At 35.3% G+C, this 72,089-nt stretch overlaps 2 protein-coding genes, 1 long non-coding RNA gene and 2 pseudogenes across 3 annotated transcripts; 2 read left to right on the top strand and 3 right to left on the bottom strand.

The window, feature by feature from the left end:
* The first annotated feature begins 7,245 nt into the window (after nucleotides 1–7,245).
* On the top strand, nucleotides 7,246–9,180 carry LOC140811275 (uncharacterized). Its single transcript, XR_012113443.1, has 2 exons — nucleotides 7,246–7,482; nucleotides 8,746–9,180. It is a non-coding gene; the product is annotated as an uncharacterized lncRNA (long non-coding RNA).
* Nucleotides 9,181–11,994: 2,814 nt separating this feature from the next.
* Nucleotides 11,995–23,392, top strand: LOC140804009 (rRNA-processing protein utp23-like; annotated as a pseudogene).
* Nucleotides 23,393–32,986: 9,594 nt separating this feature from the next.
* LOC140827511 (ras-related protein Rab7) lies at nucleotides 32,987–36,210 on the bottom strand. The gene is made up of 7 exons (XM_073190192.1): nucleotides 35,964–36,210; nucleotides 35,658–35,684; nucleotides 35,421–35,520; nucleotides 34,837–34,983; nucleotides 34,181–34,261; nucleotides 33,574–33,719; nucleotides 32,987–33,347 (listed from the first exon to the last, which is right to left on the bottom strand). Exons 1-7 carry the CDS (start codon nucleotides 36,014–36,016, stop codon nucleotides 33,281–33,283), a joined length of 621 nt encoding a protein of 206 aa, XP_073046293.1. The 5' UTR covers nucleotides 36,017–36,210; the 3' UTR covers nucleotides 32,987–33,280.
* A 26,106-nt stretch (nucleotides 36,211–62,316) lies between these two features.
* Nucleotides 62,317–63,098, bottom strand: LOC140827502 (probable CCR4-associated factor 1 homolog 6; annotated as a pseudogene).
* Nucleotides 63,099–63,262: 164 nt separating this feature from the next.
* Nucleotides 63,263–67,372, bottom strand: LOC140827493 (cyclase-associated protein 1-like). Its single transcript, XM_073190169.1, has 10 exons — nucleotides 66,946–67,372; nucleotides 66,104–66,272; nucleotides 65,941–66,005; nucleotides 65,056–65,365; nucleotides 64,813–64,963; nucleotides 64,624–64,733; nucleotides 64,454–64,509; nucleotides 64,298–64,354; nucleotides 63,841–63,984; nucleotides 63,263–63,631 (listed from the first exon to the last, which is right to left on the bottom strand). The coding sequence occupies exons 1-10, from the start codon at nucleotides 67,219–67,221 to the stop codon at nucleotides 63,545–63,547; spliced, it is 1,425 nt and encodes a 474-aa protein (XP_073046270.1). The 5' UTR covers nucleotides 67,222–67,372; the 3' UTR covers nucleotides 63,263–63,544.
* Between the last annotated feature and the right edge of the window lie 4,717 nt (nucleotides 67,373–72,089).

The following is a 72,089-nucleotide window of genomic DNA, read 5'->3' as shown; positions in this document are numbered from 1 at the left end:
CACCTTCTCCCATCTTCAAGTTGAATAACTTCTTCATGAGATGCACTTTGTTGTTAGCTGATGGCTTCTCGTACATGTCCGATAAAATGGACATCATCTTTTCTGTGGTTTGTGCCTCCGCCACGTTATGTGCCACATTCTTTGTTAGGGTCAATCGTATGATACCTAACACCTGTCGGTCAAGGAGCTCCCAATCATCATCCTCCATCTTTTCCGGTTTCTTTCCTGATAGAGGTTGATGCAGCTTCTTACTGTACAGATAATCTCTTATCTGTAACCGCCAGAACGAAAAATATGTTCCGTCGAACTTGTTGATTCCAGGTCCCGATCCATCATCTCCGGCCATCACTTCTCTAGCCTTAACAGAAAATTAAAAAAAATCTTTTCTGATGTGGAAGATCAGACAAAGCTGCAACCACAGAGTATATTCAGAATTCTTAAGAATTTTCACAACAAGGCTCTGATACCAGTTGTTGAGGAATTTACCCTGAAATGATGCCGATCACGATGATAATAGTACCCAATAATGCGGAATAAAACAACCAACAAGAACACAAAGATTTACGTGGTTCACCCAATATAGGCTACATCCACGGAGCACTGCAACTTTTATAACTGGAAGAAATATTACAACAAGTGTATACACCAATACACTCAATATTTCTCACTCCCAAACCCGAGTATACCGAGAAAATAATTTCTCTAACTCACAAAAGAGAATTCCCGCACTCAAGAAAAAAATACATTTTTTTTTTCTCTATGCACTCTCTTTTTATCAAAGCTGAAAAGCTTTTGTTTTTGGGATACAATAACTGAAAGAACTGAGCTCTATTTATAACTAATTCCTACGATCAGTTTTGTAAACATTTCCGATGTGGGATTCTAACTTCTGAATATTTTATTTTGACGTGAGCCCCACCTCATTAATAAATCTCACCTAACATCATCTAACAGCTTCTGTGTGATGCAGATATTTGTATCTCTGACTTTGCATAAACGATCCACGCTCCATCTTGGCTGACTCAAAGAGCTCATCCAGTGAGGTTACAGAGAAGTAGAACATAATCCGCTGATTAATTTATTTAAATAATCAATTAAATAATATCGAAAATAAAAATATGTATCTGAATGAATTTATTGATAATAATTTAACTTAAAAGCAATTTAGGTTAGGCGTAAAAGTTATTTTAAATTTGATCATGTACCGATTTGTTAATTTTGTAAATAGTTCATGTATCAGTTAAGCCATTTAGAATAGTTCATGTACCGATTTGACAGTTTATCAATAGTTCATATATCAAATGAATTTTACTCGTAATTTGATTTAGGAGACGACTTATGATATATGTAGAAAAACAAATTTTTTTTGGATGAAATTTAAAATTAAATTTGAAGGAAAGATAAAAATTTATATGTTATGCATAACATAAATATACGACAAGTTCAGTCTCCACTAAATGGCCCAAGCGTATAATATATGCATGGGACACAATATCTAGCAAGTGGAAAAGTTTTTATGCGAAAGGATCAAACATTGCCGAGGGAATCTATTTTGGTTGGAATATTGAGAGACAGGAGTCAAATAAAACCAATTTATTTATTTATTTTTAAAAATAAATAAATCAAATGCTGTTTACCATCTATTAATATCTAGTGGGTCAAATCTTTTGTTCTAAATAACTATATATATATATATATATATATATATATATATATATATATATATATATATGTCTCTTTTTGATTTTGATCATTTATATTGTCAAATTTCAGTTTTAATCCGTTGTCTTATTTTTTTTTGTTGCGATTTTAGTCTTTTTTCCGACGTGATGGTGACGTGTGTAGTGTCACATCAACAATCTGATGAAAAATGACTAAAATCACAAAAAAATGGAAGACGCATGACTAATATTGAAATTTGATAACAATGACAAAAACACAAAGAGACAAATAACATATGCGACCAAAAATGCAATTTTCCTATATATATTATCATTCTACAAAAAAATTTTAAACCTTATAATTTTTTGGCCTCTCAAAATAAGTACCCCAAGCAATTATATTCCAACATTTTGCACCCAAAACTATTTGTATAATGTTGACAATTTGATTGTCTTACATTTCCAATTTGACTCATTTTCAATCACTTAACCAAACGAAATTAATTAAGGTATGATAGTTAATAATCTCCTTTGTCACTTTATTTTTGTGGCTGCAAATTGGTTGTATTATAACATCAATGAGTATATTTTTCACCAACTTGAAATTTGTCGCACAAAATGGATACTTTGCATGTTAACAAAAGGACATTAATTTGTTTTGTTTTTGCCTTGGTTGACTACTTTGCTCACATGTATCCAAAATCAGTGGCTATTAATTACAAGATTTTGGAAAATAGTGCTCTCATAATTGATTATTCTACTGATTAGGAAATATTATTCATAAAATAATGGGTCTGACGTTTAATATATATGTTCTACAAGTGATTGATACATGCAAATATTATTACTTTTTTAGCTCAAAAAAATTATATATATATAATAATAATAATTTTTTGAATAATAATAATAATAATAATAATAATAATAATAATAATAATAATAATAATAATAATAATAATAATAATTTTTTGAGCTAAAAAAGGGTAGTGCCGATGCTACCTGTGGAGGCAATGCCCCACAGGATCTGGACCGTTGATTTTAAAGAATTTGGTAGACCCCGTATATGTGGTTAAAACTGGGCATTTAATCTTCTCATTGAGACAGTGCCCCATGAGGTATGGTGAAATATTCTCTAAAAAAGTGTGTGTGTATATATATATATATATATATATATATATATATATATATATTAATTTGTCATTTTTGTTAAATTTTCCAAGGTTTTAGTTAACTGCTCATTTCAGTCCTTCGGTCAAAGTTTAAATACAGACATCAGTAATATCTAAGGTTTTAAAAAGCATGAAGGGTCCCGAAACGCGGATGTCGAGCTCCAAGCTTTTTAAGCTTAAGCGAAATTAACACATGCTTAAACGTGAAAAATCATTTTTTATCTTTAGTGTAATTATAATTATCTCAAACTAATAAATAAATAAAATAATACATAAATATGATAAATTTAAGTCTGATGGATTAATTCTCATATTTATAAAAGCATAAAAATCTCAAAATTACAATCTTTATTTGTTTTTGCAACTAGACCACATTAAAAAATGTTAAATATTTGTCAAATCATTGTCAGACACGCTTAATCATAATTAATTAAAAAATAAACATCTAAATTATAAACCTATTTTATTATTTTAAAATAAAAAGACATACTTTCAAAATAAAAAATTTAAAAATAAATAGATGCGATTAATTGTGCTTAAGTACACTTAATTAAACGTCTTATACGCTTAATTCGATCAAACTACAGTTTACCAATTTTTTCCGCTTTTCTCTGAAGCGGGGTATTTTTGTCGAGCTTCAAGCTTAAGCGCATGGGCGGATCTACAGTGGGGCACACAAGGGCCATGGCCCCCCCAAATTTTTTAAACTTTTTTAGTTGATATTAATATTTAAAAAAATTGAATATATATATAAATGGCCCGGGTTTTTTTTAAAAATATTATATTTTTAAAACTTATTTATTAAAATATAGCAGATTCTAAAACTTTATGAAAATATGATAATCCGGAGTTTGAAGTTCCGGATTCACTGTCTCGGTCAGAATCCGGGACAGGCTGACACGGATTCTAAGAATCCGATTTTAATTTTTTTTAAAAAAAAGTGAATTTAGCGACGGTTTTACAAAAACAGTCGCTATCTGCAACCGTTACCAACCGTCGAATTTGAAAAAGAGTCAGAAGAAATGGTTCGATCCTCTTATCTTGATTTCTCGAACCGAGAGATCCATGAATGGGGATCCTGATGCATATAGATACAAATGGTCCGTTCACCCTAAACTCATTGGCTTCCATTTCCACCTTTCGAAACCGGGCCCCGGCTTTTTCCAGCTGTTCAATGGCCCCCTCACGCAGTTCTTCTGAATTTCGAATAGTATTCAGGATCCTCTGTTTTCGATTATCTAATAAATCACTTAATGAAAGTAGATTATAATTCCGTTCATTTGAAAACTTCCATAATCCCTTCCCAAACCAAACATGAATCTTTCGATTCATTTGGCTCTCACGCTCAATTTATAAACACAAACCGTCGCTACGGATTATCCCAACATTTCTCCTTCAACATTCTTCTTGAGCAGTTTTTTTCCTTCATTCCGTGTCTTTTTTTTTGTTATAAAAATTTTCAATGATTCTCTTTCCCTTATAAATTGCGTAGATCGTGAAAATTTAAGAAATGTTCTTTCCTTAACAATAATAAAATTGTTGTGAAAAAGTAAAAATTTATGATAAAAAATAAAAATCTCAAACTCTCAAAATTTACCAAACTACAGACTTTATAATATTTTTCTCTTAACTCAATTGTGATTTTATTCACAAATGAGAGATCTATTTATTGAAAATCTTTACAAATAATCCAAAAATAAAATACATCATTACCTACATCATCACACACAAATTTCTAATTTTTACAACTCTTATTTTCAACATTCAAATATTCAATACACACATTTTAAATATTATTTTTCAACAAAAATAACGTTATTTCCCAAACAATATTTCATTCTATTGAATTAAAAAATTTATTATTGTTTGAGAATCTTAATTGTTTTAGAATTTAAAAGTTGCGGTAACTTTTTTTAACATTGTTAGAATTAAACAAATTAAGATTTTTATTTTCCTCTTAAAATATGAAAATAATTATTTATAGCTAGAAAAGAATTTACAATTTTTTTAACATTTCATTGTTAAGTTACCGTAAATTTAAACAATTACATTATTTATACTAATGACAGTAATTTAAATATATTTATTTATAGTAATTAAATTTAGATAATAATAGTATTAATTGTGTACTAATTTTTGCATCCGCGTTTAAACAAATTTTTAATTTAGCATAGAATATAAATATATTATGATATTAATTATTTAACTAATCGTTTATGATGATATTAATATTTGGAGTATTAGTATAATCAAAATATTTGTAGTTATTCATATTATAAACATTATCAGAAATAATATACAAAAAACAATTCAATATAGAAAGAAAAAACAGATATTTGAATTAGACTCGGCGCAATTCTCCCAAATTCTGATATTCAACACAATTCTCAAAAATCAAATTCCGAATTACTGAGACTCAGTGCAATTCCCTCAAATTCTGATATGCGAAAGAAAACTATCAAATCAAATTAAGAATTCCGTTAAGCACACGATCTACGCAATTTATAAGGGAAAGAGAATCATTGAAAATTTTTATAACAAAAAACAAAGACACGGAATGAAGGAAAAAAAACTATTCTTCTTGAAGGGAAAAGTTGGGATGAACTGTAGCGACGATTTTTGTTTCTACCGTCGCAAATAGCGACAGTTTCTAACGGTCGCAGATAGCGACGGTTTTGGTTAAACCGTCGCTAACGTCACTTTTTAAAAAAAAAAAATTAAAATCGGATTCTTAGAATCCGTGTCAGCCTGTCCTGGATTCTGACCGGGACAGTGAATCCGGAACTTTAAACTCCGGATTATCATATTTTCATAAAGTTTTAGAATCTGCTATATTTTAATAAATAAGTTTTAAAAATATAATATTTTAAAAAAAAACCCTAAATGGCCCACCACAACAAATTAAAGAGCTTGTATCTCAATGGCAAGGCAAGGATTCTATACCACTAAACCCAGGTTCGAATCCTAGGTGTTTCTTCTTTTTTATATAACTTATTTACTTTTAATTTTTTAATATTTTATTACTTCTAAATTTATTATGAAATGCTTTTTCAACTGAATTTGCTAACTCTTCTAGTTTTTACTGTTAATACATAACGGTCATTGTCAACTATGAATATCGTCAAAACTAGGCTTCGGAGCAAAATGAATGATGATTTTCTCTCGTATGTAATGATGATATTTATTTAAAGAGAAATTGCTTGAAATATTTGTATAGATGTTATTACTTGAAGAGTTTGAAAATTTTAAGGAACATCGAATTCTTTTTAGTTAGATTTTTTTTTTAAACGTAGTATTTATATTTAGTTGATTATAACCGATGAAATTTTTATCTTTATTCTTTTAACATTTTGTCCGTATTTTATAAACGGCCCCCACAGAGTTGAAATTCTAGATCCGCCCCTGCTTAAGCGGACATTTTAGAACACTGGTAATATCCAATGTTGTTTTGATACCGTCTAGTTTCATGTCAACAATCAGATGGAAATCGAACTAAATATATAAAATCACTAATTTATTGCATTAAAACCTAATACGAAGCTAACAACATACAGGATAATTTTTGGAAATTATCCTTTTTTTTATATAATATATATAATATATGTAGAACTAGAAGATAATAGCTATTAAAAATTATGAGCCTTGATAGAACAAAATATATATAATAGTTATCTCGTGTGACGATTTTATTTATCTTTAATTGTGAGACGAATCAATATTGTCCATATTACAATAATAAATATTATTTTTGGGAAAAAATTAATACTTTTTCACTTGTGATCCAAATATGATATCGTCTCACAAAATTGATTTGTGAGACCGTCCTACAAAAGTTCTTGTGAAAAATATATACAACCATAATAAAATTTTGTGAATAGGTCTCCTAAATTCGATATATATATATATATATATATATATATATATATATATATATATATATATATATATATATATATATATATATATATATATATATATATATATATATATATATATAGCCCGCATGGGTTTAGCTCAATTGGTCAGCAGCAGTAAATCTTGGAACAATGACCAGAGATCGAGTCTCGCAAGCGGCAGTGTGGGAGTTAAATTCCCTACAATGAGAGGGAGCTTCTTGTGCGCGGCTTAACATAAGGTTTAGCTGCTGCTGGTTGGCTGAGTCACCATGATTTACTCTTCTCACATTCCTGTCGGGTCGGAGCTGAGGGGCGCTTAAGGTGAGCGATTTCACCTTTTGGAGCAATATATATACATATATATATGTGTGTGTGTGTGTGTATTTAACCACAAGAATTGTGCATTAATTAATGGGAGTCAATCAATCAAATCCACCATACCAAAACAATAGTCATGCGTATGTAATAAATATATTGGTAGCACTAAGCTTTTTGATTGCTCAAATTTGTCAATTGTAAAAAGGGATGGCTCACAGTCTTATAAAGTGGGGAGTTGACTACCAAAATAATTATCTCCTTGTTGAAAATATAGAGAAATGTGAATCAAATCTTAATTTAGGTTTTTGCCCAATCTCTATATAATACTAAAGTCAGAGGCTAAAAGAAGAAAAAAGTAGACCAAATTTTAGGGTTCCATCAGGTTTGAAGATGGGAATGAGAGCATTTTCAGCCTTCTTCCTCCTCTCGATTATATCGGTATAATGCTACGCTTATATATTTAATTTTATGCTTACCAGTAAGAAGATATATGGATATATCGGTTTGTTGAAATGTTAATCCTTGTAATAGTTTTGGTGTATGTTTTTTTTCCCGAAAAATAGCTCGCCAAGCTGATACCTAAAAAGTTAATTGATTTTAATTTTTTTTTGGGTTGTTACTTTTCGGTTTTCTAATTTATGATCAGGGCTGGGGTGGTCGATCTTGTGCGTAAAAAAATTGGTTTGAATCATAAGGGTTTTTTCTGGATGATTTCTTGAAATTTTTAGGATTTCATACACGTCCATGCTTTGAATAATAATGAAACTTAGGGAGTGTTTGAGAGAGCTTGTAGCTGGGAAGCACATTTCTTGGCTTCTAGCTGGCTGAAAGTGCGTTTGGGTGTTTGTGAATATCAGTTTTTGATTCAAATTTTATGATTTTGAACCAAAAGCTGGAAGGAATATCGCTATATTTTTTTCTGGTTTTGGTTTTTTTGTTAATAATTTAAAGTTATACATTTGTATCCTTATAAAATTTATCATAATCTATAATTGTTTTTAATTTTTATAAATATTTTTGAAGAATTTTGAAAATGTTAAATTTTATTTATATATGAGTTTTTAAGTGTTTCGAATGTAATTCATAAAATTTCAATCATATTTTATTACAAACATTAATTTTTTAAAAATATATAATGTGTTTTTATATAATTTTCATGTCTATAAATTTTTTTACATATTTATTGCATTTGTACAAATTTTTCATTTGCTTTTGTTTTTATTTTTATTAATTTTATATAAATGTTGACACATTCATATTATAAAAAAGTTAATTTTCAAAATGTAATAATAATTATATAAATACATTGTCGATGGTGTGAGTACCAAATTTAGATTAAAAAAAAAAGATAAATGTTATATATGTTAAAGATATTGTTGTCATTTTACTAAAAAATTAAGTTTGAAAACAGTTTTTCTCTAAAAACGCAAACTTATTTCAAAATAATCTCACGAAGTGTCACTTTAAAATAAGCAAAAGATCTCTCAAACGCTCTCTTGACGTGGTTTAGTCGCTTTCTTCCATCTTCTAGCTGTGGTGGTCATAAAATACACAACCACATTTTCTGGAATCAAATTTCTTGATTCCACATGCATGCAGATAAATTGAAATTATTGTAAAAAATTTTATTTAAAATATGATTAATTCTTTTGTTTTGTTTTTTGTTATAAAAAAATAATGCCTTGATGCTTCATATCTCAGTTTGCTATTATTGCTGATACAAGAAAAGTTGGAGGTAACTATTGGAAAAGTAAGATGAATGATGAGCCCATGCCTAAGGCAATCCAAGACCTCTTCAATCAGAACCCTTCCTCAGAAATGAAGATGGACCGGTTTTCTCGAGATTTCGATGCCAAGCGAACTTTAATAATATATCACATTCAGAGTGTGGATTCTGAAGAACCATAGCCTATCTAAACCTTTGAATGGTTGAAATAATACCATTTGTTTTAATGTTTCTGTTTTAAATATGTTCGAGTATGAGTTTAACATGATTCATAATGAATGTATGAACCGTAGGAATGCATTTAAATTCGTGGGGACTTAATTTGATGTTTAGGTCGTATAAATTTGTATGATCAATGGATTCTTGTAAGTGTTTTGTGTAATTTATGTCGGTGATATTGTGTTTCAAGTCGATATAAGTTGTGAATATGAAAATATAGTCGAAACAAGAGTTTGAATATTTTTTTTTAAGAACACAAATGATTCCATATTTAATTTTCAGACTAGTATAAAGTTTTATATACATCATTTTTTTTAAAATAGGAATCGATTCCTAAACTTGAGCCATGTTAGTATGAGAAGTTAATTCTTTGTAGCCAAAAAACGAGCCATGGAGTTGGTTTCATGCACCTAGGCAAAAGTTGATAGAGGCATCCGTGGAGACGGAAATTGCATCCCAAATTGCAGAAACAATTTTTTAATGAGAATTTTAGTAGGATAAAAACAGTTAAAAATATTTAATTCTTATTTTTTTTAACAAGAAATTTCTCATTTTATCCCATTAAATTTATGATTTTTAATTATATATCAAACGGAACAGTATAAACCTATCCATTACAGAATAACACCTAACGGAGCCAAAATAAAAGAACTTGGGATTTCGGATTACATATTTTATAAACCAAAAATGAATTAAAATTGGACAAAATAAAACCAAACCTACCAATTTCCAAAGAAGAAAAGTCTCAATATTATATTAACGGTTTCATGTACACCGTTCTTTAAAGGCCGACACCTTTGGGCTTTGTATATTTAATACAATCTTAGGGTTTTGCTGAAACCCCAAATCCAGTAGATCACCGAACTTTGCGAAGCATTCCCGGTAATAGATTTGAATTAGAGCATCGTTTACAAGTTTTGATTTCTTCTTATTTTTTTAGGTTTCTGTCTGCACTGAAAATTGTTCTTGCTATATGATACCTTGGAAAGGGCTCGGGTCATTCTTGGATTGAGGTGTTAAAAACAAACTTAAACGAGTCAGATTTCAATTTACTCCCAAGAGTAGAGCATTGGTAAACTATGGCTGGGGTCATTTCCCCCGGCCGGGGTACTCCATTTCGGCCAGGGTCATTTCGCTCGACCACGGTCCTCTCCCCAGGACAGGGCCCTCTAGTCAAGTCAGGGTCCTATTGTTCGGCCAGTGTTCATGTCACCCGACCAGTATGGGTCACCATGCTAATGAACAATCAATGCCCATGACAAAACCCGAACAGTATGGGTCACCATGCCTGCTGACAAATGACAAGGCATGGGCAGTCGTCAGATGACAGGATATGTACATATGTCTAATCAAGAATAATGTACATGTACTGTAATCGAGGTAATCTTCTATCCTATAAATACACAGGTTTGCTCATTTGAGAAACATGTCAACATACTGCATTCAATAAAGTCTCTCTTTACTTAGTAAACCACGTACTGACTTGAGCTTCGAAGTAACTACGTCGAAAACCCTTCCGGCGGCCCACTGACCTTATCTTATTTAGTGTGTGCAGATTGTCTAATTCGAGGTCATCGCACAAGGCAGGCCAGAGCACCAGGGAGACTAGGCCAGACTACCCGGGCTCATCCCACTAGGCCAGGTCTGACCACCCAGCAGACCAGGACAGACCACCAAGGTAGGCCAGACCACCCGAGGTCATCCCACCAGCCAGGCCAGACCACCACCGGGAGACTAGGCCAGATCACGAAGGCAAGCCAGACCACCCAGGAGACCAGACCAAACCACCCGAGGTCATTCCACCAGCCAGGCCAGACCACCCGGGAGACTAGGTCAGATCACCCGGGCTCATCCCATCAGGCCATGTCAGACTCATCCCATCAAGTCAAAATCTTCACAAGGAGAGTACACATCTCTGCTCGGTAGATTGCCCACACAACTCACCCAATCTACCCGGACATCATCATTTGTGCCTTCTATAGGAAATTTGATCTATAGATGTAGATATGGTTTCCATTCAAAAATAAGCGGTATCAGCTCGACAATCAGATTTTATCTATGGATGTTCATATGGGCTCGAAGTTCGGCAGCTATTCTGGATTGGAGCGAAAAAGCATTTGGCTATGCAATCAGTAGCATACAACTATATTGGTCACATAATCCGGCTCAACTAAAAAATCTCACTTTACCGTAAATGAATTTGGATTCACTATTTCCAGGTTTATGATTTGATTTTTAATAAAACTAACATAGCAAGAGAGGCATGAAGTTAAAATCCGGGAGACATGAGTCTCTGGCACCTTCTTGTAAGCCTGGGAGACATCACCCTCTTGTAAGCCCGAGAGACATGAGACCCCGACACCTTCTTGTAAGCCCGAGAGACATGAGGCTCCGGCACCTTATCTTAAGCCCATAAGACATGAGGCCACAGCACATTTTCTAAGCCCGAGATACATGAGGCCCCAGCACCTTATCATAAGCCCGAGAGACATGAGACCTCGGCTTTTTTCTAAAGCCCGTGAGACATGAACCCCTTCACCTGTTCTAAACTTCGGGAGACATGAGGCTCCGGCTCCTTTTCTAAAGCCCTGGAGACATGAGGCCCCTCCACCTTATCGTAAGTTTGGGAGGCATAAGGCCCGGCACCTTCTTGTAAGCCCGGGGACATGAGACCCCGACACCTTATCTTAAGCCCGAGAGACATGAGGCCCCCAAACCTGTGAGGCATGAGGCCCCGACACCTTTTCGTAAGCCCGGGAGACATGAGGCCCCGACACCTTATCTTAAGCTCGATAAACATGAGGCCCCGACACTTTTTCTAAAGCCCGGGAAACAGAGGCCTTGGCACTTTTTCTTAAGCCCGAGAGACATGAGGCCCCGACACCTTTTTGTAAGCTCGGGAGACATGACGCCCCAACACCTTATCTTAAGCCCGGGAGGCATGATGTCCCAACATCTTTTTTAAGCCCGAGAGACATGAGGTCCCGGCATCTTCTTGTAAGCACATGAGACATAAGGCCCCGGCACCTTATCTTAAGTCTGGGAGGCATAAGACTCCGGCATCTTCTTGTAAATGCGGGAGACATAAGACCCCGACACTTTATCTTAAGTTCGGGAGGTATGAGGCCTCGGCACCTTCTTCTCAGCCCAGGAGACATGAGGCCCTGGCACCTTATACTAGGAGCGAGAGACGTGAGGCCCCGACACTTTTATCTAAGCAATAACTAATTATCTTTCTGATGGAGTCCAAGCATGACTAATCGGGACAGCGAGTATGACTCTATTCCGACTATTTAAGGAGGGAGTGGTGATACCCTTGAAAAGGCTCGGGTCATTCTTGGACTGGGGCGGAAAGCGAAACTTAAATGAGTCAGCTCTCAATTAGCTCCCAGGAGTAGAGCATGGGTAAACTATGGCCAGGGTCCTCTCCCTCGGCCAGGGACATCCAGCTCGGCCAGGGTCCTTTCGCCGGACAGGATCCTACAGCCTGGCTATGGGTCCTCTCCTCCGATCAGGGTCCTCTAGCCTGGCCATGATCCTCTCCCTTGGACAGGGTCCACTAGTCAAGTCAAGGTCATATTGCTAGACCAGGGTTCAGGTCACCCGACCAGTATTGGTCACATGCATCATTAGTATGACAATCAACGTCCATGACAAGTCCCGAACAGTATGGGTCGCCATGCCTACTGACAGATGACAGGGCATTGACAGTCGTCAGAAGACATGGCATGAGCATATGTCTAATCAAGAACAATGTACATGCACTTTAATCGAGGTCATCTTCTCTTCTATAAATACACAAGTTTGTTCATTTGAGAAATATAACAATCTACTGCATTCAATAAAGTCTCTCTCTACTTAGTAAACCATGTACTGACTTGAAAGTCAGAGTGACTATGCCGGAAACCTTTCTAGTGCCCCACTGTCATTTTCTTGTTGAGTGTGTGCAAATTGTCTGACCCGAGGTCATCCCACCAAAGTAGGCCAGAGCACCAGGGATGTGAAGGCCCTAAAACTCCTTGCTTGAAAATTTGCGGAAAATTAAAAATTTTCTTTTTAAAAATAACTGAAATTGCCTTGTTCATAATTAAACTGATAAACAAAGTCAAAGTTTAAAATATCGCAGCGGAAGAAAATAAAGTTGCCAAAAATCACAATTTAAAAAAATCCAACGATTGATAAAAATATTGTTCGAGAATTAAAATAGCAACTGCTGCACTGAGGTCCTCGGGTGCCACTACTGCCGACCCAAGCTGGCTCACCGGTCCCCGCCCTCGGCCCTAGCCTCATCAACACCTACAACAATCAAGTCTAGTGAGCCTAAAGACTCAGCATGCATATTTCGCAGGTAACGAGTAATATCTGAGTAAAAATATGCATGGGGTAAAATATCATGTCATGAGGCATACTGAAAATAATCTGTACTGAGCAATTATAATACGTGCATAACTGAACTGATAATCACAGTAAAAATATTTGCTCCTTGGAGCCCTGTACTGAAATAACTGATAAAATTTTCTGTTGAGATTATGTTTTACGCCTGTGGCCACTACACTAAGCTGAACTGATCGGTAACTGACTACCGGGGAGCCTGGAACTGAGCTGGCTCACTGAAGACCCGATGGTACCATCCTGAACTGATCGGTCACTGGCGACCGGGTGGTACCAACCTGAACTGAGCGGTCACTGGCGACCGTATAAATAATGCTCCCACATAGTGAATGCACCACAAGCCATATCGCATAAATCTCAAAAATAATCATTTTTTGTTTTCATGCACGTAATATAATTAAATGGCATAATTAAATATGAACAATTTCGATCTTCTTGCATTAAAATCATGTACTTGCTATATTTAAAAATACCTATATGACTTGATTGAAGAGTGAAAGAAGATATAAACATGCCTTCGTTTCGTTTTAATGAACAACGAAATGAAGAGACGACGACGCGGCACGGAGACGGAGTGGCTTCTCTTGCTCTCTTTAGTTCTCGGTTTTCTCTAGCCTTTCTTCCTAGCTATAAGTCACGATTTCCTCTCTGGTTCTCCTCTGATTTTCGAAAAATGGAGAGGGGGAGAAATGGTTATGGGAGTGAGGGAGTGGTTGCCAAAATAAATGGGAGAATCAAGGACCAAGTCTACTAGTTTTTTTTGAATTTTGAATTTTGGTTTTCTAGAAATTTATTCTTGGATGCATCTAGACTAGAGGTGGCCGAAAATGCTTGGTTAATTAGTCTAGGATAAGCTCTAACATTGATTAATTAAGGTGGAACAAAATAATTAAAAAGTTTAACAACTCAAACTAATCAAGAATGAGTCAAAGATGAGTTGGCAAAGGATTTGTTGCATCTCCAAAGGGGGTGGCCGAAAAATGAAATAAAAATGAAGGGGAAAATTTGTTATCTAGTTGATAATTAATAACTCTACAAAGCCTCACTAATCCCTTAAATAATTTAGTAAATAAAACCCTTAATAAATGGAGCTTAATTGAATTAATTTCCTACTCACCTCAAGTTATTAAAATAAATCCTCAAACCTTCTTTTTAACTTAAATTAACTTACTTGCTAGCTAAAGTAAGTCCTGGAAATATTTCTCGAATCTTAAATTCTATCTCAAAACTCCAACTCCGGTCCGGCCTCACTGAAATAACTGAAATGCTGAAAATCAACTACTGAACTGAATAAACAAATAATTAACTTCAAATAAATGCATAAAAAAAAAATAATCATGCAATGAAGTTAATTAAATTTAAAAATCTAGAATTATGCATGGCTTATACGTCTACTGATTTACGGGTTCTACAATCCTCCCCCCCTTAAAAGAAATTTCGTCCTCGAAATTAGAACTCACCGAACAACTCGGGGTAACGCTCCCTCATCTCTGACTCAGATTCCCATGTAGCTTCCTCCTCTGAATGGTTGAGCCATTGGACTTTGACTCGCTTAACAAGCTTGTTCCGAAGCTTCTTCTCCTGTCTGTCTAGGATCTGCACGGGTCTCTCCTCATAAGATAGGTTCGGAGTAAGCTGCAACGGCTCAAAATTCAGCACATGCGAAGGGTTCGCCATGTACTTTCTCAGCATGGAGACGTGAAAGACATTGTGTACTCCGGCCAGATTCGGCGGAAGAGCCACACGATACGCTAGCGTCCCAACTTTGTCGAGGATCTCAAACGGTCCAATGAATCTCGGACTGAGCTTCCCTTTCTTCCCAAATCTCATGACACCCTTCATAGGTGCCACTTTCACGAAGACATGATCGCCCACTGCAAACTGTAAGTCTCTTCTCCGCTGATCGGCATAACTCTTCTGCCGGCTCTGAGCAGTCCTCATCCTATCACGGATCTTAGCTACTACCTCTGCTGCCTGCTGAACAATCTCTGGACCCAACTCTGCTCTCTCTCCTACTTCATCCCAATGAACAGGAGATCGACACTTACGGCCATACAAAGCTTCATACGGTGCCATACCAATAGAAGACTGGAAGCTGTTGTTATAGGTGAACTCTACCAATGGTAAGTTCGACTCCCAACTCCCAGAGAAATCAATGACGCAAGCGCAAAGAAGATCCTCAAAAATCTGAATAACTCGCTCCGACTGCCCATCTGTCTGCGGATGGAAAGCTGTGCTAAACAGCAACTTCGTACCCAAAGTCGAATGCAAACTCTTCCAAAATGAGGAAGTGAATCTGGGATCTCTGTCGGATACGATAGAAACTGGAATGCCATGGAGTCGGACTATCTCCCGGTTATACAACTCTGCATACTGAACCATGGTGAAAGTCGTCTTAATAGGCAAGAAGTGCGCTGATTTGGTAAGACGATCTACAATCACCCAAATGGCATTCGATCCTCTGGCTGACCTCGGCAATCCGGTCACAAAGTCCATGGTAATGTTCTCCCACTTCCACTCGAGAATAGGAAGAGGCTTGAGCAAACCTGCTGGTCTCTGATGCTCGACCGTCACTAACTGGCAAGTCAGGCACTCGGATACAAAACGCCTGATGTCCTTCTTCATCCCTGGCCACCAATACAATAGCTGCAGATCTTTGTACATCTTCGTACTCCCAGGGTGAATGGAGTACGGGGACATATGGGCCTCTGATAAGATGTCTGCTCGGATAGAATCACTGTTAGGAACCCATATCCTATCTCGGTATCTCACAATACCGTCGCTGACTGTATACAAGACACTGCCCTTGGATTCAACTCTCTTCTTCCACTGTGCCAACTGCTCATCTGCGGCCTGACCACTGCGAATACGGTCCAAAAGAGAAGACTGAATGGTCAAGGTAGATAGACGAGGAACTCTACCTCGAGGTTAAGTCTCAAGACCGAACCTCTGCATCTCAATCTGAAGAGGTTTCTGCATAGTCAAATGAGCCATCACTGCGAATTTTCTGCTCAAAGCATCCGCAACTACATTAGCTTTACCCGGGTGGTAGCTAATGTCACAATCGTAGTCTTTCACAAGCTCCAACCAACGCCTCTGACGCATGTTCAGCTCCTTCTGCGTAAAAAAATACTTGAGGCTCTTGTGGTCGGTAAAGATCTGGCATTTCTCTCCATACAGATAGTGCCTCCAAATCTTCAAAGCAAAGACTACGGCCGCTAACTCCAGATCATGGGTGGGGTAGTTATTCTCGTGGATTTTCAGCTGTCGAGAAGCATATGCTATCACTCTCCCATGCTGCATCAATACTGCGCCAAGACCGAGCTTCGAAGCATCGGTATAAAGAACGAACTCGCCGGGTCCTGACGGTGTGGCCAAAACTGGTGCTGAAATAAGAGCTTGCTTCAAAGTATCGAAGCTCTTCTGGCACTCATCGCTCCACACAAACTTCACATTCTTCTTTGTCAGTGCTGTGAGTGGAACGGCAATGGATGAGAATCCCTGAATGAACTTCCTGTAATATCCTGCCAGCCCAAGAAAACTGCGGATCTCGGATGCATTCTGAGGCACAACCCAATCTCTGACTGCTGCAACTTTTGCGGGGTCTACCTCGATGCCACTGCTGGAGACGATGTGGCCTAGGAACGCCACCTTTTCTAACCAGAATTCGTATTTACTGAACTTCGCGAATAGTTTGTGCTTCTGCAATGTCTGCAACACTGTGGTCAGATGCCTGCTGTGCTCCTCCCGACTCTTGGAGTAGACGAGTATGTCATCTATGAACACTATCACAAACTGGTCGAGGTATGGCTGAAATACGCGATTCATGAGATCCATGAAGATCGCTGGCGCATTCGTCAGACCGAACGGCATCACAAGGAACTCGTAGTAACCATAACGAGTCCTGAAAGCTGTCTTCGAGACATCAGCATCTCTCACTCTCAACTGATGATAACCAGAACGCAGATCAATCTTGGAGAAAATCGAAGCTCCCTGCAACTGGTCAAACAGATCCTCAATCCTCGGTAATGGGTACTTGTTCTTAACTGTAACCCTGTTCAACTCCCGATAGTCAATGCAAAGCCTCATCGAGCCATCCTTCTTCTTAACAAACAAGACCGGCGCGCCCCATGGTGAAAAGCTCGGGCAAATGAACTCCTTGTCGAGAAGTTCCTGAATCTGCTTCTTAAGCTCTGCCATCTCTGTCGGTGCTCCAAAGCGCCGTACCTGGCATAAGCTCGATGGAAAACTACACCTCTCTCTCGGGTGGCAAACCAGAGACGTCTTCGGGAAAAACGTCTAAGAAATCTCTGACAATCGGAACATCAGAGGCTGACTGGCTGGGTTCCTCGGGGACAGCTAAAAAGGTCGCTAGAAATGCTCGACACCCTCTATGCATGAGTTTCCTAGCCTGAACATATGGAATAATGCGCGGTAACGAAAAGTACCTGTCCGGCTCAAATAAGAACTGCTCCATTCCAGGCGGTCGGACAAGAACAGATCTCCGCTGGAAGTCTATCAACACTCTGTTCTTCAGTAGCCAATCCATCCCTAGGATGATGTCGAATTCCGGCATCGGTAGCAAAATCAGATCCGCATATACAAGCTTACAGTGCAGCTCAAGGTCTATATCTCGGATAACATTGGTGGCTGCCATCTCCTCGCCTGACGGCAACACTACTGAAAAGGCTATGTCTAGCCCAATGGTCTTGATCTTCAGAAAGTTTGCAAAGACCTCCGATATAAACGAGTGAGTGGCCCCTGAATCTATCAAGGCCTTGGTAGCTTTGTCGGCTATGAAAATTCTCCCTGTCAATAACATGGTCTCAGGGTTGGTTTCCGCGGCATGGAGAGCGAAAACTCGGCCCTGAGTAGGCAGATTCCTCTGCGGGCAATGTGGCAACATGTGGTCTGGACTGCCACACTTAAAACACTTTCCTGAGCCAGCCATACATGCTCCAGGATGGCGGCGAGAGCACCTCGGACAGACTGGGTACTCCAGAGTCCTCGGGGCTGGGCGTCCCCGCTGCTGTTGCTGCTGCTGCAGGTGGTGACCTCTGTTTCTAGGCGGCCCATGGAATGGCCTTTTATGTTGCTGCTGATGCTGATGAGGAGGAGGGCGGTGTGGTGCCTGGACTGGGCGCTTGCCCTGTCGGTCCCTCTCAATATCCCGCTGATCCTGTTCTGCGGCTAAGGCCTTGGAGACGGCAATCTCATAAGTGGCAGGGTCAGATACCCTAATATCCCGGCGCAAGATCGGCCGTAGTCCCACCAGAAAATGCATCAACTTTGCTCTGGCATCATTTGCTATCAGGGGCACAAAGTGACAGCCCCTCTCGAACTTACGGATAAACTCCGTAACTGACATATCCCCTTGCCTCAAACTCATGAACTCTGTGGTCAGTCTGGTGCGAACCTCCTCACCAAAATACTTGGAGTAGAAAACCTCCGTGAATCGGGTCCAAGAAAGTGTAGCCAAAGTCAAGGCTACTGACGCTCCTTCCCACCATAAGCGGGCGTCTCCAGTAAATAAATAGGTCGCACATCGAACTCGGTCGGCGTCTCCCAGCTCCATGAAATCAAAGATAACCTCGAGGGACTTGATCCATCCCTCGGCAACCATGGGGTCAGATGTCCCGGAGAATTCCTTTGGGCGCATCTTCATAAATCGCTCATAGACGGCCTCGGGCCCTGTCGTCCTAGTCACCACAGCATTGTTCCCCGCAAACTGTGCGAAGAACTGAGTCATCCCAGCTAACATCTGGGCATTCATGTCCGGTGGGGGCGGTGGAGGAGGTGGAGGAGGAGGAGGAGGTGTCTGCCTCTCTTGTCTCTGATCATCGCCCTCGCGACGGTGCTCGCCACCACCTCTCGGGCGTCCAACTTGGCGTCTAGGGGGCATATTGTTCCATACATAACCCGTACGTAACTAACATGCATAATTCCATAATTTATTATAACTGAATACTGAAATACTGAATGTCTGGAAGCATGCTGACAAAATAAATTCATGCTTTAAATAATTGCTGAACAAAATGCTGAACTGAAAACTTACAGACCGAAGACGTGGCTTCGTGAGCTTCTCGCAGTCAGTAGTAGTGAAACCCTATACAGAACCTGGCTCTGATACCAACTGTGAAGGCCCTAAAACTCCTTGCTTGAAAATTTGCGGAAAATTAAAAATTTTCTTTTTAAAAATAACTGAAATTGCCTCGTTCATAATTAAACTGATAAACAAAGTCAAAGTTTAAAATATCGCAGCGGAAGAAAATAAAGTTGCCAAAAATCACAATTTAAAAAAAATCCAACGATTGATAAAAATATTGTTCGAGAATTAAAATAGCAACTGCTGCACTGAGGTCCTCGGGTGCCACTACTGCCGACCCAAGCTGGCTCACCGGTCCCCGCCCTCGGCCCTAGCCTCATCAACACCTACAACAATCAAGTCTAGTGAGCCTAAAGACTCAGCATGCATATTTCGCAGGTAACGAGTAATATCTGAGTAAAAATATGCATGGGGTAAAATATCATGTCATGAGGCATACTGAAAATAATCTGTACTGAGCAATTATAATACGTGCATAACTGAACTGATAATCACAGTAAAAATATTTGCTCCTTGGAGCCCTGTACTGAAATAACTGATAAAATTTTCTGTTGAGATTATGTTTTACGCCTGTGGCCACTACACTAAGCTGAACTGATCGGTAACTGACTACCGGGGAGCCTGGAACTGAGCTGGCTCACTGAAGACCCGATGGTACCATCCTGAACTGATCGGTCACTGGCGACCGGGTGGTACCAACCTGAACTGAGCGGTCACTGGCGACCGTATAAATAATGCTCCCACATAGTGAATGCACCACAAGCCATATCGCATAAATCTCAAAAATAATCATTTTTTGTTTTCATGCACGTAATATAATTAAATGGCATAATTAAATATGAACAATTTCGATCTTCTTGCATTAAAATCATGTACTTGCTATATTTAAAAATACCTATATGACTTGATTGAAGAGTGAAAGAAGATATAAACATGCCTTCGTTTCGTTTTAATGAACAACGAAATGAAGAGACGACGACGCGGCACGGAGACGGAGTGGCTTCTCTTGCTCTCTTTAGTTCTCGGTTTTCTCTAGCCTTTCTTCCTAGCTATAAGTCACGATTTCCTCTCTGGTTCTCCTCTGATTTTCGAAAAATGGAGAGGGGGAGAAATGGTTATGGGAGTGAGGGAGTGGTTGCCAAAATAAATGGGAGAATCAAGGACCAAGTCTACTAGTTTTTTTTGAATTTTGAATTTTGGTTTTCTAGAAATTTATTCTTGGATGCATCTAGACTAGAGGTGGCCGAAAATGCTTGGTTAATTAGTCTAGGATAAGCTCTAACATTGATTAATTAAGGTGGAACAAAATAATTAAAAAGTTTAACAACTCAAACTAATCAAGAATGAGTCAAAGATGAGTTGGCAAAGGATTTGTTGCATCTCCAAAGGGGGTGGCCGAAAAATGAAATAAAAATGAAGGGGAAAATTTGTTATCTAGTTGATAATTAATAACTCTACAAAGCCTCACTAATCCCTTAAATAATTTAGTAAATAAAACCCTTAATAAATGGAGCTTAATTGAATTAATTTCCTACTCACCTCAAGTTATTAAAATAAATCCTCAAACCTTCTTTTTAACTTAAATTAACTTACTTGCTAGCTAAAGTAAGTCCTGGAAATATTTCTCGAATCTTAAATTCTATCTCAAAACTCCAACTCCGGTCCGGCCTCACTGAAATAACTGAAATGCTGAAAATCAACTACTGAACTGAATAAACAAATAATTAACTTCAAATAAATGCATAAAAAAAAATAATCATGCAATGAAGTTAATTAAATTTAAAAATCTAGAATTATGCATGGCTTATACGTCTACTGATTTACGGGTTCTACAAGGGAGACCGGGCCAGACTACTGGGGTCATCCCGCCAGCCAGGCCATAGCACCCGAGAGACCAGGACAGACCACCCGGGATCATCTCACCAGTCAGGGCAGACTACCTAGAAGATCAGGCCACACCACCCGAGAGGGTCAAACCACCCCTGGGAGACCAGGCCAGATTACCAAGGCAAGCCAGACCACCCGGGAGACTAGGCCTGACCATCCGAGATCATCCTACCGGCAAGGGTCAGACCACCCGAGAGACCAGACCAAATCACCTGGACTCATCCCATCAAGTCAAAATCTTCGCAAAGAGAGTAAAAATCTCTGCTCGGGTAGATTGCTACCCGAGCATCATCACTATGGATTTCGAGACCCGTTCAAAATCCTCTATCATGGGACCTTTCTGTACCATCTTTTGGCGAATGTAATTACTCCCGCTGATACTGCATTAGCCAATATTCTTGGCGCTACTGTCAAGATCTTCACTACTAGGTTTGATGATGTTCGATTTAGTCTGAAATTTTTCGGTACATAATAGTTCGTTGATTGTTAACTGGGTTTGGAAACATTTGGCAACAGATGTGTTATTGCAGAATTGAGAATCCTCGGTGATTTGTATTCCGATACTGTTAATGTTGCTCGAAACCTGATAACTGCGAGGTTACTCCTTTTAATATTTATAGGAATGTGTTTTGTGTGAAGTGTTGCGCACTTCTAAGTATTTTCTGTCAGGACTGTTTTTCCATTGAGATCATGATAACACACAATAAATTAATTACGTATTAATGGGCATATTCACTTCATCATTGTATTCAATGTTTGCATCATTCTAGACTCGGAAAATGGTTTGTGGCTGGGATATAAATTTTGGTTTTGGTGGTGGAACTATGCTGCTATATGCTTCAGCTGCATTGAATGTCTTTATAATAGAGTGTCTTGAAAATATTTGAGGATCAATGTGAACAAGATTGAACATTCTTCTCTGATCATGTTGTGATTTTTCATTGAAAATCTCTGGCTCGTGTAGTTAGTTAGGTTGACCTATGGGATGTTCAAATGTGAGTTTAAAATTTCAACTACCCGAATTTCTAGATGTGACAATGAGAAGAGAAAAATGGTTGCATCGTACATTACAGAAATTATTGGTGAAAGCAACCCCGAACACATTTTTGTTGCAACACAGGATGCTGAGCTGAGGAAGAAGTTCCAAGATCAGGTTCCTGCTTTTTTCTGTGCAAATCAATTTTTCATGCTGTTTTACATTGTGGCAAGCAAAAACCACATTTTTGTTAGACATTCAGGTTTTTAAGGCTGCCATTTGCAGATAAAAGGAGTGCCAATCTTATATGCTCTCCGAAATTCTCGGTTGCTTGAGCGTCCGTCAGCAGTTCAGTATGAGATTGCCACGACTGGTGAAGAAGGGGGTCACATATGACTGAGTTGGAATACAAGATATAAAATGTAAAGAAGAAAAGAGTAGACAGTGAAGAAACATACAGACACTTTGGATGCGAATGACGATAATGAAGATCATCAGGATCTCAAGAGAAATCATAAACCAAGTAGGATAGTGATGAATGGTAAAGTTCAGTTCAAGCGAAAGAGAGCGAAGGTAAGTATCAATGTCCTGTCATCTTTTTTTCCTTCCGTAATATTTAAATATAAGATGGAAAAATCGCTTCTTTTCAATGTAATTGTGGCCCACAGTCCAAATAATTTGTTGTTACATGGGAAGCCATATGGTTCCCCCCTTATTTCATAATTTTACAGAAATTTCGTGGCAGAATATGTGACACCCATGTATGAAAGCTATTGTTGCTTCTGTTCACTGTCTTATAGCAAAACTATGCAACACATTCTTGTTGAATCGAGATTTTTTAATGATACCAAGTTATGCTTATATTGAGCGCAGGGTCCAAACCCACTGTCATGCAAGAAGAAAAAGACAAAGGTGAATGAAAATTCTGTGGCTGGAAAGGGCTGTGGATTTTTGTGGTATTTCTAATAATTGTAATCTGCCCATGCTTATCATATGCCTTAATGGAAAGTGTGTTCTAACATGATTATTGATACATTCATATATGATCACTGTTGTAAATGGCGGGAGAGCCGAGGCGGTGGCAGTGGAGGGGTGGTCAGTGACGGCCTATCGCCTAGACGGTTGAAATTTTTTAAGCAATAACATTTTCATTCCAAGCATATTGAGTTGTTTTGAAGCCCTACAATTTATTATAGAAAACTCATGACCCGTTTCTTCCGATTGACCCAAAAATACAAAACCCTAGAATCAAATGACTTCTTATCTTCTCTTTAAAGCTGATGTCATATATAGTTTTTCTTTAAAACTCGAAACCTTAGCTCAAATGGCTTCTTCTGGTCTTCTCTCTACATGTTTCGGCCGCTTCTTCTTGTCTTTTCTTTAAAGTTGATATCGTATCTCATATATCACATGTTAATCACCCCAAGTAAACGCATCCTAAATGGATTAAATCAAATAAATCTATCTATATCTATATAAATATACAGATTGAATTGTGAATTTACTCTATTGTCCTTATCCTTATTATTATCTATTAATTACAATTATACATTTACTCTTTTGTCATTTACTCTATTGTCCTTATTCTTATTATTATCTATTAATTACAATTATGCATTTACTCTTTTGTCCTTATCCTTATTATTTATTTACTAATTACTAAACTTTTAAATTCAATCCTTATTAATTACAATTATGCATTTATTCTTTTGTCCTTATCTTTATTATTTATTTACTAATTACTAAACTTTTAATCCTTATCCTTATTATTTATTTACTAATTACTAAACTTTTAAATTCAATAGCCGAGATTAAAATTTGTTTTGTGAAAAAACCTTATAAATAATCTATATCTATTTATATCTATCTATCCTTACCTTCATTTAATAATAATCATTAATACATATTTTTTTAATCAATTTTCAATATATGATGCTAAATACATATTACTAAATAATATATTATCTATTATTATTATTAATCTATTAAGTATATGACTTTCATTTGTGGCTTATTATTATATTATTTTTTTGTTTTACAATTTGTCATGTTAATGGTGTTATTTAATTCATTTTTTATCTTAGTTTAATAAGATCATTAATAGTGTATTTAACTCAATCAAACTAATTATTATTTTAATTTACTTTAAATTTAATTTTAGTTACTTAAATTTATACATTGCCGTCAAATAATAACAAGAAGACAAAGAGAAATGAATCGGATTGAATAAAAATAAATTATTTATAAATATTGATGTCATACAAAATTTCTTTCTCCCATTTAGAATAAAAATATTTTCAGACTCTTTAATTGTCAATAGAGATATGTGATTGAGAGAATACATATTTTTTTTAATCAATTTTCAATATATGATGCTAAATACATATTACTAAATAATATATTATTATCTATTAATTACAATTATGCATTTACTCTTTTGTCCTTATCCTTATTATTTATTTACTAATTACTAAACTTTTAAATTCAATCTTTATTAATTACAATTATGCATTTACTCTTTTGTCCTTATCTTTATTATTTATTTACTAATTACTAAACTTTTAATCCTTATCCTTATTATTTATTTACTAATTACTAAACTTTTAAATTCAATAGCCGAGATTAAAATTTGTTTTGTGAAAAAACCTTATAAATAATCTATATCTATTTATATCTATCTATCCTTACCTTCATTTAATAATAATCATTAATACATATTTTTTTAATCAATTTTCAATATATGATGCTAAATACATATTACTAAATAATATATTATCTATTATTATTATTAATCTATTAAGTATATGACTTTCATTTGTGGCTTATTATTATATTATTTTTTTGTTTTACAATTTGTCATGTTAATGGTGTTATTTAATTCATTTTTTATCTTAGTTTAATAAGATCATTAATAGTGTATTTAACTCAATCAAACTAATTATTATTTTAATTTACTTTAAATTTAATTTTAGTTACTTAAATTTATACATTGCCGTCAAATAATAACATGAAGACAAAGAGAAATGAGTCGGATTGAATAAAAATAAATTATTTATAAATATTAATGTCATACAAAATTTCTTTCTCTCATTTAGAATAAAAATATTTTCAGACTCTTTAATTGTCAATAGAGATATGTGATTGAGAGAATACATATTTTTTTTTAATCAATTTTCAATATATGATGCTAAATACATATTACTAAATAATATATTATCTATTATTAATCTATTAAGTATATGACTTTCATTTGTGAGCTTACTATTATATTATTTTTTTGTTTTACAATTTGTCATGTTAATGGTGTTATTTAATTCATTTTTTTATCTTAGTTTAATAAGATCATTAATAGTGTATTTAACTCAATCAAACTAATTATTATTTTAATTTACTTTAAATTTAATTTTAGTTACTTAAATTTATACATTGCTGTCAAATAATAACAGGAAGACAAAGGGAAATGAGTCGGATTGAATAAAAATAAATTATTTATAAATATTAATGTCATACAAAATTTCTTTCTCCCATTTAGAATAAAAATATTTTCAGACTCTTTAAGTGTCAATAGAGATATGCAATTGAGAGAAATATTTGTCTTTAAGTGATTTCAAACACTGTTTTTAAGTTATTTAGTCAATTTTTTTTATAAATGCTGCTAAATAAATATTACTAAATAATATGCTCTATTTGATCATTATGTGTTCTTGCAATGAGAGGAGTTTTTTTTTTTACCCTAGCGTTAACATGTTTGATTGTTATATGTCTTTTGTATTGATAATGTAATTGTGTTTGCATTGTTTATGTGATTTGTTTGTTTGCAGAAAGAAAAGAGAAAACGAAATCAAATATCCAACAAAAACGGTTATTTTTCAATTTTTTATTGTTGGGATATTTTGTTAATTTTTAAACACATAATGCATGTTTTCTGTTTGCTTAGATTACTTAGTTTGAAGTGACTTAGAAAATATTAAAAAGATTGAAATATTTCTTCGTTTTTAGCTTATGTCTCAGAATATCAAGAGATAACATTTTTTATTTATTGGGGCAAATGTATTTTCAAACTTTTGTCTATAAATCAATATTTAAATTTTTTAAGACATTATTATATTATCTAATCAATTTTTTTTACTTAAATTGATAGAAGGCATTTTAATTTGAGTTTTTATGTTCTTGCTTATATTATTTTTGTAATATTATTTATCATGAAAATAATAGGTGAACTACAAAATTTGGTAGGTCTAAGAGTCCTCTGGTGAACGACAAATATGGATAAATTATTAAAATATATAATATCCAGTAGATTTTTGGCATGCGATTTTGCTCTAATTCAATGATTATGCATGATTCTAAATTTTAATTATATCACAAGTTAACGCATGCTTTGTTGTTGCTAGATATATTTAGTCAATAGTCTAATATTTTTCTATGGTTTAAGAAAAATTGTGTGACTTTGTATTATATTTTTACGGTAGTTTTTCTAAATGGTTTTATTATGATTTCAAAGCACCATTTTTCATGTGTTTTTTAAAGAAGTTGAATGAATATCTATAAAACGATGACATTAATAAGGCTTCTTCTCTTTATTTGAAAAAAATATTGGAAAATTTATACATATTGTGAATAATATGAGTTAATATTTAATTTGAGAGTGATTTATGTTTTTTATTGCTCGTATATACTTCAATTTTTTTGTTATTGTACTAAATAAATTATTTTTAAACTTTCAGTTATCATTTTTTTTCTTATCGAGGTTGTTTGTGTTATGTTTTTTTTATTCGTTTTGGTTAGTAATGTTGGTGGTAATTGATTTTTCTGATATTATATGACGTGTCTTGTTGTTTATATAAAAATAAGTATGAGGGTACATCAATCAAAGCCACGTATTTTGGGTCTTCTGTTCTTCGAAGAGAATAGTAAATGGTTTCTGTGAATTATATAATTTCTTGGTTTTTCATACATACAGTCTACGAAATGCGTCAAATTTTGAACAAAAAAGTTTTGACAAACATAGTTGATGAAAAAAAAGACATGTTAAATAAAAAAAATAATGTTGTGTATTACTATGTTGGGTGCGATAATTGTCCCTGCTTGGTAGAGCGGTCGAACCGTGGTGCTTGAACTGCTGTGCGGTTTAAAATATTTGAGTTGCACAATTACTACTTGTGAAAGCCCGAAAATCCTTGCTTGCTTGAAAATTTACGGAAAATTAAAAATTTTCTTTTTAAAAGAACTTAAATGGCCTCATTCGTAAAATCGTCTGATAAATCAAGTTCAAAGTTTAAAATAGTAGCAACGGAAGAAAATAAAGTCTTGCCAAAAATAACAATTTAAAAATTATCCAACTACTGATAAAAATTGTTTGCGGAATAAAATAGCAACTGCTGCACTGAGGTCCTCGGGTGCCACTACTGCCGACCCAAGCTAGCTCACTGGTCCCCGCCCTCGGCCCTGACCTCATCAGTACCTACAAAAATCAAGTCTAGTGAGCCTAAAGACTCAGCATGCATATATCGCAGGTAACGAGTAAAATCTGAGTAAAAATATGCATGGGGTAAAATATCATGTCATGAGGCATACTGAAAATAATCTGTACTGAGCAATTATAATACGTGCATAACTGAACTGATAATCACAGTAAAAATATTTGCTCCTTGGAGCCCTGTACTGAAATAACTGATAAAATTTTCTGTTGAGATTATGTTTTACGCCTGTGACCACTGCACTAAGCTGAACTGATCGGTAACTGACCACCGGGGAGCCTGGAACTGAGCTGGCGGTCACTGAAGACCCGATGGTACCATCCTGAACTGATCGGTCACTGGCGACCGGGTGGTACCAACCTGAACTGAGCGGTCACTGGCGACCGTATAAATAATGCTCCCACATAGTGAATGCACCACAAGCCATATCGCATAAATCTCAAAAATAATCATTTTCTATTTAATGCACGTAATATAATTAAATCTTATACTGAAATATCTTGTATTAAAATCATGTACTTGCTATATTTAAAAATACCTATATGACTTGATTGAAGAGTGAAAGAAGATATAAACATGCCTTGGTTTGTTTTGACAGAAAACAAACGAAATAACGACGCGGCGCGGCGGAGACGGAGTGCTCTTCACTTTCTTACTTTTTCTCTCTTAATTCCTTTAAACCAAGCATGCACCATAATTATTATAATAGCGTAAAAAACGTAAACGTGATGCATGAATATTTAAAAATATCATGATTTGTGCTCAGGGCGCTGCCATGACCAAATTATCATCCCGCGTGCAAAATGACCATTTTGCCCCTGAAAACCCGAAAATTATCGTTTCACCCCTGGACCTCTAAAATTGACCTGAAGCTTATCAAACTCATTAAAATGTCCCAAAACATTTTAAAAGTAATCCTAGACGTAAACTCGAGCCAAATTCACAACTTAACCGATTCGTTTTTAAACTTGGACCGAGATCCCGATTTTAACCCGAATCGCCTCGAAACTCTACCAAAATCTTCTAAATTTTTCTTCATATCTTACATACACTAAAATATCTTAAAATCATGTCATTAAGCCCCTAAACACACGGCTGAAACTTCCAGCAAATAAAAACTCTCGGTCACCCCCATTTTGAATAATTAAACTCCAACACTTGTCTCCCACCCCTTAAATAATCGGTGCACCTTTCTCCCCTCACGTGTCCCACCTTACAAACATTATTAAGCTCCTAAATCTTAACCACAGCCCCTTAAACTCCCAGCTGATTATTCAGCAATCCACTAGACTCCCGGCCCTCCCCAACAAGACACGTCCACCCTTACTCACCTCTTGACACCACCTGCAGCCCTTAAACATGCAAGGATCGCAGCCCCTTTGCATCAAATTCAGAAAAACGTGAGTATAATGAAAACAATGCATAATATGGATGAAAGTCGAAACTTCTCTTCATGATCTTGGACAGACCGAGTTTCTTCATGCATAATATATACAAATCGAATATATACAACATGAGTGATGCAGCAAAGGTGATCCGAAACATGCCTTGGTGATTGTCGATGAACAAAACAAGAGAAGGGAGACTCCGGTAGGATTTCTTTGCAAAAACAAGCCAAACCGAGGCTTCCAGCTGGAGAAAAGTGCTGAAAACGAGAGGGTCTGCTGCTGGGGGGAAGGTGTCGGCTAAGTGGCGTAATTAGGTTTAGGTTAAGTAGATAATTATGTAATATTTAAATAGTTAACAATCAATTAATGGGCCTAATTTTGATATTAAAGATTTAAAGAGGATTTTAAGCCCAACAAGCTTAAAAGTAGGGTCATTAAATCCAAACGCACTCCCGAAAAATATTTCGAGTTGGAAAGATTTTGAAAATAATAGCCGAACCATTAAAAAGTCCCCCGATTCGATAAAACTTGCGTACCGTTAAAAATAAAGTCCTGCGGGTAAAAATATCCCAAAAATTCCCATTTTTGAAAAATACAGTTAAAAATGCTTTAACTTAATTTATATAAAAAAAAAAAACCAATCATGTAATAAAATAATTTTTCTGAAAATTCTCCGGTCTCCGATTCTCGTCGAACGTGAAATGCAGCTTAAAAATCTTAATGCACGAACTTTTAAAATTTCATGAATTAAATTCTACCATGCATGAATTATGCATAAAATGCATAAAAATAATTAAACATAAATTGATGGAATAAACATGCATTTTACGCTTTAAAATAATTTAATAACATACCAAAGAAATTTAATAACTTGCATGCATGCCAACTTTTAAAATTATATTTACTAACATGCTAAATTACCACTACTTAAATAAGTCTTTATTAACTTATCTCAATACTCCATCTCCGGTCCGGCCTCACTTATTTAACTGAAAAGATAACAATTAAACTACTGCATAAAATAAATAAATTTAAAGAAAAGAATTTAAATACTCATACGATAAAAATCATTTTAATTTTAAATACTAGAATTATGCATGGCTTATACGCAGTCCAATTTACGGGTTCTACACTACTCGCTATAGCTTTTGGTAAAACGGTAAGCGCTCGGTCTTACAATTGGTATCAGAGCCAAGGTCACGGGTTCGATTCCCATTGCAGGTTGCAAGGAGTGCAATTATTGGGAGGAAGATTGTTGGATGCAAGAATTGTCCCTTCTTGCTTGAGCGGCCGAACTGTGGTGCTTGAGCTGCTGCGTGATTTAAAAGATTTGAGTTGCACCATTACTAGCTATAGCTTTTGGTAAAGCGGCAAGCGTTCCGGTCCTACATACTATGTCCTAATTTCTGTATGATATAATTCAAGCACATTTTTTTTATAGATATTTGAAATTAGGTCTAATTAAGTAACATGAAACATATACATATATATTAAATCATATTTAAAGCAAAATGTTAAGATCAATAATGATTCAGATTTAAATTTCAACGAAACATAATGAAGAAGGAATTGAAGAATTGTATGTGTACGTTAAGTGTTATATAATGATTATGTTGCTACTTCATGGTTGTGCGACATATGAATGTCATATAAAATGTTAATATTTCTCAATAAAATAGTTTTTTCAAAAAGAAAAAATTCTTCATTTAGAAAAAGAAATCCATGAAAAACAAACTGTGCATAATTCTCATTCTATTTATAGTGGTATGAGAACAATTCTAAAACTTTGTTGACACATATAACAGATCAATTCTGTGCATTTTATTGAGACATTGAGTCAGTTTCACTTTATTTTCTCCAATATTATCTCGATATATTTCGAGGTGATACGAGATTGTTTTTGTCTCTTTTTTTAGTCAAAGTGTCTAAACAAATGAGATTGAAACTATATCATCCTCATGACATGATGCTCGCAATCATTATTTCAAAGCTTCCAAAAAATGACGATCAAGATGATTTTCTTGAATTGTGTCAAATTAAATGAGGACACATTTCTAAGATATAGCCATTTGAAGAGATTTCAAGTATTTTTCTCACACTGATTGAGAAATAATTGTTAAAAATTTATTAACCTTACAGCTATATGTTGATAATATTGATACTAAATATATAAAAATGATATCACAAATATCACAATATTTGAAGAAGGTGCAACACCATTCATTGGTTATGTTGTTGAAGAATATATAGGTTATAGATACTTTTAGTCACAAGTGAAAACTTATCACGAGTAAAAGCATTTTTTCTTAGGAGTTATAGTTGATTGTCAAAAGCTGAAAAATCATTTAACAACAAAAAAATAGTCGGAAAAATAAGATTATCAAATAAAAACAATATAGAAAATCGAAAAAATGTCGTGATAAAGAAGCAAACTACGAGCATGTCAGATCCTGGATAAGGATTGTAAATAGCATAATAGATGTTAAAGACGATCAGATACTTGTTGAGCATATCAAAATAGTTATATGTATATTATAACAAACTACGACAAAGAGCTGTTGAGTTGTCAAAATCAACCAAGAAGCATATTGGAAAGTGTGTCAAGTAGATAAGATACTTACTCTGATTTATATACCGTCTATGGTCATGATTTTTTATTTTTTATGGCTTAGTTTGTTTCAGTTGATAAATGTTATTAACCATGTTTTAATTCATTTAAATATTATTAAAATTTCGTACATATATTTTCAGTAGTTTAGTTTTTTACGTGCAACGCACGTGTATTTTCTAGTATATTTAAAATTGAGAGTAAAATAGCTTAAAACTACTGGTCGTAGTCTCTATCCATCTGTTGATATCCCTATGTCATCGAGTCTTGTTCTTTTCCGGAATGGGCTGAGTGGTTATAATTTGTGGTGTTTTCTTTCTAGTATCTGTTTCTGAGACTTCAATTTTGATTGCCGGAAAGCAAAAAGGTTGATAAATATTTAAACAGAAGCAGAAAACGTAAGAGATCAGAGAAAAATCAATTTGTTAGTGAATCATCCGGTGGTATTTGATGCAGTTCGAGTTCTTAAGGCAGCAGAGCCTTGTTGGATGGTGGAGTTCCATTTTTTCTTGGATGTGGTGAGGTTGTGACTGATAACATCATTTTCTCACAGATAAAAATCTCGGGGTTCTCTTCGAGCTTTGGTAACCATAGAAGGCGTGATTAGTTAATTTAACAGATTCATTTATGATAGAAAAACAACCGATATGAATCCCAGTGAAATGAAGAGAGGTTGTCACTAATGTTTATCCAGTAGAAATGTTCTAGTTGAAACATGGGATGTTTTGTTTTTGTCATGGAAAAGCTAACGGCACTCATGTTTCGCTCGTCTTATCGGTAAAATGTAAATGTTTGCAGGTGGGAATCCGTCGACATAAAATTAAAGTTATATATGCATTATCAAAGGTGAAAATGGTACCATGTTTTTTATCCACGAGGTGACGTTATACTATCCCTCCTGGAAAACTTGTTTCAGAAGGTAAATCCAACATAATGTGAGGGAAGATTCGACCAGGGAGATGGAATATTACCTACCTCAAAGATCCATTGCGTGTCCAAAGTCTTTCGATTCTTAGTGGTCTATGTTATTTCGGAACAACTATTTCTCGTACTTCAAAGAAACGGTTCGTTCGAGGAGGCTCAGTTGGCTATGCGAGAATGTAACTCGAGTAAAAAAATGATTTATCCAAAACACACTCAAAACTTAACATAAGAGAATAGAAATAAACAGCTATCATTAGAATCTGGTCGATTTGTAATGCAATTCACAAAAGTGGACGAGCAACTAGACAAAAAAAGTGTCGAGAAACAATAATTTTACACAAATCTTTGCAGAGAGCACTATCCAATTCTTGTCAAATTGAAAACCGAACATAAATATATATATTCGACAAGCTAAACACATGAGATCAATTCCCTCCACAACAAAACACTGTCACAACGGAAAGACACAAGAATTACCCATTCATCTTTGAACCTGTTTCTGGAAACTTTTTTCAGAAACATAAATCCATTCAACACTCGCATCCGCTCGACCTTTGCTGACTGCTGCTTCCAACATCAATTGTGTCGGGCAAATATCTTCAGCAGCACAAACATTTTTTCAAAAAGATTAATACAATAAAAAAGAAAGCTAATGTGTGTGTGTGTGTGTCAAACTAATGATCATTCTGTGCACCACATGATTCAAGTACTTTTCTGTAACAGATGACTACATGCTAGAACATTGATACACATATCTCGTCAGCGAATGTCATAATTAAACAGATAATTTAACCAGAATTCACAAAAAATCTAATGTACTTACATTTCTTCCTCTTCTCCAGTCTTCAGAGCATTCTTTGCAATAACCTGGAAAGCTTCTTCAATATTGGTGCCTTCCTTGGCAGAAGTCTCAAAGTAGGGAATATTCCCTTTCGAGGCACACCAAGCCCGAGCTTTTTTCTCAGATACCTGTGGAGATTCAATTAAGACAGCACAAACCTTTTCAATCCAAAATAAACATTATGCTTCAACAACAAAATAGTGATAAGCATCAGTACAGTACAAATATATTAGTTTATTAGCCACCGCCACACCTCCAATAAACCATGAGATCAACCACTGATCTCCAATCCTACCCATTAGCCCACAAATGAAAAATCCCCAGCCATCCACATCAAAACAAAAGAATAAGAGTAAGATAGATACATATATGTAAACATGAATGAGAAAAAATTCTGTAAAAATTACAGTTAATTTAAGGATTAAGAAAAATTCTAAACTAGTGTCTAATCCCGTATAGACCCCTCTCAAAAAGTGCCCCAGCATCATATATGTAAGAAAGGATAGGGGCAGAAAGTGGAAAGAAAAAGACAAGCATCAAAGCACGGGGAGAGAGAGAGAGAGGAGAGAGGAGAGAGGAGAGAGAGTACCACTCTACTATTTCCTCCATCCACATCGATCTTGTTACCGATCACAACAAACGGAAAATTTTCTGGGTCTGATGGACTTGCCTGCAGATAACTTTTCCAGTTTTGTTAGTATTTTTAATCTCTTCCGTTAAGTGAACAAGACTAGAGATAGCATCACAATAAAAATATTTCTTTAGCAAATGTATCCTAGCTACTAATAAACAAATGAATTGCATAATCGATTTTTTAAAAAAAAAACACACACACGTTTAAAAGCCCTAGACAAATTCAAACTACGACATTGCTATAACAATAAATACCCAAACCAGAAGAAAGGCGATTCTAATATCAAATCTGAAAAATAAATGTATTATGCTGCCGCCTGCAAAGTCATATTTTACATCTGCAAGGGTTGAGTCCATGGAGGATTTGAGCTCTTTCAATTCATGGAAAAGGGGGACTTGGAAAATTTAAATTATCTTATACAAAGAAGGAAATATACTCGATAAATTATATCAAAACTCAAACTGAAGCGAGACAAATATAGAATTTATTCCTTGCAGAAATAAATAGGTAAATTGAAAAGCATAGCAAGATGATTGTCATGCATAATTCAGTTTGAAAGGAGAATATAATAACTAAAGACATGTAATAAGCAATCTGAATTAGATAGATACCTGAATTAGGAATTCCTCTCTCCAGTTGTTAAGATTATCAAATGATTTCATGACATTGACATCATAGACAAGCACACAGCAATCAGCACCACGGTAGAAAGCAACCCCAAGACTTTGAAACCTCTCCTGGCCTGCTGTATCCCATATCTACTAGAACAAAAATCAATCTTTATCTTAAGGCATAAAAAGTTTACATATTGTCCAAGTCATGAGACACAACTAAGAATAACCAGAGCATGACAAGACACAAAATATCACATGAATTTCATTTTTATTCGCATTTCCAAAGGCTGAGTATAATTGTTGCACTGAGATAAGATTAAAGTTCCACATCAAAACATTTAAAGTTTAAAAATAGGAATATGTCAGCATTCTACTTTCTCATAATACAATGGACCAGACATAACATTTGAAATCCTAAATCAAGTATAGAGGAAGAAGCGTGTCTTTGGATAAGACTCATCTGACCCAGGGAAAGTATGAGATAACTGTGTTTTTTCAAGTAAAGATGAGTTCTTTTGGTCAATGAACCTCCTATTTTCTCTCATAAAACCGGTGACAAAACAAATATATCCCAGACTTACCTGCAAAGTGAAGAGTCTATCCTCAAATTGCACTTCCTTAGTCAGGAAATCAGCCCCAATCGTCGCCTTGTATTGGTTGCTGAACTTCTTGTTTACATATCTTTAAATAACAGATCAAGGAAACATTAAACAAATAATTGAACAAGAATTCTTTCTCACAGTAACAAATTATGTCCAGAAAAAATTCTAAGAAACGCCTGAGCAATTGTCTTAATAAATATGAACTATCGAGGATACTGATTCATCAACGAGGTCTTTCCCACCCTGCATGTCGCAGAAAGAAAATAATTACCATAATTGTCAATCAGAACACACGTATACAAATAGGGTTATATAAATCTAACAACCTACACTCAAAGCAATATAAAGTGATCGACGGAGGGAAGAAACTGAAAACCCAAAGCTTGTAAGAAAAAATAAATCCAATATCCACCACAATCAAATGAAAAACATCGAAAATGAACCCCTCAAACCGAAAAATCGAAATTTCTCAGCAGAATCAAACCGAAAAACAAATCAGACGCAATAGCAAAAAAGCCTCACCCGCTGTCGCCGAGGATGATGACCTTGAGGAGCGCTCTTCTGCGAGACGGCATCGTTCGGACGTCCAGTTGGATAGAGAAGACCCGATCTGAGGTTCTGAATCGCAAAAGCGAACGGGCTTTTTCCTCTGAGCTGTGATTGTCCAGAGAGAGGATTCGATTTAAGGATTTGGTCGGATGATTGTTTTTGTGTCCCCCAAACTCTCTCTCTCTAGAAAACACGACAGTTGGCAACGGACTTTTCTAGCTGGCTGTTTCCGGGTTTTATTAATCACAACTATATATGTATATACATACATACACAATACAATGTCAACTCGACACGAACCGAAACCGAAATCGAAATCGAAATCGACTCTAAAAAAACTGAATTCCGAACTATTTTTGGATTCATGTTTCCCACAAATATGTAAATAGAAACCCAAATCATCTTCCAAATACTGAGATCGAAAGTAATTTTTCGATTCCTATCCCTCGTCGGTCGATTTTGGTTCCTAGGATTAAGGAATTAGAACAAATAATTAGTTTTAACCATAAATGTAACGGTATGCAATGGTAAATTGAATATATTTATAAAATGAGTCATAGTACATTTAAATTGACACACATAATGTCGTTTATTTTTCAAATGCAATAGGAAAAAAAAAGCTTTAATTGGATTCAAGGGTATTTTTGTAATTTACATGCAAAATATAAGCTTTAAAAAAAACTAATAATAATAACCACATTAAGGTCCTATTTGAAAGACCAAGCAAGATGGTGCTTTGTTTGTTTTTTAGAAATAAAAACAGATAAACGTAATAAAATAGGGGAAATAATAAATGAAAATATTCCAAAAAATATAAATTTATTTAGTATTAAAAGACAATTGTTGGCGGTATCATATGAATTCAAATTTATATTTTATTTAAATAAAATTTGTATATACAAAATATATTTATTAAAGTAAATTTGTTCATTATAAAAAGTTAAACCAAGAACATATGATTCTCTTAACTATATTATAGCTACGACGATGAATGCGGCTCAGAAAGATAGATATTTTTCAAAGAGGTATTCACTTCTCTATGGAATAAACTCTTTTTGGTTGAATTTATTGACAAAAACTTATGTAAGACGGTCTCAAGGGTCGTATTTTGTGAGACGGATCTTTTATTTGTGTCATTCATGAAAAAATATTATTTTTTGTGCTAAAAATATTACTTTTTATTGTGAATATCGGTATGGTTGACCCGTCTCACAAATAAAGATTTGTGATACCGTTTCACAAGTGACTTACTCGAATTTTTTTGTACAACACATATTTATTGAGTTATTTGTATTCATCTCCCCTTTATTATATACATTTGATATTTAACGCCTTCGTCAACTTTATAAATTATAACAGGTCAATGAAGATGAGTGTCACTGTCATATATATAAAATGTTGAGAAGATGACTGCAAATTACACTATATTTATTAAATACTAGAAAATTGCACGTGCGTTGCACGTGAACAACTAAATTGTTGGATATATAAGTACGAAATTTTGATATTATTTAAATGAATTAAAATATGGCTAATAGCATTTATTAATTGAAACAAACCAAACCACAAAATCGAAAATCATGAGCATAGACGGTATATGAATCGAAGAAGTTATCTTATCCACATGAAACACTTTTCAATATACTTCTTGGTTGATTTTGATAATTTCAATATACTTCTTGGTTGATTTTGATAATTTAACAACTCTTTGTCGTAGTTTGTTATAGTATACATATAACTATTTTGGTATACTCAGCAAGTATATATGTGATCGTCTTTAACATCTATTATGTTATTTAAAATCCTCATCTGAGATATGACATGCTCGTAGTTTACTTCCCTATCAAGACGTCTTTTCGGTTTTCTATATCGTTTTTATCCAGTGATCTTATTTTCCAAATATTTATTTTATTGTTGAATGATTTTTCAGTTTTTTACAATCATCAACTATAACTCATAAGAATAAATGTTGTTTTTATTCATGATTGGTTTTTACTTGTGACTAAAAATGTGTATAACATATATATTCTTCAACAACATAACCAATTAATGATGTTGTAATTTCTTCAAACTGATATTTGTAATAGCATTTTTATATATTCAGTATCAATATTATCAACATATAACTATAAGTTTAATAAATTTTTAACAATTATTTCTCAATCAGTGTGAGAAAAACTTGAAAATCTTTTCAAATGACTATATATATCTTAGAACTGTGTCATTGTTTAATTTGACGCAATTCAGGAAAGTCTTTTCGTTCGTCGTTTTTTAGAAGATTTGGAATAATGATTGCGTGCATCGTATCATGGCGATGATGTTTCAATCTCATAAACAAAACAAATTTTATTCTATCGAGTTTACATTTTGTTTCATAATATTTTATATATTGTATGACCGAGCACTTACTCCTTGACCAAAAGCTATAGCTAGTAGTAATAGTGCAACTCAAATCTTTTAAACCGCACAACAGCTCAAGCACCACGGTTTGATCACTCTACCAAGCAAAGACAATTATTGCACCCAACAATCTCCCCCTCAATAATTATTGCACTCCTTGCAATCAATGGAAATCGAACCCATGACCTTAATCTTATACCAATTGCAAGCGTTTTACCAAAAGCTATAGCTGGTGGTAATAGTGCAACTCAAATCTTTTAAACTGCACAGCAGCTCAAGCACCACGGTTCGATCGCTCTACCAAGCAGGAACAATTATTGCACCCAACATATATTGTGGAACGACATACAAAATTAATTATTATACTTTAAATATCTTGAGAAGGACATAGATAACCTAATTAAGATATGTATATGAGATATCATTCAAATATATATATCAAAGTATTTGTCTTATTCAATATCTCATCTAATAATACAAATGTTTAGATTTCATGAGCATCTTATAATAGACAAAATTAATTTGATGAAATATTGTATAATTCAATTTGAATTTCCACTATTCGGCTAAGTGAATTTATTTTGCGAGTAGTTCTCTATATTACCATCATATATCTCATGAATTATTTTGTTAGCCTTTTTAACTAAAATAATAGACAAAAACAACATCTTAGCCACCTCGAAATCTATCGAGATAATATTGGAAGAAATAAAGTGCAACCGGCTCAATGTCCCAATTTACTAAAAATGCACAAAATTGATCTATTGTGTCCACAAAGATTTAGAATTGTTCTCATACCATTAAAAATAGAATGAGAATTATACACATTTTTTTCATGTATTTATTCTTCTAAATGAAGAATTTTTTCTTTTTGTTTATTCTTTGAGAAATATTGATATTTTATATGGCATCAATATGTTGCAAACCATGAAGTAGCAACATAGTCACTATATAACCCTTAAAGGTTTACACATACAATTTCCAATTTCTTCTTCATTGTGCTACGTTGAAATTTAAATATGAATTATTCTTGATCTTAATATTTTGCTTTAAATGCGCCTTCAAATATATATGTATATGTTTCATGTCACTTATTTAGACCTAATTTCAAATATCTAAAAAAATGTGTTTGAATTATGTCATACAAAAATAGGGACATAGTAATACGAAACATTATTTTTTTAACATGTTTTTTCATCCATTATGTTTGTTATAAATTTTTTGTTCAAAATTTGATTCATTTCTTAATATGTATGAAGAACAAATAAATTAATTAAATCACAGAAATCATATATTACCTTCTTCGTAGAACATAAGACCCAAAATATGTAGCTTTTATTGGTGTACTCTCATACATATTTTCATATAAACAACATGACAAATAATAGAATATCAGAAAAATCAGTTGTCCCCAACAATACTAAACAAAACGAATTTAAAAAATTCATGACACAAACAACCTTTATAAAAAAATGATAATCCAAAGTTCAAAAATAATTTATTTAGTATAATAACAAAAAAATTGAAGTATATACGAGCAACAAAAAGTATAAATCACTCTCAAATTAAATACTAACTTGTATTATTCAAAAAATTTATAAATTTTTCAATATATTTTTTCAAATAAAGAGAAGGCAACTTATTAATGTCATGGTTTCATAAATATTTTACTTTTTAAAAAAACATACAAAGGAAAAAATGGTGCCTCAAAAGCATCATGAAAAATCCTTTAATAAAAAAGTTAAGAAATAAAAATATAATACGAAGTCACACAATTTTCCTTAAATCAAAGAAAAATATTAGACCGTTGACAAAATATATCTGGCAACGACAAAACATATGTTAACTGTGATAAAATTAAAATTTAGAATCATGCATTAATCATTTAATTAGAACAAAATCATATGCCAAAAATCTACTTGATATTATATCCATGTTTGTCGTCCACCAGAGGGCTCATAGATACACTAATTTTTTTAGTCCACCTATTAATTTCACAGTAAATAATACTACAAAAATAATATAATCAAGCACATAAAAACTCAAATTCAAATACATTCAATCAATTTAAATAAAAAAAATTGAATAGAGAATATAATAATGTTGTAAAAATTTTGAATACTGATTTATAGACAGACGACTAGAAATAAATTTGTGCCAATAATAAAAAAAAATATTATCTCTTTATATACTGAGATATAAGCTAAAAACGAAGAAACATTTCATCGTTTTTAATATTTTCTAAGTTGCTTCAAACTAAGTAATCGAATCAAACTGAAAACATGCATTATGTGTTTAAGAATTAACAAAATATCTCAAGGAAAAAAAGTAAAAGTAATCATTTTTGTGGGATATATGGTTTTGTTTTATATTTTCTTTCCGTGAACAAACAAATCACATAAGGAATCCAAACACAACATGATCAATACAAACGACATATAACACCAAAACATAAAACGTTGTGTTAAAAAAACCATCTCATTGCAAGAACACAAAATGATCAAATGAAGCATATTATTTAGTAATATTTATTTAGCAGCATATATAAAAAAATTGGCTAAATAGCTTAAAAACAGTGTTTGGAACAACTTACATACAAACATTTCTCAAGCATATATCTTTATTGACACATAAAGAGTTTGAAAATATCTTTGTTCTAAATGGGAGAAAGAAGTTTTATATAACCTTAATATTTATTAATAATATATTTTTATTCAATCCGACTCATCTCCCTTCATCTGTCCATTATTACCTATCATCAATATGTTAGATATTTTTCATGAATTTGATCGAAATGTATAAATTTAGTAATTAAAATTAAATTTAAAAGTAAATTAAAACAATAATTAGTTTGATTGAGTTAAGTACACTATTAATGATCTTATAAAATTAACATAAAAAATAGCTTAAATAACATCATGAACGTGACAAATTTTGTAAAAAAAAATATATGGTAAATTGGTAAGATTACAAATGAAAATCATATATTTAATAGATAATATAATTAAAATTAAATTCAAAAGTAAATTAAAACAATAATTAGTTTGATTGAGTTAAATACACTATTAATGATCTTATAAAACTAACATAAAAAATAGCTTAAATAACTTCATGAACATGACAAATTGTAAAAAAAAAATGGTAAAATGGTAAGATTACAAATGAAAATCATATATTTAATAGATAATATTTATTTAATATCATATATCGAAAATTGACTAAATAACTTAAATGTTTATATTGAAATCACATACATACAAATATTTTCTCTCAATCACATATATTTGTTGATACATAAGTAGTTTAAAATATATCTATTGTAAATGAGAAGAAGATGTTTTATATGACTTTAATATTTTTTAATTTTTTAATTTTTTTTCAATGTCATTCATCTCCATTCGTCTTCCTAATTACTTTAATGTTCGTAATATTAATAATTTTTTTTAATGTATAACACTATGAGAGTGATTTTCTATTGATTTGATGTCATTGTATAAATTAAAGTAATTAAATTTAAATCTAAATAAAATTAAAACTAAAATATAAATAGCTTGATTGAGTTAAGTGCTTTATTAATAATCCTATGAAACTAACGTAGAAAATAACTTAAAGAAACCATTATACAAATTATAAAACAAAAAAAAGGATAAAATACTAAGTTTAAAAAGTAAAATCAAAATAAAAATTAATTTGATGATTGAGTTAAGTACACTGTGAATTATCAAATCAAACTAATATGAAAAATAACAATAAACAAAATGGTAAAATAATAAGTTTACAAATAAAAGTTACATATTTATAATAATAAAATAAAATAAAATAAAATAAAATAGATAGATGTTAGTAATATTAGCAAATTTTTTAAATGTATAACATTATGATAAATTTATAAGTAAAATAAAAAATAATAATTAATTTGATTGAGTTAAGTATACTATTAATTATTATATTAAACTAACATGAAAAATGACTTAAAGAACCCCATGAACATGGCAAAATATAAAATAAATGAAAGGGTAAAAAAGAAAACTCACAAATGAAAGTTAGGTATTATTAATTAACATATTAAACTAGCATAGAAAATTACTTAAAGAACCAAATGAACATGACAAAATACAAAATAAGTAAAAGGGTAAAAAAGTAAGCTCAAAATTCAAACTCATATATTTAAGTAAAATAAAAAATAATAATTAATTTGATTGAGTTAAGTATACTATTAATTATCATATTAAACTAACATGAAAAATGACTTAAAGAACCCCATGAACATGGCAAAATATAAAATAAATGAAAGGGTAAAAAAGAAAACTCACAAATGAAAGTTAGGTATCTATTAATTAACATATTAAACTAACATAGAAAATTACTTAAAGAACCAAATGAACATGACAAAATACAAAATAAGTAAAAGGGTAAAAAAGTAAGCTCAAAATTCAAACTCATATATTTATAATAGTAGATAGATAGATAGATAGATAGATAGAAATATTGATACTACATTCATCTCAATTTCATATTTTTTTAGTTTGGGGTTATTATTTAGATTTCAAACTATAAATCTCGTCATAAACTTGAGATCTTAGCATCAGATAGAATATAAGTTGTGAGGGCTCGTACTTTTAATTAATGTTTAACTAGCAAACAATAAAGATTAATTATTGTAAACAACGAAAACAAGTTTAAAATGTTTATTTAGGCTTGCAGAAATTTTGGCATGATCTCTCCATAAATAGGACATTCCAAAAATTTCTGAAAACACAACAATAATATATGCTCGAAAATAACAGCAAGTTCACAATCAGACAAACCAATATCCTACAACCGCACTGACCAACACTAGACACAACATAACACAAACAATCCAAAACAACATAAGCTACACACGGCATATCTCTAGCAAAAGTATCAAACTAGACTTGTTACCCTGCACCCCTTGGGTGCAGGGTAACATGGGCGCCTGCACAGTTGGCGCTGTGCTGGCACCCAACTGTTTTTTTTTTTTTTAAATAATTTAATCATCCAACATCTTCCTTGGACGCTTTAGCATAGATATAAAGGTAATGTAACTAATAAACAAGAAAATATTGCATCATGCGCATATTTAACACAATGTTAGCCAAATACCAATTATTTTGATTACATTTTATTGTTAAATGACTCAAATATGTCGTAGCTTTTTTGTTTCCCTTAAATTCATTAACTACACTGTTTAGGAAAAACCCATTAATTAGTGACTTAGAATAGAGTTTCAAAATAAGTAACAACCAACTGAAATTCCTTATATGAAATTTAGAACTACATCGATTTACCTTCTGATTTCGGAATATTTGAGTTTGTTCACCGGAAACAGCACGGTCGAGAAGCGTGATCTTCTTATTTAAGATGACCGGAAATAGCCCGTACGAGATCTCCAGAATTACGCTCAATTGAAGCTTCTTACCGTGGGGTTTGTATCTTTCATTTTCTTCTGGTATGTGGAAAGAAATTTGGGCGTACAATTTTCTTCTGGTAGGTGGGTTATTTTTCATTTTCTTTTAAATTTTTTTTTAAAATTATTTAAAAAAAAAGCAAGGCGACAGCACAGCGCCAGCTGTGCATAAATGACATGTAATAATACCAAGTAAAATGCAATGTTATGCGATGCATAAATTGTAACAATAGAATAACGGATACCAAACGGAGTCCAAAGAAATAGCATCAACAACAGTAATAGTGGCCACCCGCGCCAGGAATGCATCATCAAATCACCGCACGTCCATGCACGTAGCATCGAGAATGCGATAGCTAAGTCGCTCGTCCGTAGATGTCATATGGGAATGTGGCTAATCCTATCTCACTCGTCTCTTTGAAAACTCAATATATCTCAACATAATCAATATAAATCGTCGTCAAAAGAGTTAAGGCTCAATATGCTATGCCAAAATAATTAATGTATGAATGCATCAAATAAAACATTCAAGACACATAATAACAAACAACATCCACTGAATATTTTTACACGCCGATATAAAAGTCATAATAATATAGATTTGAGTGTACCCAAACTACAACTTACAATACCACAAGAGCAGAAAATGGAAGCGATCAACTATCCACTTGTGAGATTCATATTGATCAATTGATCTCCGTGAAAAAACGCATCCTCTCAACCCAATGTTAAATTGCAATAGAATCATTTGGCTACAACCGATTCTTTATTAATTTTTATTTACTTATTTATTATTTTCATTAATATATAACAATTCTAGAGATGGAATGTCCGAATGTCAAAAAAAGATGTAAAATCCTCTAAAAATTATATTACTAAACTATTGGGTTGAAAGTTTTTATTAGGCAACAATATCTGAGGGCATTTCCAATGATAGAATATTTAGGGGTTTTTGTCGATCCCACAGTTCCACGTCAATGTCATGCTAACAATAAAATTTTTTACTTCTCTGTGTTCTCAAAAAAACATTTCAACTGTTGAAAATAAATGATTTGAATATTGAAAAGTAATAGTTGAATATTTGAATGTTGAAAATAAGAGTTGTAAAATTAGAAATTTGTGTGTGATGATGTAGGTAATGATGTATTTTATTTTTGGATTATGTGTAATGAAACTCTATAAATAGATCTTTCATTTGTGAAGAAAATCACAATTGAGTAGAGAGAAAAATATTATAAAGTGTGTAGTTTGGTAAATTTTGATAGTTTGAGATTTTTACTTTTTATTATAAATTTTTACTTTTTCACAACACGTTATTAGCACGAAGCTCTAAAAGTCCTACATACTTTTCCAAGCTCCAAACAGAAGAAAAAGGTAACAAAAGTAATTATTTTTATTTTACTGTTATTTATTTATTGTGTATTTATTTAATATACAATATAATGTTATTATTAGAAATAATAAAAATAAATTTTTCATAAACTTGTTATAAATCCTGGGAGGATGTTAAGACGACATCCCACACTCCCGGTAAGAGATACGACAAGTATAAAAGCCTATAAGGTTTTTAAACAAAATAAATTATGACACTCATTATAATATTATGATATGATATACATAATTATTTAAACATGTCTAATATTATATATACCATATTATTACCATAAATTATACAAATACATACTTTTATTTTTTTGTACACCAACGGTCATAAATGGTAAAAAACGGCTAGTTTTTGTCCTATAAATATGATCTCACAAACACATTCAATCACTCCAACTTTCTCTTCTTCTCTAAAAATTATTCATCATGAAATTTTTCGAAGAAAAAAGAAGATGGCTTTCTCAAGGATATTTTTAATTATTTTGGTTATCATACTCACGAGTCTTGTATTTATCGGAGAATATCCTCCTCGTGTGTTTTCTTTATTTTTACAAATACTTGTACTTGTTGTTTATCTGTTACTTTGTATTGCAATATTCATTAACTAATAAAATGCATCGTAATTTTTTTTAGTACTACCATGTCAAATTTAACAAAGCTCGAATTTGTTGCGCTCGATATCACGGGAAAGAATTATATGCCATGGGGCATGGACTCTAGATGTAGAAATGCATCTTGAGTCATTGGGTCTAAGCGAGACCATTCAAGAAAATGGCATATGCACGTCACAAGAAAAGGCAAGAGCCATGATATTTTTGCGTCGACATTTCGACGATGGATTGAAATGTGAATATCTGACTGAAAAAAATCCCATGGCTTTGTGGAAGGGATTAAAAGAAAGATTCGAACATATAAGAGAAGTTATACTTCCGACCGCCCGGGATGAATGAAATACATTGAGATTCCAAGACTTTTAAAAAGTCAGTGATTACAATTCGGCGATGTATAGAATAATTTCGCAATTAAAATTTTGTGGACATGAGGTCACAGAATCTGAGATGCTTGAAAATACATTTTCCACGTTTCATGCATCAAATATTACTCTACAGCAATAATATAGAGTACGTGGATTCGCGAGATATTCTGAACTCATCGCCTGTCTTCTTGTGGCGGAAAAAAACAACGAGCTATTAATGAGAAATCATCAGTCCCGACCCACTGGATCAACAGCATTTCCAGAAGTAAATGCTGTAAGTAAAAATGAATTTAAACCTGGAAACCAAAATCAATTTCAAAGACAAGGTTTTGGTCGAGGTCGAGGTCGAGGTCGTGGACATGGACGTGGACGTGGAATTGGTCGTGGTCGTGGACGCGGCCGTGGTTTTGAAAATAATAGAGATAGTTATTTTTATAACTCATCTCAAAAGAGCGTACCAAACCATCCACTGAAAAGGCATCATGAGAATACAAGTGTTAATGAGAATCACTCAAAAAGATATGAAAGTTCTTGTTACAGATGTGGTGCTCCATGACATTGGTCCAAAGTTTGTCGAGCCCCTGAGCACCTTTGTAAACTTTATAAAGAATCATTAAAGGGGAAAGAAAAGGAGACCAACTTCACTGAACGCAGTGACCGTTTGAGTGATTCAACTCATTTTGATGCTGGTGATTTTATGAATGATTTATCTGGAAATGATCAATATGTTGGTGGGATAGAAATGAACAATATTGATGCTGCAGATTTTCTCAACGCTTTCTCTGAAAATGAACAATATAATGGTAGAATATAAATGTATAATAATTTATTTTTCATGTATTCATAGAATAATGTTTTATTGTATAATTATGATATGTGTTATATTTAAATATATATTGCCAGTAATTTATTTCATTGCATATTTTTTTGAAGTTCAAATATGGAAAATGCTATGAGCAAAGCTGAAATTTGCATACCCGATAGTGGTACAACGCACACTATCCTCCGAGATAAAAGATATTTCTTGGAACTAAAACCAACAAAAACAACGGTGAATACAATATCAGGTCCTGTAGACTTGATTAAAGGATGTTGTAAAGCACAATTTTTGTTACCTAATGGTACAAAATTTTTGATCAATGATGCTTTATATTCACCACAATGGAAAAGAAATTTGTTGAGTTTTAATGATATATATTCCCATGGGTATGATACTCAAACAATGGATGAAGGGAATGAGAAATATATGTGTCTTATCACATATAAATCAGGAAAGAAATATGTGATTGAAAAACTACCAATGCTCCCTACTGGATTGCATTATACACATATAAGTCCCATTGAATCAAACATGGTAGTTGATAATTATTCGATATTAACCAATTGGCATGATCGATTGGTACATCCTGGTTCAACAATGATGCGAAGAATTATAGAAAATACACATGGTCATCCATTGAAAGACCAAAAGATCTTTCAGAATAATAAGTTTCAATGTAAAGCATGTTCTCTTGGAAAACTTATTATAAGACCATCACCAGTCAAAATCCAAACTGAATCACCAATGTTTCTTGAACGTATTCAGGGTGATATTTGTGGACCAATCCATCCACCATGTGGACCATTCAGATACTTTATGGTATTGATTGATGCCTCCAGCAGATGGTCACATGTATGTTTATTGTCAACTCGAAATGTTGCATTTGCAAGATTACTTGCTCAAATAATAAAATTGAGGAATCAGTTTTCCGATTATACAATCAAGAAAATTAGACTTGATAATGCTGATGAATTTACTTCCTAGACTTTCAATGATTATTTTATGTCTATGGGAATCATTGTTGAGCATCTTGTTGCTCATATACATACACAGAATGGATTGGCTGAATCATTGATTAAACATCTGCAAATGATTGCTAGACCAATGATTATGAAAAAAAAGCTCCCTATTTCTATATGGGGACATGCAATTTTACATGCTGCTTCATTAATTCGCATCAGACCAAATGCATATCATAAATACTCCCCATTACAGCTTGCATTTGGTAAAGAACCAGACATGTCTCGTCTGAGAATTTTTGGATGTATGGTGTATGTGCCTATTACACCACCACAACGAAAGAAAATGGGACCTCAAAGAAAGGTTGGAATTTATATCGGTTATGATAGTCCATCAATCATTCGATATCTTGAACCTCAGACAGACGACGTGTTCACAACACGTTTTGCTGATTGTCATTTTAATGAGGAAATATTCCCAATGTTAGGGGGGAGAACAGAAACATACCGAAAAGGAAATTACATGGTATGTATCATCATTGTTACATCTGGATCCAAGAACAAAACAATGTGAAAAATATGTACAACAAATTGTACACTTGCAAAGAATAGCAAATCAAATACCAGATGCATTTGCAGACACAAAAGGGGTAACTAAATCATATATACATGCTGCAAATGCCCATGCTCGAATTGAAATTCCAAAGAAACAAATGGAAGATACTCATGATGTCATTAAACGCCTGAAGCGTGGAAGGCCAGTCGGTTCCAAGGATAAAAATCCTCGAAAAAGAAAATTCATAGAGAAACACGATGATCACAAAATAAAGAATGATGTTTCTGAAGAAACACATGATGATAACAAAATAGAGAATGGCGTTCCTGAAGAAACACATGATGATGAAAATGTTCTGTCAGAACCACAAACTGACGAGAATCATGAAATCTCTATCAATTACATTAATACTGGAAAAATATGGAACCGAAAAGATATAGATGAAATTGATGATATATTTTCTTATAATGTGGCAATCGACATCATAAATGATAACGAAGATCATGAACCAAAATCTTTTGGTGAATGTAAAAATCAGCAGTATTGGATAAAATGGAAAGATGTCATCCAGGTTGAATTAGATTCGCTAAATAAACGTAATGTTTTTGGACCTATAGTCCTTACACCTGAAGGTGTAAAACCTGTTGGATACAAATGGGTTTTATTCGAAAGTGAAATGAGAAAAATGAAATAGTAACATATAAAGCTCGACTTGTTGCACAAGGTTTTTCTCAAAGGCCTGGAATTGATTATGAATAAACGTATTCTCCTGTGATGGATGGAATTACGTTTCGGTATTTGATTAGCTTGGCGGTATTTGAAAATTTAGAAATGCGTCTTATGGATGTTGTTACAGCTTACTTATATGGATCACTTGATAGTAATATATATATGAAAATCCCTGAAGGATTTAAGATGCCTGAAGCACAAAGTTCAAAACCCAGGGAATGTTTCTGTGAAATTACAAAGATCATTATATGGGTTAAAGCAATCAGGTCGAATGTGGTATAATCGACTAAGTGATCACTTGATGAAAAAGGGATATGTAAATAATTCAATATGCCCTTGTGTTTTCATTAAGAAAACAACATCCGGATACGTAATTATTGTTGTATATGTTGATGATTTAAACATCATTGGAACGAATAAAGAAATTCAAGAAGTTGTGTCATACTTGAAGGAAGAATTTGAAATGAAGGATCTTGGAAAAACCAAGTATTGTCTGGGTTTACAAATTGAACAAAAAGAATGTGGAATGTTTGTTCACCAGACAAATTATACAGAAAATATCCTTAAACGTTTTAATATGGATAAAGCTAATCCTTTGAGTACTCCAATTGATGCGAACATGGACGTCCCAAGGAAAGCATGGGATCCTTTGCAGTTGCCGGAGGGACCAATCACGAGGGGTCGACTAAAGAGATTCAAGGAGGCACTACAAGGAGTCATGAGCAAGCCTGAAGGGGTCGTGATGCATGGGAGTACGTTTGGAGGCCAACGGAATATCATTCAAGCATTGATGGAGCAGACCGAGTCTGGACGGACCTGCACACGGGGTCCGTGTCCTGTACTTCATGAGATGAGTTATTCCAGTATCTCCACGGACCTGAAGACGGACCCAGGCACGGGGTCCGTGCCCTATGTATTTGGCGAAGACAGTGCCTACACAGACCCATACACGGAGGTGAGCACGGGGTCCGTGTCCCTTGTTTCCGATTGAAGATTATTTACAGTATGTACACGGACCCGGACACGGAGGTCTGCACGGGGTCCGTGTCTAGTGTTTTCTGCGCGATTTTATTTCCTTCTTTAGAGTTTTACTTTGTTAGGAAACTAGATTCTAGTAATCTGTTGCGCGTTTTCTTAACTGCTCGCAAGCGCACGATGTCAAGTTATAGTAAAATGTACTTTTGAGTACAAGTATCGATCCCACGAGGAGTGTGTATAAAAATGTATATCAATTCTTGTAATTAAAATAGCCAAGACTTTATCTAGAAAAATCAATAATCAGTTTTGTTTGTTTAAACGAATTAATTGAAAGCAATGAATAAATTAAATCACCGGATTGAGAGATAATAATGAGAGAAGGTATCTAGAGAAATGATTTCACAAAGTTTCCACGATAATTATTCACAGTTTAATTTATATTCCTGAATTCCAATCGATTAATGGCCAAGAACACTTAGATTGTTTTATTCCCCCTTTCCCAAGTGACGAATAAAGTGTATCTATCAACTTCGATTCAATTATTCCTAATTAGAATCTACGTTTCATAGATAAGCGCATACAATGTTCTTACTAAGCCTCGCTAAAGTTATACTCCTTCCGAACGCTATAAACATTCAACGATGTGTCTCTAATGATCTATAATCCTAGTCCCTCTCCCGAGTTATAAGATTAATCAAACAACAAACAATTTATGGCCAGTAACTTGCAGTGCAGTAAACGCAGAGAACACAATTAAACGAAAGCGGAATTCAATCAAACAAATAACGGTGTCAAATCATCGTATCAACAGAGTTACGTCATTCTCTAGAATGGGAATTTAGTTCATCACGAAATCTAAATAAACACAATGCATGTTTGAAGATTCAGACATTGAGTTACACGAAAATATAAAAACGAAAGATAAAAGACAAATCCGAAGTGTCGTCTCTGTGTCCAGATCCGTCGTTCTTCGTATCTGCGATCGATCTTCGCGTTCCGGATCTTCGTCTCTTGATTTCTCCAGCCCTCTGAGGTGTTTTCTCTACCAAAACGGCTGCCCCCCTCGTTATGACCTAACTAGCGCAATTTATATATTTCTGGACTCGCGGTGCGCGCTATGGCGCGACAACTGGCGCTGGGGCGCGTTGTGTGCTGCCGAGTGTGGTGTTGAGTGGGCGCGCGGTCGCGCGAGGTTTGGCGCGAGGGCGTGCGGTCCTCTGTCAATGAATGCTGCTGCGAGCGCGCGGTCGCGCGTGACGTCGCGCTGGGGCGCGGAGTGTTCTGCAATTGGTGTTATGGGGAGTGCGCGCGGTCGCGCGTGAAGTCGCGCTGGGGCGCGGAGCTTTCGGGTTTGCACACTTGCATGTCATTGCGCGCGATGGCGCGAACTCTCGCGCTGGGGCGCGCATCGTTCTGTCCTTGGGCGTTTTCTCGGTTTTCTTGGCTTCGTGTCCGCTATTTCCACCATTCCTGAAATGACAACAAAAACAACCAAAAACGCATAATTCTGTTCGAAACAAGCATAATTCAAAATGGATTCTAATATAAATTAAGTGCAAATCTTGCACTTATCAAACCCCCCAAACTTGAACTTTTGCTAGTCCCGAGCAAAATAGAATAAAAGCTAATAACTAAGGAAAAGATTAACGCCACTACTAAAGTCATGGATATGCGAAACGTGATATTGGCCTCCGACTTATCTTATTTCATGTAATTCATGATTTCCCAAGAGTCACGTGCGTGTATGATATGTCAATGTTTATTTACCCAATCAAATGCTCAAATCGAGTTGTCATACCCATTCGCCTTACAAACTCAAGAAATCATCATCTCAGTGCAGCTCACACTTCATTAAAATTCAAATTCACATTCATAGATCACATAGGACTTTATTGGTGATTAATTGGCTCAATGACTATTCAACGAATTTATACCAAAGATGAAATCACAAAATGAGATGATTGCACGCAAGTGATTAAAGTCTATACTCGTTGACAATGAATTTCAGGTATCCATAGGCTTGACTTGAACAACTTTTCTCCACTAGTATATTGGATAAATGTGACAAGGTTAATAGGTCTTGTAGGCTTGTAACGTTAGGCCACGGCTCATGGCTACAATAAAAGGTATGGGATTCAAAATTTGAGAGAAATATTTGAACTTCATCAATTTCACTCATTTTCATTCTCTTTCCATTCACCACTCAATTACTGTTTTCTTTTCATTCATGTCCTTCATTTCCCATATATTTTTTTTTCACCACTTTTGATTCATCCTTTTCTTTGATTGAACTTTTTCTCCTTCTTTTTGTCTATTTTCAACTCCCTCTTTGCACACTTCAATAATTTTTTTTTTTTTTGAACTCCTTTCAGCACATTTAACTTTTTCTTTTCTTTTCAAGGAGTATTTGAATCATTCCAACACCCATGAACTTATTTCTCTCAAAATTTGGTAAGACAGTAACTGTATAAGCTTCATTAGGTAGTTGTTGTGGGATGTAGAATAGATACAAGTGGGGGCTAATTGTGTGTCATTGACACACACCACTTGATTTTTAGTCGGCTCAAAATGGGACACTAGGGATATATCATGTTCATTTGGTAGGCTCGAAGGCTCAAAACGGCTCCAAAGATCGCCTAAATCATTCCTATGTCACATATTATCCGTATTTCGCCTCGAAAAGTGTTCAAACAAGTTCTAGACTTCCGTCAATCCATTAGTCAACTCATACAAACCAATCACATGCAATTTTCAATAAAAATGATATATGAAATAGGTGCACGAAAAAAAGTAAGCATCTCAATTAACTTTGAAGCTCAACGGGCTACAATTGACAGTAAACAAAAAACACAGGCCCAAGGATGTTGTGAAAAACTGCCTAGATCATTTCTAAGTCTGCAGAAGTGTCAACCAATGTCATGCAAGTTTTACCAAGAATCGGATCCCCCTCATCTATTTAGCATCATAGGCATGCAACTTGTCTCTAAGCAATGATAGTATCAACAACACGACCGTGCAAAATAATTGTGACTCCGAGGTTATCATAAACATATATATATCTCATAGTCGCAATTCAATTTTCATCATTGGTCACACATTTTGCTTATCCATGACGCTACCTAACAAGTTCTAACATGCAATAAAAAAAAGTAAATAAAAACTACTGAGCAATAGAAATAAAAAAAATTGCAGGAAAAATTCTATCAGGCAATTTTACCCCCCCAAACTTAAAGTATGCATTGTCCTCAATGTATAGAAATAAAGAACATGACAACACATACCTCGCTCCCGAGTGTCAGAACTTGAGGCTCGAATCATCATTCCCCGTCCATGGGCTGCGGCGGTGATAGATCTGGTGGTGGGTAAAATTAACAACTAAGGACGTAAGATAAAATAAAATAATAAAAACAAAATGAATGCTAAAGAAATTAAATTGTGGGTTGCCTCCCACACAGCGCTTGGTTTAACGTCATCAGCCCGACTATACCCATCTTGTTCATGGTGGATCGTATGATATCTTGGAAGCCTTGAGTTCTATGTTTTGACCATCAACCTCCATGGTCAGTTTTCCTTGTCTCAAATCAATGACGGCTCCAGCAGTAGCCAAGAATGGTCGTCCTAAAATGGTACGAACATTCTGACTGTCCCTCATGTCAAGTACCAAAAAATCGACTGGAAGCTTCAATTTATCAATTTTGAGCTCAACATCTTCTACAATGCCCAACGGTGTCCTGATCGATTTGTCTGCCATTTGTAAACTTAATCTCGTGGGCTTCATGTTGCTCAATCCAAGTTTATCGTAGAGAGAACTCGGCATTATATTCACACTTGCTCCTGAATCACATATAGCTTTTTCCACTAACTGACCCCCTATTTCACATGGTACTACAAATTCTCCGGGTTCTTGTAGCTTCTGAGGGAGATTTCCTTGCTTCTCCTTATCATCTCCTCCATTAAATGCCACCTCTTCCTGCTCTGCAGACTGAATATTAGAATGTAGGGTCTTGAGATCTTCAAGCCTTTTTTTCTTTTTAAATTCAGCTTGTAATTGTAAAAATCTCTGAGGGTAGGGAAGTAAGCAAATATCAATGCATTGATTTAAATCATACCTCTCAGATTTCTTACCTCGGTTTCTTTTGCTTGGAGTTGGCTTTTCATTCTGAACATGTGTGAGTTCAACCTCTTTCTCTTCGCTGCCTACAACACCAATCTCCTCATGCTGCACAAAAAGGGCATTCACCTCTCTCAGATTTGGATCTGCAGTCTTTTGTACTGCGCCTGACGGTTGAGACGTGAGTTGCTTCGTTATCTGCCCAACTTGCAATTCCAGGATTTTCAATTCCAGGATTTTCAACGAAGCTCCAATATTTGTCATGTGTGTCTCGAGGTTGTCAAGTCTAGACTCAGTCCGAGCCATCCTCTTGCCAGATTCAGAAACGAATGTCCCAACTAAATCCTCAAATGATGGCTTCCCTTCCCCATTTGATGTGTTGAACCCCGGTGGAGGATTCAACACATTCTTATTGTTTGCATAAGAAAAATTTTCATGGTTTCTCAAACCAGGGTGATAAGTGTTAGGGGGAGGGTTACCTCGATATCCTCCGTAGCTTCCAAAGTTCTTATTGTTGATATATTGCACTTCTTCAGGAATATGCGACTCTTCAACGGCAACTGACGGTCCCTCAAAATTTGATGTACTCACTTTGTTCATAGTTGCTATCTGTGTAGTCAATGCTGATACTTGCGCAGTCAGTGATGTGATAGGATCCACAACATAAACTCCAGCAGTCCTTTGTACTCCTGACCTTTCAGACGGCCATTTTAGCTACTTCATCTGCTCAAGCAAGTCATAGGCTTGAGCAGGAGATTTGGCAAAGATCGTGCCACCTGCCGCTGCATCCACAGTTGTACGCGTCTGACCATTCAATCCATTATAGAAAAGCTCGATTTGTACCCAGTCTTCAAATCCATGATTTGGGCACCTCCTCAACAACTCCTTATACCTTTCCCAAGCTTCATACAACTGCTCGAAGTCTGTCTGTCTAAAAGTGCTAATCTCAATCTTTAATTGTGCAGACTTCGCAGGTGGAAAATATTTAGAAAGGAACTTCGTCGCCAGCTCTTGCCATGTCGTGATGCTCCCTAATGGCAGTGATTGGAGCCATCCTCTTGCTTGATCCCTGAGAGAAAAAGGAAACAAGCGCAGTCGAATAATATCATCAGAAACACCATTTATTTTTACCGTGTCCGTAATCTCCAAGAATGTTCTGAGATGTAGATGAGGATCTGCAGTAGTAGCTCCCCCAAACTGGTTCTGTTGAACCATGTTTATCAATGCGGGCTTAAGCTCGAAATTGTTGGCGTTGATGGTTCCTCGAGCAATGCCAGAATAGTGCGTGTTGATCACTGGTCGAAAGTGATCTCTGATTGGTATAGCCTCAGGCGGCATCTGTCTATCGTTTTCTCTGTTATCAGCCATCGCTTTGATTTCTTCCCTTCTCGCTTTTCTCAATCTTCTCGCAGTTCGTTCGATCTCTGGATCAAAAATAAGCAAATCAGGGCTGTGCGATCTTAGCATGCACTGTCAAACAGAGAAAGTGAATAAGTCAAAAATGAAATAAAATAAAAGCTCTAAATTAAAATCTAGACTAATTGGTAACAATATTGATATAAATGCAAATTTGACACTCCCCGGCATCGGCGCCAAAAACTTGTTGCGCGTTTTCTTAACTGCTCGCAAGCGCACGATGTCAAGTTATAGTAAAATGTACTTTTGAGTACAAGTATCGATCCCACGAGGAGTGTGTATAAAAATGTATATCAATTCTTGTAATTAAAATAGCCAAGACTTTATCTAGAAAAATCAATAATCAGTTTTGTTTGTTTAAACGAATTAATTGAAAGCAATGAATAAATTAAATCACCGGATTGAGAGATAATAATGAGAGAAGGTATCTAGAGAAATGATTTCACAAAGTTTCCACGATAATTATTCACAGTTTAATTTATATTCCTGAATTCCAATCGATTAATGGCCAAGAACACTTAGATTGTTTTATTCCCCCTTTCCCAAGTGACGAATAAAGTGTATCTATCAACTTCGATTCAATTATTCCTAATTAGAATCTACGTTTCATAGATAAGCGCATACAATGTTCTTACTAAGCCTCGCTAAAGTTATACTCCTTCCGAACGCTATAAACATTCAACGATGTGTCTCTAATGATCTATAATCCTAGTCCCTCTCCCGAGTTATAAGATTAATCAAACAACAAACAATTTATGGCCAGTAACTTGCAGTGCAGTAAACGCAGAGAACACAATTAAACGAAAGCGGAATTCAATCAAACAAATAACGGTGTCAAATCATCGTATCAACAGAGTTACGTCATTCTCTAGAATGGGAATTTAGTTCATCACGAAATCTAAATAAACACAATGCATGTTTGAAGATTCAGACATTGAGTTACACGAAAATTTGATATATACCCCATATATATGTTTCTCTTCCTGCCATTTTTCCCATTAAAAACGAAAGATAAAAGACAAATCCGAAGTGTCGTCTCTGTGTCCAGATCCGTCGTTCTTCGTATCTGCGATCGATCTTCGCGTTCCGGATCTTCGTCTCTTGATTTCTCCAGCCCTCCGAGGTGTTTTCTCTACCAAAACGGCTGCCCCCCTCGTTATGACCTAACTCGCGCAATTTATATATTTCTGGACTCACGGTGCGCGCTATGGCGCGACAAATGGCGCTGGGGCGCGTTGTGTGCTGCCGAGTGTGGTGTTGAGTGGGCGCGCGGTCACGCGAGGTTTGGCGCGAGGGCGCACGGTCCTCTGTCAATGAATGCTGCTGCGAGCGCGCGGTCGCGCGTGATGTCGCGCTGGGGCGCGGAGTGTTCTGCAATTGGTGTTATGGGGAGTGCGCGCGGTCGCGCGTGAAGTCGCGCTGGGGCGCGGAGCTTTCGGGTTTGCACACTTGCATGTCATTGCGCGCGATGGCGCGAACTCTCGCGCTGGGGCGCGCATCGTTCTGTCCTTGGGCGTTTTCTCGGTTTTCTTGGCTTCGTGTCCGCTATTTCCACCATTCCTGAAATGACAACAAAAACAACCAAAAACGCATAATTCTGTTCGAAACAAGCATAATTCAAAATGGATTCTAATATAAATTAAGTGCAAATCTTGCACTTATCATAATCCTTTTTGATATGTAAACATCTTGGACGAAATTTTAACACACAATACATATACTATTTTGAGTTTATCAAATTTGTGAGATTTTTCTCTCAACTTTTCAAGGCTTTAGCTTTGTTAAATCAAATCAAACTTATCAAAGTTTATAACTTTGTGGCGTTTGTCGATCGTTCTTGTGCGGATTGTCGTAGGCATCGTTCTTCGAAGGTTCGTTCTAATTTTCGATTGTTAGTCCGTGTTTATTTGTTGCTAGACTTTCGTAGTTTAGAGGTGAATAACACAACAATACTTGATTCAAAAGATCGGGAAACATACGAATCTTATTATCGTAATTGAATAGAGGGTGCGATTTATTTTTAATCGTGTTTGCTATTTATTCGTGTCAAGATTCACATCACCAATGGTTGTTAGATCATTAAACATAGAAAAGGATCTATTCCGTCCATGTGAAGATGATGAAGATATTCTTGGTCCAGAAGTACCATATCTAAGTGTCATCGGTGCCCTTATGTACCCTACAAATTGTACAAGGCCTGATATATCTTTTGTCGTGAATCTGTTGGCAAGATTTAGCACATATCCAACAAAGAGACACTGGAACGGAATTAAACATATATTCCGTTATCTACGAGGAACGACAGACTTGGGACTTTTGTATTCAAAATTTTTGTATTCAAAAGATGCTAATCCAAGTATAATTGGTTATGCTGATGCTGGATACTTATCTGATCCACACAAGGCACGTTCCCAAACTGGATATGTATTTACTCGTGGAGGCACTGCAATATCTTGGCGTTCACAGAAACAAACGCTCATAACAACTTCATCAAATCATGCCGAGATTATTGCACTACATGAAGCAAGTCGTGAATGTGTGTGGTTAAAATCAATGACCCAACATATCCAAATTTCATGCGGATTATCATTCGACGAGAAGCCTGTGATACTATATGAAGATAATGCTGCATGTGTTGCTCAAATGAAAGAAGGATACATAAAAAGCGACATAACTAAACATATTCCTTCTAAGTTCTTCGCATTCACCAAGGAGCTTGAGAAGAATAAATGTATTGATGTTCGTCACATTCAATCAAGTGAAAACTCATCAGATCTCTTCACAAAGGCACTTCCTACGTCAATATTCAGAAAGCACATATATAATATTGGGATGCGCAATCTACGAAATTTGTGAAGAATTGTTCATGTCAACATCACGGGGAGTTTACGTGACTGCACTCTTTTTCCATTACTATGGTTTTTATCCCAATGGGTTTTTCTAAGTAAGGATTTTAACGAGGCAGTACAAAACACGTAATGAAGACATCATCATATCATGATCATCATCACAAGGGGGAGTGTTGAAAATAAATGATTTGATTATTTAAAAGTAATAGTTGAATATTTGAATGTTGAAAATAAGAGTTGTAAAATTAGAAATTTGTGTGTGATGATGTAGGTAATGATGTATTTTATTTTTGGATTATGTGTAATGAAACTCTATAAATAGATCTCTCATTTGTGAAGAAAATCACAATTGAGTAGAGAGAAAAATATTATAAAGTGTGTAGTTTGATAAATTTTGAGAGTTTGAGATTTTTACTTTTTACCATAAATTTTTACTTTTTCACAACACCAACAACTTTTTTATGGATCATAACTAATTATTCGTATTTGACACACACACACAGATATATTTATATATTGAAAGCTTTTATTAGACAATAACATCTACGGGCATCCCCAATGATAGAACATTTAGAGGATATAATAACATAGTTAATCACGTCTTATAAATGAATGTCACATCAATAGTGTAAACACGAATTTTTGAGACGCATATCAAAATTGTTTATATATATATATATTTTTTCCGTGGAAAGGAGTGCAAACAAAATGGGGAGGGAGCCACTCCCAAACTCCTACCAAAAAAGCTCTCTGCCACTGTGTGGAAGTTCTCCCGAGAGCAGTCATGTCAACACTAGCTCCAAGAGAAGAAAAAAGCTGGATGATCTTATACACTCTGCTTAGGAAATTTTTAAAAGGGGCTAAAATATTTAAAAGAGGTTATCCTATGAATTTGGATTCTATGGTTGAATCTATTAATAGACAGATTGTAAGCAGAGGGACTCCCCCGTGCTTTTAGGTGCTACGCCCTCGTGCTCGCGTGCAATGCGTCAATAAGCATGATATCAAGTTCCATTTCTTCTAAAGTATTATCAGGTATCGCTTCGAGTTACATGCTTATAGGAAAAACAAGCTACTCGGGACATTACAAAAATATGCATAGAGGATGATTATAGTGTGTTTGAAGTTTGGATGTATGCACACTTGTGCTGCAAGAATGTGTTTTTATTTCCGTATAAAACACAACCTTGTGCGTAATAGTGAATATGATTTCGATAATATACATACCATCTGGTTTTTGTTGGTCCGTGTGAAGGGTAAAATAAAAGTCATTTTGAGTAGAGAAAAAGGAGCATAGCTGCATAGCACAATAGAAGATCGATGCTTAGGTCGATTCTTCGACGATCAGATTTCTGAGGGAGTTTGCTCGATTAAAAATAGGACTTACTTTTATTTTGGTTCAGCGATCTCCAGAGTAGATGGAGTACAGTCCTATAAAATCCATGTCAAAGAAACTATTTCAATGTGATTCTTTTGGGATCTGTCACACAGTACCAACTACACCAACCAAAAAAACGTGTTTTGAATACTTAGTCAATAGAGCAACTTAGTTTTCAATACTTAGTCAACATCATTAGTTAGCAATGGTATAAAAGGCTTGATACAATGATGCCTTAATTACACCTTTGCTTGTTCCTTCTCCCATCCCTCTATCTCAGAATTCTCCTCCAATTCCTCACAAACGACCTTCCAGACAGTCAAGACCGCCAATATGGACAAAGGATTTTACTTGTTCTAATGTAAATACTTCTTCATCAAACCCACAATATGACTTATCACAATACCTTGGTTATAATCATGTTTCTCCTTCTCACCAATCATTTCTTGCCTCAATTTCCCAAAACTCCGAACCAACTTCTTATAAAGAAGCCTCCACCGATCCACGCTGGAAAAAGGCTATGGAAGTTGAAATTGAAGCCCTTGAGGCTAACAAAACATGGGCAATTGTACCTCTTCCTACGGGCAAGAAGCCTATTGGTTGTCGTTGGATTTATAAGATTAAGTACAATGCCGATGGGACTATCAACAAATTCAAAGCTCGGCTTGTTGCCAAGGGCTATACTCAACAATATGGCATCGATTATCATGACACTTTTCTCCGGTTGCAAAAATCGCATATGTCCGCTGTCTTCTGTCTCTTGCTGCTGCCAATAATTGGCCTTTATTACAAATGGATGTGACCAACGCCTTTTTACAAGGAGACCTTACAGAGGACATCTACATGTCCATTCCTCCAGGTTTTGACCATTCCAACAAAAGAAACCATGCTTGCAAACTACTGAAATCCTTGTACGGTTTGAAGCAAGCCTCGCGACAATGGAACTCAAAATTTTGTTCTGTGATGCTCCAACATGGTTTTATTCAATCTGTACATAATCATTCACTTTTCATTAAGCGCCAAGCTGCCCTTATTACCATTCTAATAGTTTATATCGATGACATCGTTATATCAAGGAATGATTCCACTTCTATTGAAGCATTGAAGACTTATCTTCACTCCCAATTTGCGATTAAAGATTTGGGAACTCTCAAATATTTCTTAGGACTTGAAGTGGCTAGATCAAAACATGAGATATGTCTCAACCAGCGCATATATGCCCTTGAGTTAATTTCTAATGTTGGCATGGCTAGTTGTAAGCCTTATTCTACTCCTATGGAACAACATCTCAAGTTAACCACACCCGCATTTGACAAAAGCTTTGCTTCTACGTGAACTTCTCCAATTCCTGACTCGACTATAGCTGATCCTACTGTGTATCAGCGACTTATTGGACGCTTCATTTATCTCACAATCACTTGTCCGGACATTTGTTTTGCCGTGCACTACCTTAGTCAATTCATGCAGGCCCCCAAGACTTCCCACTTGCGTGTTGCTGAAAGGATCGTTGGCTACATTAAAGGATCACCGGGCATGGGTATTTTCTTCTCCTCTTCTTGTGATTTTCGTCTCTATGCCTACTGTGATTCAGATTGGGCCTCCTGCCCCATGAGCCGCAAATCTGTTTCTGGTTATATTGTTACACTTGGTGGCTCACCAATTTCCTGGAAGTCAATGAAACAGAACACTATCTCTCGATCTTCGGCAGAGGCTGAATATAGGTCCATGGCTTCCACAACATGTGAAATTGTGTGGTTACGCGGCCTCCTCAGTGACATGGGACTTCAATTTGATACTCCAACTTTACTTCATTGTGACAATCAAGCCGCCATTCATATCGCTGCCAATCCTTTATATCATGAACGCACTAAACATATTAATATTGATTGTAAGATTCAAGATCACACCATTGCCACATCACATATTTCAACCCATGTTCAACCTGCCGATATCTTCACTAAGGCATTGGGTTCTGATCAGCATCATGTCTTAAACTCCAAGCTCGGCATGCTGAACTTACTCCGAGCTTGAGGGGGGATGTCACACAGTACCAACTACACCAACCAAAAAAACGTGTTTTGAATACTTGGTCAATAGAGCAACTTAGTTTTCAATACTTAGTCAACAACATTAGTTAGCAATGGTATAAAAGGCTTGATACACTCTGTACACTTTACTTTCTTTTGAGATCAATAAAATACGTTGGAGAGCAGTTGCAGTGCGATCCAATTCATACGCACATTAACAGGATCACCGACTATTTTACTGTGTATATCAACAATAATTCGGGTTTTGTGTATTTTGGTGAATGCTCGATAGTATATATAATTACATGCAACGTATTTGACTTAAATCGGCAACCATGCTGTAACTTCATGCAGGCTAGTTTCTATCCATCTTCAAATGACATACTTATAGTGAGTTTACCACATCGATCTAAAAAAATTCAAATTTTTTGTTTGCACAGTTTAACCCCTATTCTCAATGTTTATTCCCTCAATTATCAACACCTAAACATACAAAAACCCAGCATATTTCTCCACTATGACACCGTGTATTTTTCCTTCAATTTCTTGAATGCACGAGCCGTAACTCAAGTATCCCAGCCGACCTGGTGGATCATCCCGCCCCTCTCTCCACCTCCAACAGCTTGGCTAGTTTGTTTAATCCACCGTGCAAATTACAAAACTTCATCAAATGTTTGATATCATACGGCACGGGAAAATATGTAGCTATCAAATCGAAGAATCCTGCCTGTGTATCAGGCAACTTCCCGCGAGTCAAGAGCTTGAGTAAGTACCCGAAATCGTATCCGCAGTGGAATGTAACCCAGTACACGCTGCCATTCTAAACAAACCCGGATGACATCAAGAGCTCCCCGAATCGCCTGGTACTGAAACCCTTCTGGTGATCTCATGCAAAATGAACGACACTCGCAAGAAAATTTATCACGCTCCAGGTCGAATTCTTGGAAATTGAATTGCCAGGCGCAGAACTTCAGTGTCGTGGTGGGCATTCCCTTGGTCTCGGGAAAAAGTGAGACCCAATTGGATCATTTTCAAAAGATCAACATTGAGTTTAAATTTTTGGTATTGGCAACCACGGGAGTCGCTAATATCTGCCATGGGTTGGAGAACAATGCCTGGTAACTCTGTATCACACGGTTTCGTTTCTCATAAAAAAATGACCATGGAATATGATCCTTGCTCAGGGGCATGATTCAAAATTCATTTAAATCCATTGAAGCACAAGGAGTTCGAGTTGTCATCCACAAATAAACCAACAAATTGGCATAAAAACGTTGACATTTCATTCAAAAACCAAAGCCATACATTTTTGCCAAATTAGACAGTGAGTGCGGACCAGTTTCCGTACAAATGGATACAAAAACAGAGCAAAAAGCCAAATACAACCGTACAATGAATAAACAAAGGATAGAAGAGGTATAATCATAATAAATTAAAAAATATGATTTAAAAAAGGCAATCTCAATCCTTTCATCAAAAAGGAAAGTGTCAAAAAAGGGAAGAAAACAGCAGCAACGAAATCCGATAATTTTCCGGTCAGCCGATTAGTTTCCAGAGTGAGACACAGGGGTGGTAACAAATTGGCCATCCTTGTAAACGTGAATGTATTGTTGCGGTAAAGCATACTCTCCCTGCAATAAAAGGCATCAACCTAAACCAATCGTTTGTCTGAAAACTTAGTTTGTTTACTGTTCCAAAAAAATTATGAAAAACGCGAAAGAATTTGAAGCTACGCTCCGAAATTGACGATGAAAATAAATTTTGCCAAATAAACTGCACGTGTAAAAAGGGTAGTGAGGGTTGGGGTCATAAGCATCCACATATAGAAAAGGATACATACCCAATCACCATCTGATCCAGATGCGGGTACCAGCACGTTGATTTCACTCGACTTTGCAGTAGTTATAGAAGTCTCCAAAGAATCTTTACTTAAATATAATTGGCATCCTGATGTATTATCGACTGAGATTGTTGGAGCAGAGCCCTGAAAAGGAAAATTTACAACGAACAGAAGGAATCTTAAAACACAATGCTGCTCCAGCTGATTATTTTTCTTAATTGTCAAGGTACGGGCTTGCTAGAATTTTAATGAAGATAGCACTGGTCGAATTATTTTTTAAAGGTAAAAACTTGCGTTACAACAAAATATGTCATATAATCTGACTTTCTAATTTAAACGGAGGCAGCTGCTACGAATGGTTCCCACGAGTCACCCACTGGGTTGAGGCATATTTTACGGGAACACAAGGAAAAGAAAACCCTTCACCCCTGACCCAAAATCAGAAAAGGATCATTACCTGACATTGCAACTCCACACCATTGCAATTAACAATCTCACAAGCTGCAACAACATCCTAGTTCCCCAAGTATCAAAAAGGACACGCGTGAGTTAATCTACAGTTTGACGGCTTATAATATACAGACGGCCAGTTAGAACAAGTTCTTAAACTGACCTTGAATACCACCCCCATCTTAGTGCACTTGTCCACTGTTATGTTGTTCACTTTACCTGTACATAGTTATACTCATATAAAGTTTTTCACAACTCCAGACGAGAGAAGCCCGCTCAAAATGATGGCTTATAGTTGGATGCTGATTTAGTTCAATACCAAAGAAGACACACCTTGTATCTGAAGAACGGAATTCTTGCACCCAAAGACATACACAGACTGCTTTGCGTCACAATCATCAATTACTAAACTGTTTCGTCCAATTTGATTCTCAACCACCCATCTGTACACCGTATTTAACTTGATTGACAAATGAATCAAACCTATCATTATGCTTACGAAAATAAACATTTTTTACTTACTTGCGACCCATTTGAAGCTCTAGTTTCGGAGGTCCCGACTTTGAAAATGAAGGTGAGCCAGCAGCACGGCTTTCTTTTTCAGCAACACTAACGACACCAGTTTTGTCTGCACGGTTCTTAGTTTTCATATCAGCAGTGACCTTCCTCAAACCTTTAAGAAAATATCAAAAATCCAGAGATGAGAAGAACCTGATAAATCCATGGAAAGTAAAAACATAAGGAAGTTATAAGAGAGTGAATTACCAGAAGTAACTGACTTTCCAGAATTAATTTCCTGGAAAACTGCAGACATGCCTTCTTTGGGAGCTGACGATGAAGGTCGGGTCGTCTCCAAACTGAATAGTGAAGCAGGGGGAGGACGGGGAGGAGGAGGCGCACCTGGAGCCGGAGCTTTTGTTGGGGCAGATCCGGCAGTCTTTCCTGTGGCACTCCAAACAGGGCCCAATGGGCAGTGAGACTTGACATAATCCCTTAACCCAGGTACGTAAAGCTCCTTTAAAGCCTTTGCCCACTCGACGTGATTGGCATCTTTGTTTCTGTACTCCACAAGAATCTGTGCATTCATTGGGTACACATCAAAAGTTTAAATTTTGAAGAATCAATAACATGTAAATAATGACAACCACCACAATTTTTTAGGTAATAACTCAGATAATCGGATGATGATGAAATTTTAAGGTCTCGACAACACAAGTATTCAGGACCCAATGCAAGCCATTTACACTCATATCGAGTGGTTTTCTTCCGCAACTTAAGTATCAACATATGAATATGACTCTTCAAGTTCTGGTCACACTGAAGATATATAATGTACAGCGAAATATCAACATGTTTAACAAAATTTGAAAAAGCATAATGGCAATAAGATGGTTGATATTTGCACTCCAATATTCAACAACTACATTGTTCTAGTTCACATGCAATTTTCTCAATCCTTCAATGATGTGGCAAAAGTATATTCAATCATCACCACATAATAATTCAGCTCCGATAGGGATGAAGACTTCAAGGACGAGGAGCACCAAAGTTTGAAACATTTCTTGCCAATTTTTCTGCTTTCTTTTGTTTCTCTCACCGGTGGTGTGTGAATCCTTTTGGAGTTATACCGCAAAGAGTCAAAAGTATTACCTTGTTACAATAAAACTCGGCTGTTTGCCAACTCTCTTCAACATGTGCAATAGGCATGCTCATTCCTATGATGAAAAAAGTACATTAACTAAAATCGAAAAAAAAAGGATGATTTGAGCTAAACAAACGATCAATGGTAAATCTATTTCTAAATTCCTCTTACCGCAGTCTTTTCCAGTATATGCAATCCATGCCAGAGCTGCCAGGCTGTCAGCACCAGTTTTTAAGTGGTGGAAAAATTCAGATCTCCTTCCCTCTGTCAATGCGTAAGCTTTTCCCATCACCTCATTCAACGGCTTTATGAATTCCACCAATCCTGCTGTGTCAGGTTTCTGGAAGTTCCATGATCAGGCTTTAGCCTCACATTACAAAATTAAGAATAGTCAAAAGAAGATATTAAATATCCATTCACACGTGCAAGATACAGCATCTCGCAGCTAACTATCAAAGTTTCTGCCACGTACGTCCTATATGTTGCTGCCGTGAATCTAGAATTTCAGTATTTCACTGAACTAGTAAGAAAAGAGTCAAGGGACCAACAATCCTACGATTACGTTAGAACTATTTACCACAAAAACATTAGGCGATGTTAATGCAGCTTACAGAAAACCATAACAAAAGTGTTGCTGCAACAACTAACATGGATTTGAATCATATAGATTCAGGTTTCATCAAAAGGAGAAATAAACGCATGTATTGCTTATGCATACTAGTCTGGTAGTATCACATAACAAAAGACCCCAGCAGAACAATAATTATCGATCAAAATTGGCCCAAGGAGCGCCTTACATTTTATCCAACATCGCTTAAATCTTTCACCATTATCCAAATAAAAAAAATACGCCATTCTGTCCGTAATCGTACACTTTACAACACAACGATGAATCAGTAGCGCCGATGATAACGCAGATCGTTTCACTTTGATATTTCATCACATCACATACTCCGATAAGAACAAACTAAAACCAAGCTAAATCAAAATCCAGACGATTAAAATTCACTAACCTGCGTAGACTTGACTTTAACCAAAAGTTCTTTCTGCACAGAAAATGCCTCCGCGATAACCTTCGAAACATCCAAAACCTGTCCCCCAATCTTCTCCGCAGCGTTCATAACCCTACCCACATATTGCGACTCCATATCGCGATACGCCACGATCGACGCATCTGTCTCCGCATACCCAACCTCCTCCGTCACACCGCCCGATCTAAATCCGGTGGCGGACAGCGCCTCCAACCGCGAAACCGCGGATTCCAACCTTTTTATCAGATTTTCATCCATATTTGCCCGAATCGCAGTGTCTAAACAAATTTTACAGTCACAAGTTGAGAGAATAGATCTTGAATCAGTGGTCGCGAATCACTGCTCGTACATTTTTGGAGCAATTTCCTTTTGGCAGAAAGGCGGAAGATACAACTGGGATTTTATGTGTGACGAGCACTAAGGGAAAGTCCTGTAGGGTTACACGTGTCGGATGAATAGACCTATCTGTGAGTGGGACACGTGTCATGTGTTTTGTAATTTTATTTTCCGTTTATGTTCACTCCATCAGTTTCAAACATAAAAACTGCCCTTTGTTTTTCAACCGGTCAAATGCATGACTATATTTTATTTTTTTGTGAGGTATGAGGCTGAAGAGGACAGGGTGTGTTCATCGGTATCATGAGATACACGGATAATGAGTGGTTCTTAATAAGTTTCTAGACAAAAAAACATGAATAAACCGATCTCACTGTAAGGAGATAGATTCAAAAAACTGTTCAGGCATGGGACTGTATAGTTGAAGATAGCTTAAAAGATTTGATTATTATTCATATCAAGAAAGTGCATCTTCATTTCGTTAGCTCATCACATAAGAACTCTAAAGTTAAGCATGCTTGACTTTAAGCAATTTTGGAATGGGTGACCCCTGGAAGTTTCACAAGGTGCGTGTGAGTGAGGACATAAGCACGTATACAATCAGGACAATCGTCGAATATGAGGTGTTACAGTTGGTATCAGAGCCGACCTCACCTAATTCGATGTGATTCGAGACTAATATAAAATTTATTATTAAACGATTTTACTATTAATTTTTTGCCTATTTAGTATGAAATTAATTATCATAAAAAAATATTATTATTGTTGATATTAATAGTATAGTCAAACAAATTTAGCATTATCATCATCATTCTTATAATTAATTCTAATAAAAATCAAAGCATATGTAAATTAATTTTAGAGTGTATTATTTTATGATATTCTACATTTTTTTATTCAATTGTAATTTAAAAAATTTATTATCACTTGTTTATTTTGTAAAATCTATTGCAATTTTTTTTACATATAGGAATGGACGGAGTGTCGGTACTTTTATTCGTAGGTGCTAATGTTATTATAGGACATCACACTGCAAAATATAATACCACTACGTTGAGGGCAATACAAATACCAAGATCTATTAATTTTCATGAATTGAAGGAAATAGTGTACCGTCTGACAAATATTGAAAGTTCAAATTGTCAACAAAATATTCCTATATGGATAAGTCACATTGTGTAGAAGTACATCTTGACATCAATGATGACGACAATTTGCAGTTTATGCTGGATTCTATTAACGAAATATGGTGCATTGAATTGTATATCGAAATGGATTTCATCGAGCATAATGTACGTGTTGAGGTTCCTGAATCATACATTCCACGTATAACTGAAGGGTTCAATTCGATGGATTTAATGATGAAGTTGGTACTTCCGCTGCTGTTTTTTTCGAACCAATAGGTGAAAAGCGATTTAATTAGGATGATTGGACTGGAGGATGAGATTGTTATATTACGGGCACCGTAGAAGAAAATGTTAGCTGGCCGATTTCCACATGAGGATTGGATTCTGGTGCAAGAAGATGGTACTCGGTTGACACAAATCATGCAGGTTTCGATTTTTCACAGAGTGAGCATCTTAGTGGATCGGGTCATGTATTGAGACCTGTCGTACCTGATAAACAAAGATCACGTGAGTTGTCATTAGATGTTCACCTTGACTCCACCAAAATATTTACTAAACCTGATACAACTGTAAGTGAAACAGATGAAGATGAACATGAAGACGAAAATGCCACATTTGCCGATATTGGTCCATCTCATACCGACACAAGTGATCATATGCATGCATATGCTTTTGAAGGCATTTTAAATCTTGAACACCGACCCGATGCATTACCATTATCCGTCCTACCTGTTGGTTCCTTATATGACGTACCTCAATTCATTAGTACAATATATGATGAGCAATGCCCTGATTCGGTTGGAATTCCATGTGCATTGAATTTGATTTATTACAACATAGATGGAGGAGAACTTTTCACGAACATGGTTTTTAAAGATAAAAAGCATTTGATAGCCGCAGTTAAATACTTTTCGGTTAGAGTTGCTCGACGTGAATATCAAGTTGTAGAGAGTACAAATAATTTGTGGAAAATTTGTCATAAAAACAAATATTCGAATATCAACTGTTGATGGGGTCTTCATGCATCGTTAAAATAAAAATTGGGGTATTTCAAGATCACGAAATATGGTGGTCCACATATATGTATGTCTAGCGTGGTGGGTTTAGACCACCATAACTTGGACAAAAACATGATTGCAAAAACACTTGCCGGTATTGTTCAGTGTGATCCTTCGTGTGAGATTAAATATGTTATCCAACTTGTCAAAGATCGATATAATTATAAAATCTCATATGATAAGGCATGATACAGTTTAAAAATGTATATGGTACATGGGAGAGTTAAGTACGTCTTTTGCCAAGACACATGGGTGCCCTTGTGAAGTACAATACATGTACTATTGTAGAGTGGAACCATTTACCGAGATACAATTCTAAATTGAAGGTGTTAAACTACGTGTTTTGGCCTTCCGACCATAAATAGATGGGTTCCGACATTGTCGAAAAATAATTAATGTTGTTGGTACTCATTTGTGCACGAAGTACAAGCACGAGATGCTTATAGCTATGAGTTTAGATGCAAACAACCAAATCATACACTTGGCATTTGTCATTGTCGATGAGGACGCATACGAATTTTGGAAATGGTTTTTGGAACATCTATGCTAGCATGTGGTTTGAGGGTTCATTGGTGTGTGCCTTATCTCCGATAGACATCGTGGCATCATTAATGTTGTTGAGGAGAGACCCTCTCTGAAAGTTTTAAAAAATATGATGTTGAATAAGAACGTGGAGGTGAATATAAACATTCACTTCGATAATATAAAGAAATTGCGTTGATATTTAAAAATGTACCATGTGAGGTGGAAGCCCAACCAAAAGTTATGGGCAACTATGTAAGGCCCAAGATGTCATCATTGATTTTAATTTTCGGATGGCATTTTAGTAATTATTGGAGTAAAATGGCATTTTCGTAATTATGGGAGGCAATGGCATTTTCGTAATTATTGGAGGAAAATGGCATTTTCGTAATTATGGAGACAATGGCATTTTCGTAAATTTTGAGAAAATTGGCAAAATTTGGGAGATTGCCACGTACGAAGGTTGCATGTGATATATATATAAAATTCAGATTTCTTTCCTCCACCTTCCCGAGACAGAAACCGAAATTCCCCTTAACAATTCTCAAGTTCTTCATTCACTAGAATTGTGGTTGTGCAAAATCCGTCCGTCTGATTTTGAATCCGACTTCGGTACCGAGTTCCTAGCGACGTAGGCTACAACTGGACGTAAGTTTTGCTACGTTTTGACATGTCTTGAAATTATGATATTGTCAGAATTGAATGGAACTCATATATGATGTGCTTGACATGTTAGACATCGTAGAATCGAAGTCAGATTAAGAAATAGACTGATTACGGAATTGTTATGATTTTCTGATAATAATCAGTTGATACCGGACAGATTTGGAGTATGGATTGAGTAGGGATTGTACTGGATATAGGTTATAGATTGTAACTATTATCTGGTGAATTGGTATAGACGGGGATATTGGAATGGTACCGTTATGCCGTTGATTTTGAATTAAATCAAGAATTATCAGATTGTTATTGATTCGAGTGGTATATTGACATAAGATTATTCATATTGTCATTACCAGACAGACTGTGAATTCAGGACTTCGACTGAGCAGGAAACCGAGACTGCAACGAAAGGTATAAGTCAATGTGGTATTGGGAGATGGACTTGAGTCGGCTTGGACTTGGGTTTCCTAAATCACATACTTTATTTATTGCATTGATATTTGCATTTATTTGATTAATATACTTGTTCTCTTGATATTTAGACAACAGGTATTAGTCGAACTGTCTTGTGACACACCGTGCCGGATAGTGGTGGTATCGCCACGGCACATTGCACGATGTCACAAGATAGGATGCTAGCGATAGAGCTACAGTCCATGACGGATAGGTCAGGACACTGGATGTATGGTTATATCGAGTAATGGAATTCATTACGGAATTCGATATAGGAACACCATATTTGGTTATATCGAGTAAAGGGGTTGGAATTCTTCTATTACGGAATTCGATATAGGAATACCGGGGCACTGGTTATATCGAGTAATAAATATTATGGTTCCCTCCTTTACGGAATTCGATATAGGAATACCACATCTGGAAACCGGGATCCCTAGACTAGGATTGAGTCTAGTCTTAAACGATGTAGCTACGAGTATTGTAGATTTTTGTTTATGTTTCGGAGTATGATACATATTCATGTTACCTGATTACATGCTTTATATTGTTTATATGATTGCATGTTTCATTGATTTATACTGGGGATTATATTCTCACCGGTATATCCGGCTGTTGTCTTGTCTGTATGTGTACTTGACAACAGGTGGGACAGGTTCAGGGTCGAGGAGATGAAGAGCTAGATCGTGATTAGAGTGGTGGCACCGGACTTGGACTAGAAGTAGGGTTAAACACTTGACTTTAGTTTAAACCCTAGTTTGAATAAATGTTTGTGATACAGGAGTTGTATTTTATATATATACTGATATGTATATATGGTTTGATTTCACTACGTTCCGCATTTTAAAACAAAAAAATTTAGACCCTGTTTTAATTGATTATTAGTCCCAATTATGATTAAGAACTTGATTAGCGTCCGGGTCCCCACAACAGGTGGTATCAGAGCGATAGATCCTTGAGATTGAGA

The sequence above is a fragment of the Primulina eburnea genome, chromosome 1, assembly GCF_022965805.1.
Source record: "Primulina eburnea isolate SZY01 chromosome 1, ASM2296580v1, whole genome shotgun sequence".
NCBI lineage: Eukaryota > Viridiplantae > Streptophyta > Magnoliopsida > Lamiales > Gesneriaceae > Primulina > Primulina eburnea.
Note: the sequence above shows the minus strand (reverse complement) of the source record. Positions and strands in the feature narration are given on the sequence as shown.

Coding starts and splice junctions, on each gene's coding strand:
- LOC140827511 (XM_073190192.1), bottom strand. CDS start 36,016: ATGCCGTCTCGCAGAAGAGCGCTCCTCAAGGTCATCATCCTCGGCGAC. Junction 35,685..35,963: donor ATCATCCTCGGCGACAGCGG/GTGAGGCTTTTT, acceptor TGCGACATGCAG/GGTGGGAAAGACCTCGTTGA. Junction 34,984..35,420: donor ATAGACTCTTCACTTTGCAG/GTAAGTCTGGGA, acceptor TTGTTCTAGTAG/ATATGGGATACAGCAGGCCA.
- LOC140827493 (XM_073190169.1), bottom strand. CDS start 67,221: ATGGATGAAAATCTGATAAAAAGGTTGGAATCCGCGGTTTCGCGGTTG. Junction 64,510..64,623: donor TTCCGTTCTTCAGATACAAG/GTGTGTCTTCTT, acceptor AACTATGTACAG/GTAAAGTGAACAACATAACA. Junction 64,355..64,453: donor AGATGGGGGTGGTATTCAAG/GTCAGTTTAAGA, acceptor TTGGGGAACTAG/GATGTTGTTGCAGCTTGTGA.